The sequence below is a fragment of the Astatotilapia calliptera genome, chromosome 15 (assembly GCF_964374335.1).
Source record: "Astatotilapia calliptera chromosome 15, fAstCal68.1, whole genome shotgun sequence".
Lineage (NCBI taxonomy): Eukaryota > Metazoa > Chordata > Actinopteri > Cichliformes > Cichlidae > Astatotilapia > Astatotilapia calliptera.
In genome coordinates this window covers 18,494,344-18,546,314 of record NC_137436.1, presented here as the reverse complement: position 1 = coordinate 18,546,314, position 51,971 = coordinate 18,494,344, and the positions used below count along the sequence as shown (strand labels likewise).

The window sequence follows — 51,971 nt, the reverse complement described above, 5'->3', positions numbered from 1 at the left end:
AAATTGAATTGTTTAGTGTCTTGTTATTTGAATATGGGAGGCTGACTGGGACACGTTAGAACATTATTCTGTCTCCTCTGTAAACCTGGCTCTTTTTAAAAAATACATTTTCAGTTTAATTGTATATTAATCATGTTACACATGGATTCATGAGGTATTTTAAAATGGATGTCTGCAGAATTATGTGAGGGGAACATACAGACTGTTCAAATATTTGTTAGCAGTAACAGATGTGACTAAAACACACATCTAATGTTATAGCTTACACTTATTTTTGGACATCATTACACACTTTGTCTCCAGGTTGGTCAGATTTCATGTAACCTTTTAAAGATAAACAAAACACAACACAAACCTCATAAACTACTACAAACTCTATCTGGTGATGATTTTTAGTACGTCTTTAAACTGTTTCACATCTGTGATAACTAATTAAAAAGAAATAACATTAAAAACAATGTTGGGAAAGAATTAAAAATCTAAGAAATGTCAGTTAGACACATGTACAGCTATGTGTCAGCTTATTTTCTGAGACTTTTACAGTGCACTGATCCTATACCATTACTTTTTGAAAATGATATCCTCACAGTTATGTCAAAACATAAATCTTAACCTCAAGTTCTATTAATCTTATAAACATTTCTTCTCAGTTCTCTTTGCGTATTCTACACATTTGATCTGTTTCTTTATGCCTTTTTAAAAAATATTTTTTAACACCAATCTTTGATTGGTGTGCAGGAAACTCCTTAGAAAATATGACAAAAGAAAAATGCAAAGTAACTCCACAGGAAGAGGCTGAACTAAAGCAAGAGAAGCAAGGTCCCATATACAGAACCAACTTTGTAGGCAATGGAAAAAGAAAACCCTGAAGTAATGTTCTAAGGAGAGAAATCCAGGGTTAATTATCACTATAAAACAGTCACATTTCATGCACAGTTTTCTTCTGTATGTCATTTTACTTTATTGCCATGTCTTTATGCTGTTTAGATTATTTTTTCAGCACCAGTGCTGCACTTGTCACACCTTTGTCCAGTGCAATCGTGTTTAATCCTGTTTCTTATAAATTAATTCAGCAATACTTTTTGTTTTCAGATATAGGTCCTTAAAACCGTAGGACATACAGTGAACCATCTGCTGCGAATCATTCGAAACACAGTCTATCGTTTTTGATTAACGGTGCAATGTAGGGTGACATTAAAATTTCAATTAAACTATTTTATATCGAGTGCCTTTAATTATTATTTAAATCGACGCTGTCACACTTATCGTGCGGTCTGAGCTAATTTGTTTAAAAGCCAAGTTTCTCCTCGCGTTTGTTGTTTTGTTGTTTTTGGCTTGTTTGTTTGTTTTTCCAGCGGACCTGCCGTTCTTGTGGCCACTGATGCTCAGCAGCTTCCTGCCTTTGTTGAACGGGAATCGCTCGCGGACATGCGGGTGCTGAACTCTGCACCTGCGTCACGCAGCGTTCCACTCTACGGGTCACAGTGAGCCCGCGGGCTCCCTCTCTTCCCTCTCTCTTGCCTTATTTTCTTCCTTCCACTGTCTCTTTTTCTCATTAGCTTTCTTTCTGTGGCCCTTTCTGCTTTTCGCTGCGCGTCTCGCGCTCACTCGTCATTAGCACACCGGCGGTAGATCCCCACCGCAGAAGAGAAGCGAGCCCGCGAGGCACGATTCTGTTCCCCATGTGCGCGTGTGAGAGAGAAGCCTCTCTCTGAAAAAAGGCCTCACTGGCTGGAAAATACAGCCAATTATCTCCCTGGAATAAGACAGTATCCATCATGGTGCGTGCATGTGCGTGCGCGCGGGCGTGTTTTCAGACCTTGTTGCAATATATGGACATTTTAAACCTCGCAAGGCTATTACTTATAGAATAATAAAACAGCAATAACAGCATGAATAATAATAATAAGAATGATACTTTAAGGGTATATAATATTCATGACCACAAAACAATCAATAATCAGCAGTTTCTGGGAGTATATGTAGTTCATTAAAGAAATAAAACCTGCCCTCCTCAATTAGCATTACAACTCCAGATGGTGTAACCAAACAGCAAACAATTAACTTGCAGTTATGCACTCACAGGCCGTTTTAATACCTGGTTAATTAGGATTAAAGTGGCTCCATCCCTCTTTTTGAATTTATGTGCTGACTTTTTTATTTGCAGTTGCAAAAGTTGCGCCTTTAAATATCCGTAAGTCCAACAGTTTTCTCGTTTTATTCCTGGCAGAAAGATAAAGATACTAAGAGAAATACATGTAGTGTCATACCCCTTTGCAATTTAAATCTGTAATATTTAAATGGGAGAAAACATAGTTTAAATGTGGTCAGGGGACCTTTAGGGCCTAACACACCTTAACCTTAACTGCTTATCTTGGTCCTAGAGTAAGGGCTTTTCTGTTCTGGAATCTACTTGAAGCTCTTAAATTACCTCACAACTGCAACAATAATGCTGGTCTTTTGGCGTTTTGCTCTTGTAAAAAGTTGTGTTTATTTCTCCTCTGAAGATGGTGAAAGCTGTGAATTGATTTGTCTCTAATTTTTGAGGGAATTGCATTGTAAAGTTCCTTTGTCTCCTTTGTTGGCCCAGATTTCCATATTTTCAGTTTAATCCTATAGTAAAAAAAAAAGTTAAAAACAGATGTTAGCAGAGTCGTGTTCCATTCAACTGTTTTTAAGGAATGTATTCAATATGATTGGCACGCGTATCTCTTGTTATAGATAAGGTCCGAAACTTCCCAGTGTAGCTTGCCATCACCAGTGTGTGAATGTGTGTGTGAATGGGTGGATGACTGGATATGTAAAGCGCTTTGGGGTCCTTAGGGACTAGTAAAGCGCTATATAAATACAGGCCATTTACCATTTTACCATTGCCATAGCTAAATCAGTACCAATCGATAATCTCTAAGGTAGTGAGTTTTGTTGTGTTATCCTTTTAGAGTGAACAAAACACTAAACACAAAACTGAAGGGAAGAAGACGGAGAAACTTGATGCTAATGTATCTCTAAAATTTGGAATACAATTTGTCAGTGTAGCCAGTCATTTATTTGAGTGGTTCGGTGTTTTCATTGGCCGCCATTTAGCGGATATCAGTCTTTTTTTCTTCCTACACCCAAAGATGCCTGACCTGTGAACCTGACTTATTACACATTGAACAACAGTGTTAAAATCCTGGCATCAATCCACTTCCGGTCATTCAGAAAGTTGAATTTTCTTCCAGAAAGCTGCTCTTCTTCAATATTTCATGACACAAATGAATACAAGTTGAACCCCAGCCTTTACTGAGACTCTGCTTTGAAATTTCCCTGGAGAAAAGGCGCAGGCTGCACACCTCGCATAATAAAACACATGGTTTATTATCAATATGATAGAAATGAAATCACTGGACAATTAGAAGCATGTCTACCCATCATCAGCACCATGACAACAGCTCTATAAGAACAGAAAAACACTGGATGAGTCCTGTCCCCCAAACGGCTCACAAAGGTCAAATCACAGATTAATAGGCCTACTCCAAAATAGCTGGCGCACCTATTTACACAACCATCCATTTAAATTAATATAAATAAATATTTACACACATAAATTAACACCTCTCCTCCTCTCCTTCCTCTTGTGTTAAATAACCAGACAACCCTGTTTCACATATAGATTGCTCATCACCCAATCTCACAATGCTTTTTCTGTGTGAAGACAAACACACACACACAGACAAGCACACACTCACTCAGGCACACAGACACAATGTTGTTTGTTGGCTGCTCACAGCATCTCAGTCTCACAGGATGCAGGCAGGGGGAGCGAAATGAATGTAACACAGTAACCACCATGTCCTCAGGGGAATGAAAAGAACGTAACACAGATGAAAAATCCCTCTGTGCTCTCTGACACTGGCCCACGGGTGTCTTCCTCTGCCTTTTTCTCTCTGCCGAGCCTTCCCCTTCCTCCTCCACCTCAGCCCCGTGCGTGGCAGGTCAGTCGCAGGGGTGTAAAGCTAGAAGTAACGGTGTAACGCCTCTGTCTGTGTGTCTGCCTCCTTCTCAGCTCTCGATCATCACTCCCCTCCTTCTCCTGCTTCATTTCCGCTGCTTCTCCTCTTTGTCGCCGGTCTTGCCAGCATCCCCGTGCCGGTTGTTGGGAGGGTTGTTGAGAAACATCTTGTCGAGTCCTTTGAGAGCCTCGGTGAGGTAGTTCTGCAGGGCGGTGAGTGCAGCGCAGATGGCGGGCGAACCAAAACCATGTGTGATTAAGGAGAAGTGGGAGAGGCAGCTCTGGATGCCAGGCTCCAGGATGGGGGTGGGCCTTGAGTTGCCCAGGGGAGTCCTGTCCTGGGCCAGCAGGTCTGTGAACTCCTTACACAGCTGTCTGCAGGAGAGAAGACACAACAAGACGTCAGGAGGGAGCTCTGCATCATCTTAGGCTTTCCCCAAAAGGGTTTTTGGAAAGCTGATATATGACAAATAACTGCCAGTTTGCTGTCATTAAAACAAAACACTGATGATTTATTCAGGATTTCCTCAAGAAGGTTATTAATGACAAAGCTGACACAAAATGCAGAGCAGACAACATCATATTAAAAATCTCTAAAAGCCAATATTCGAAAATTACCACACAGGCACAATAAAGAACATCCCTCAGAGCCCAAGACTTCCTTGGGGCCCCAAAACATTAGCTGCACATAATTAGATTTGAATTTTGATTATTGAAATTCTTTGTAGGCATTTTTAACACTAGAACTTTATAAAGTAACTAACACTTTACCTGATCCTACAGTACTTAAGACTTTCTGAGTCCCATTCCAGATGTAAATTGTGCAGGCATGCCTAATTGCAAAATGTAACTAAATGTCCCCCAAGAGCAGACTGAGAGCTTTCTCAGTGACAGTGAGGGAATTTTGTTGCATTGATTGCAGACTTTCCTCCAGCTCTTCTGGAAACCGCAGTGAATACAATCAGTTCATATGCTGGAATCACATGTTGCTATTTCACAGTTCAGTGTTTGCAAAAAGAAACAAATTGACTCAAATCTCCATGCTGGTTTGACTTTCACATTTTTGGAAAATCATGCCCTGCAGCTGTGGTTCTCAAACTGTGGGTCATAAAACCACAGCAGGTGGGGCAAGGGGGGGGGGGGGGGGGGGGGGGAATGGTATGAAACTAATTTCATTGTTGAGTTTGCTGACACAATTGTGCAGTGTTTTATCAAACTAAAATTCAAGTTGGATCATTTTTTATTTTTAAAAGTGTGGGGTGTAGAGTGTGATCCCCCCCCCCCCCCCCCAGCTTTTGAAGGGGGCACATCAAAAAAAAAAGTGGGACAACCACTTCCCTGTTGAAACACAGCTCAAAGACAGTAATGTTGGAGGCATGAATGCTAAACTGCAATGTTAGTTTTAGACTTCCCTAAAATGAAAGCAATACCACTCAAACTAAAACTGCTTGCAGAATAGAGCGCTGTGCACCGAGTAGGCTGCATTAAGTTTTCAGCAGTTTAGTAGACGGCTGAAATAATGCAAAGCAAGCTGTATAGATGCGAACTTGGAAATGACCCCCAAAATTATTCAGAACAGTTCCAAAACCCAGACTAATGAAATTCTTTAGCAGGTCCTAAAGGCGGCACAGCTCTACCCACCTTTCCAGAAAGGAAAGAATACATAAAACAGCTCATTTTATAATTTGAAAAATTGAAGCTTATTTTAAAATGTAACGCATTGGAAGAGGAAGATGATTGTGTGTGTGTGTGTGTGTGTGTGTGTGTGTGTGTGTGTGTGTGTGTGTGTTTAAAATTCCATTAGGTATTATTTATTTAGAACAAATTGATAGTAGCCATCATTAGTGTTGCGTAATCATATCCCTCTAAATTGAAATTTACAGTTTTTGTTTTGTTTTGTTTTTTGTCACTAAATGTTTAGACTCAGAGAACATTTTTCAAAAGCTAAATTCACATATTTCCATAGTATGAGGATGAAGGCTAAGGTTACTTATCATCACTCAGAATGACCTAAACGTCACAGAGTAATGTTATATATTAAAAACCTCATGACCTCACAGAGAAAAACCCACCACTCTGACGACTCCCTTTTGATTGTGTTCAATGAATAAACTTAACAGAACAAAAATTAACCGTATTATGACTTAAGGGGAAAAAAATCCTGCTTATACCTTTATTTTTTTTTAACTCTTTCTTTTTTCCCCAGTGCTCCCCTCGTGAACCCTTACATATTTTCTTTCAGTTTTGCCTTGTTTAACTCTGTTTAACTCTCATGAACAAGGCATGAACATAAAAGCAGTCTGTGATTAACACCTGCACCTGGAGACAGGGAGAGCACGAGTTCAGTTCTAGCATGGGTGTTTGTGTTTTTATGTATATTACAAGCATTTTACCATTCCCATTTCCCTATTTTTGTAGAGAAGATAAACATTTTCTTCCTAACTACTTTTGACACTTAAAGCATGTATTGAATTTACATACAATTCAGTACAATTGAATTGTATGTAATTCAATCATTCTCAAAGATCAGTCATTCTGATCTATGAGGATGTGAAATACAGTGATATAGCAGAACCCAGAGAAACAAGGGTAATTTCAAATATTGCATATTTCCATAATGGAGAAAATGCATACCCCTTCAGTGAAAATAATGCAAAAATCATCCGATTAAGAGTTTTCTAAATGAATAACTAATATTTAGATATAAGAATGTGTGGTTAGTAACATGGATCTTAATTTTTCATTGGATTTCAAGTGCAACTGTAAAAGAAAATAACCTATTCACCTAGTTCTCCTTGTTAAATCATCCCCTGGTTTTAGGCTCACATTTTAAATTCAAGAGACCTCCTTCTCCCTCTTCCTCCCCCCTTTCACAGATTCATACTTGCACAGCCCGTGCGCACACACCCTGTAAGCGGCCTAAGGGCAGAGCTCCAGCAAATGAGTGACAGGCTGTGCAGGCCGAGCCCAGCTGGGGTTAGGGGAGTAGAGAGGAGAAGCCGCCACCCCGGGCTACACTCAAGGCTCTCGCTGTTGTTTTCTGACGACTTGAAACACTCCACTGCTAAATAATGAATTTCTAACAGGCAGCACTGATGCACAGTATTGGAACAGGTTTCAATCTGAGCATCAGACATCCACCACCAAACACATTGTACATACTGAGCACCACACAAACACACACTCACACACACATAGACGGACAGATGGTTTATGCAGGCTAGCAGACAACAACACTTATGCAAGCTAAAAATATAAGCTTCCTGAGTGGAGGACTTTTATAAATTAATTTCAAATCTTCAACACTTATTTAGAAAAAAAAACCTATCTTGCCCATGTGCACTCAGAAGAGCCTTAATTAAATTCCAGGATCTCCTAATTATTAATAAAAAATATATCAGTACAAGTAACTTTACATTAGTGCAAATAAAACAGATTATCTCTAAGACCAGAAACTGAGGTCAGATATAGAAACATCAGGGTTTGTGTTTATAGGCTGTGTTAATAGTGCCCCACCTCACCTCAAGATTATTCTGTGAAAAAGCTGCTTGTAAGGAAGCTAATGTGTGCACAATTTGTCCTGATAAAAAGGGTAAAACTGATGTCTTGTTAATTTTGGTTTAGATTCTTGGCTTTATTTTAGCTCATTTCTCAAATACTTGACCTGACTTTAACTGCCCTGTTTTTTCTGCATTGCAGTTTTTTTCCCCCAGTCAGCCATTTAAATACAAGTTAGATATAGTTCAGTGGGTTTCATTAAAAAAATATCACAATTTCCTCTCCAAATGCCACTAAGGCAGAGTGGACTATAGGATAAGGCACAGAGTATAGCAGGGGTTCACACCCTCTGGGTTTCTTAAAATGGACCATAAAGACCTCAGGAAATGAGACTGGCCTTAATTTCATAATAATTTAATTCTCCCTAAATGTACCTATTTGCAGAAAGTGATTGCCCTGTGCTATTCAGAATGTATGTGTAAATGTTATGCAATTTCAATGGACAACAAAACACAAGGACAACCGAAATGCTACCAAAAGGCAGTAATGATGTGTAAACCTTGTCTAATGGGAAAAATCGGAAACATTTAAATTGCAACAAGAAGTCTGAATTAGAAGCATCTGAGACATATTGGACTTTTAAAAAACCCAAACATTTAACTTTATTTCTCTTGTTGCTCTTTTGTTGTTTGTTGGATTTTTACTCCTTGTTTTTTTGCTGACTTGAAGTATTGCAAGGTGGTTTAGGGCCCAGTCTTTCTGACACCTTACTTTCAACAATGTCCTGCTGTGTCTGAATGTGTCCTAATACTAAAAAAGCCATTTGAATTATAATTCAGCATTACGTTCTCGCACTTCAATCCCATCATCATCCTCCATCCACTTCTATATGGTGCAGTGCAGACAGTCTATATCCTGTATGAGAGAAAACACCCATAAAGGCTATGAGAGAACAGAATCTAATCAAACGCTCCATCAAACTCACTTTGTCGCCAGCAGCATGTTTTTCCGTGTGTGCAGCTCGTTGGGGTCCGCGTGCTGGCGGTTGAGGTACTCGCTCACGGCTTTGGTGGGAAACTCCGTCTCGCAGATGTAACCGAAATCCCGAGCCAGGTGGACCGCTTCACCTGTGGGGGAAGGTATTAGATGTCTTATATATTGCAACTGTAAATATAAGTACAAGTACAAGTACAAACGAACAAGATCTTTCGGTTCACGAGATACTGGCTTCAATTAAAGTATGAGTATTGTCAGGTGTCATTTAATTATTCATATGATCATTTTTTAACTCATTAACGTCACTGACAAAAAGCCGTATCTTTTTAGGCAGAACCCTCCCACAGCTGTCCTCTCAGCTGACTCAAAAACACTTAAACTGTTTTAAGTTTTTTATTTTTTATTTTTATCATGTAGACTAAACATTAGTACCTTTTACTTGCTGATTAATATTCAAAATGATCCACTTTATTTTGGGTTATACTGTACAGGCACGAATAAAACATTCGTGCAGTTTATATATTTAAAAGTAAGTCGTCATCACTCAAAAGAAATACTTTCTTTAAAAAGTAAATTCACGTTACCTGTTTTTAGTAAGACACAGGCACTCGGTCTATATGTTGGTGTAGCCAAAGGCATGGGCCCAACCTCCAGTCTTTAATCCGTTAATTTAGCAGCCTCAAACACATCTATCGGTAATGAATATTTCCCTGGCTACATTTTAACAGACATTTTATGAATAAAGGCGCATTTTCACGCATGACTTTTATAATCCCAGATTTTTGCAATTCATATATTTTTTCTCGAGTTTTCACATGATAGAAACTTTTTTTAAAAAAGTTATTTTTTTCTTATATATTTTTTGATAAATGACGCTATATTGAGTTGTGCTCATAGCCAGAAATCCGGTTACAGGGAGTTGTGGCGGTGTAAGGGGAAAGCAGAAGGGGAATCCTGAAACTCTTGAAAACAATAATAAAAAAATAAAATAAAAATAAAGATTTGGCTTTTATCACCAAAAAATGAGTCGGTTACCTTCCACGAGTGATGTTAGTAGTGTGACATTGGCAGCTTTGCGTCTCCCAGCAGGTAGATTCAGTCCAATCTTCTCCAGCTTTTCTCTCAGGCATTTCCCACCGTTTTTAGACTTTGCTCTGCAGAAAAAAGGAGGAAAGCATATGAACTGTATTTAAAGTAAAACTTACGGCGCACACATGTTGGCGAAATGTCATAAATCGCTCCAAATTAACAAACAATATTTTAATATGTGCTCTGGACAACATTTATTTAGCTTGATCTCGTCTACCAGTTAATGTTAAAAAAATCTATATGGCATAGCTTTTCATGCTTCTCATAGTCTCATTAATAACTGCTCCTGCAAATTAAATGCACACAAGTTTTTTCCTCATAGTTTCTAGAGGTTATTCCTGAACTCCACGTTGTGCGTCAACATGCTTTAAGGCTACATCCGTACCTTCTCAACACGCCCCCCAACAAGGAGGCGTTGAGGCACTCGGGCGGGGACAGTCTCCTCTGCACTTCACCTACGGTCACTTTATACTTTGAAGTGGAGCTGAGCAGCGACAGGCGGCCTGGTACCGAGCAGAACACCTCGTTTATGTTCACGGTCACTCCTCCGATCAGCCCGTCCTTACCGAGCATCAGGGAACCCACGTTCTTGGGTGGCATGGGGACTGAAAGAGGAAGGTTAGAGTGGATTTCTTACATAACGTGCTTTCACATTCAGGGGGCACAAGTTTGAAATCTTTACATCACTCCTCTGTGCCAAACTTTGCTCAGTGAGACCACGCGCGCAGGGGGCGGCCCTGGCCTAACGAAGCGCCCACGTGCCGGGCATTTGCTGTTATTTAATGTCGCGCGACATTCTCATTACAGCGTTATCGATTGTTGATTGGCTCACGTTCTCAAATCGCATTAACCACCTCCCTGTCTTTTCTCCACGGCCGGTTTAACACCCACCAGCAGCACTGGATGCTTCTTCATCCCGCGCGCTAATGCTCTTGTTAATGTCGTGAAGTAAAGGGGAAACCGCCAGCCAGCCTGCCTCGTGGATGCGCGCATATAAGGGCCAGTGCGAGGGGGTTTTGATGGCTCCACGGGGGATAATGCCGCAGATTAGCTCTAAACGAGCTCACGAGATCTCCGTGAGCGATGCCATTTATTACATCAGCGGCTTAAATGCCCCGCGGGGAGCTCAGTCACTCAACATCCCGTAACTAAATCACCGCACATCATCAGAGCGGCAGCGTGGCAGCCTGTCAGCGACACACTGCCTGATAGTCAATATACCAGGGTCGTTACCTCGGCTTCAGACTCCTCATCCCGGCCCCCAAAATACGAGAAACTCCATGAATAGACTCGGCGAGAACGCCTTTTCCAGTTAAGGTCACAACCATACTGATCATGACATTTCCCGAGGGACTGGGCCGGAGGTTACACACATATCCATACAATAAATCATTATAATTCATAAGAACCTATCCAAATATCCCAGGAGTGAAGAAACCCAAATAAATTGTCTTGAGAATAGAGCGCGCGTATTTCCTCTTTCCACCTGTGATATTCTTCAATTATTACTATATATATATATTTTTTTTAAAGTAAGGCCACATTGCCCAGAGAACAGAGATGTGTGTCTTTGTATTAAAGAGAGAATGTGTGTTTCTACCTTTCTTTATCACTGATTGATCCAGGATGCTCGTCCCGTTGGTGTCATCAGCGGTCTGTTTAAAAAAGAGAGAAGATAAATGCAAAACATTCAACCCTGTTGTACACAAAGTTAACCAGTGATTTACCTGACAAGCCTCAATCACACAGTCCAGCAAAAACAAAAAAGAAAAAGAAGAAAAAGAAAAAATATTCATGTAAGGTTTCAAAAGGAGGGGGCGGAATACACGTTTGAGCTATTTGTTTTCAGACATCGGTCCAATCTAGCTCATAATGCAGTGCTTTCATTCATCACGACGTGGTTAGAAGCAGCTATTCCCACACATTCAAACCCCCATCATTCATCAGTGTCATTCATCATCTTGCCAAATAAATTGTTAAATAGACCGGGTGTTGTCACGAATGCGTCACAGCCAAATACAAAGAAACAAATATGCAAAAACAAATTTATATGGGGGTTAATAAATGCAAAACACAAACACGGAAAGCCCGAAATGAGAATCTATTGTGGAGGTTAAATGGCAAACAATTCGTGATGGCTGTGCCCTGAGGGGGGAAACGAGTAGAAAATGAAAATCCTACACAGCTTTACAATAAACCTTTTTCACTAAGTCTTTAGTATCTCGCTCTGTGAATTTATAGCGTTTTAGCAGCAAAGCAAGACTCTAAGAAAGGAAATAAACAGCAAGTAATAATAATAATAATAATAATAATAATAATAATAATAATAATAATAATAATAATAATACATATTGCGTTAAAAACGAAAGTAAAAAATATTCTTTACTTTGTTATAATTTAATGTCATTTAATCTGCGTAATTTGTTATCGTCTTTGAAAACTATGTCTAACGTGTTAAACTATGTTAAAATGAAATTTTAAATAAACCGCGAGGAACATTTAATTTACTGCCTAAAGCCAGATTTATGATGCTTTATTTGCAAACACATGTTTCTCTTTTGATTTAAAAAAAAAAAAAGTCTTTCTTGGGTATCTCAAGTCTTTTTTTTTCTTTTCTTTTTTTAAGCTTTGAGCCATCCGTTTGGCTACAGCTGCTGTGAGCATCCAGCCCTGAGGGAGCTGCCCCAAGTTCACTGACCTTAACTCTAAAGGCACGAGAGTCATGCGTAGACAATGAACAAGACAACTGTCAACATATATCCTTTCTTTTCTTCCAGTGAAAATTGGTTTCCATTTTATTTATTGCTTATTTTTGGGTGTTGTAAATGTGTCTGTTTTAGTTCAATTGAAGTGTTTTTGTTGTCAGGGGAAATGGGGAAATTCACCGTTATAATGTACGTTGTTTATATCTACAAACTATGAACTATTCAATAAATTGTGAATAAAAGTAGGGCGAATTTTCTCCTCGATGGTTCAAGTCTGAGGATTTGCCATTGTCTGCCTGTTCTTAAACATGATTTCTTAAAATTATATGACATAATTGGAGCAGGAAAATCTGAAATTATGTTATATGTGCATTCAATCTCTGCAAATCTCAGCTGTGCCTTTAACTTACCGGAATATCCTCCATACCGTGCAGCCCGTGTAGCAGTCCGTCTCCCATACCAGGCTCCAGTCCGGGGTGAGCGGAGTGAAGAAGCACATCAGGCCGTCTTACACCTCCGTAGTCCCGCCGTGGGTCCAACCCGGATAGCTGGGGCAGCGAGGCCCGAGGCTGCGCCAGCAGAGCGGAGCTCTCCATCCGGTCCCCCGTGGGGTCTTGCCGCTGACGGGCTCCCCATGCTCCCTGTTGGCTCTGGTGCAGGGAGTTCAGGGAGTATGGGTCGCTGACGTGGGAGTACGGATCCTGGCTCTGGTAGTGAGCGAGCGGCTGGTACGGCGGAGGAAAGTACGGCGGCTGGAAGTCCGAGGAAGGCGCGTGAGACAGCGGTGGCGCGCTGGAGTAGGGTCCCGCATGCGACACTGAACCCAGCTGGGACAGCCGCGAGCTGTGGCTCGAGACACCGTCATGCCGGTCCTTGAACAGGATGCAGAAAAGAACAGAAAAAATTGAACCAGTTGTAGAACTGGAAGTACAATTTAAAGAAACGAAGGCCCAAGATCATTTTGCAAATTGCCTCTGGTGATGTAGCCAAAGAAGCCTAACTGGCACTGAAACTCCTGAACAAAAACACATAAGAGCCTGGAGGAAAAAAATGTCACAGCCTAAATTAAACTGTCTCACAACTAAAAACCTGCCAGCCATATCTACGGGGTTTACCGTTTGCGTAAACGAATTCTGAAATACTCTGAAGAAAACTCACCGCGGTGGAGTAAGGATGAACTAACATCTGTAAACCTTCTGCCGGTGTATCACAAGCGGGTTCACGGTAGAATAGCGGTGTAGGACGGAGCGTGTAGGGCCGATACAGCCAAAATCATCCCAGGTAAGAATGAAGAGTATCTGCAGGCACGGCCCGATCTACAACACCATTCAGAACCTTCCTCCGCCCGGAGCTGCCACCGCTCTGAGTGTGAGCACCGAGCTCCCTCCTCTACCCCCGGTATACGGTGTAATTGTTATTCATGACTGAGACTTACAGGAATATTAATGTGCGCGAGGCAGGGGACTGGCGACACATGGAGCGTGAAGCCTTTCGCGCAACCGTGAGTGACGTTGAAATTCCGTGGAGAGCCGAAACGACGCGCGAACAGCAGGAGATTGAAAGAGGACTCTCTCTCGCAGGAGAAAACGAACAGGGTATCCAGACCCGTGAGGAATCCTCTGTCACATAAAATACCGCTCTGGGGCCCCTTTATATATAAAAGCTGACGCAATAAAGCGCACTTTCTTGCCAGTGGAGACACTTTTGCGCAAATAATTTCTGTGCAAACAGACTTTTTACGTTAAAGAAACCAATAGAAGACAATATGGCAATAAAAACAGGCCTTGTTGGGTCGACTATGAGACGATTAACAACAGGTTTTCAAGTTCTCTTCCAGCCGGGTTAGTCAACGCCAAACAAAGCGGAAATGCATCCAATAAAGCAAAAAAAAAAAAGAGAGAGAAAAGAACTTTGAGCTGACGCACAAACCCACAGTAACCGCAAAAGAGCGCATTAGCCACTTTCAGATTTTACTCTGACTTTTCACCCCAACTTCACCCCACCACACTCACACTCTTGAAATTTTAAGGCAGCTCAAGTCATATTGCAGCTGCCAACCGAAAACAAACGCACACCCGAGACAAGGCAGGACGCGTGAGGGGCTCGTGTGAACTCAGAAGCAGCGATTAAACTTTGCATTGTAGACCGTTCAGCCTCTCCTCTTTGCCCTCTTGGGTGACTTGTTTAACAACATTATAGCCTCCCCTCCCTCGCGCCGTGGGAGAAAAACCATGTGTGGCACGAGACAAGGGCTTCCCACCGGGCTCAGCCGAGGGGCCTCGCGAGCTATACCCTTTCTTCGTCTGCTTTGTGCTCGAGCCCATTCAGCGCGAGCCGGGGCAGCGTTTTCGCCCCCGCGCGCGTCGTATTTCTCACTTTTTCTTTCTCCTTTCCCCTCACCGTTTTTTTTAAATGATTGTTCTGGGATCAAAGCCAAGTCATTTACATACTCCATAGGCTACACATCATCACCCTGCTCTGACACAGCGGTTCTCCACCTTATTTGTCTTTCGCTGTAATTTAAAAATGTCAAAATGAGCTTTTCATTAGTTACTGGGTCACGTTGAGGTCCTGGGAATGAGCTTATAGTCCTTGCACCTTATTATTTTTTTTATTATGTTAAAAAAGATATTTAGATTGCTTTAAATATTAATTTACCCCAAAGCCCAAAGTAAAATCTGACTGATTACAGCCCTCATGTAGGCAGTGTCACATATCTTATGTACCCAAAACTGAACACTGCACCACAGCGACAAGCACAGCTTAAAATAATGTGAGCACTTGAAATCATTTCAGCACAAATTAATCCGTTTTATGCCTGAATAAATCTGTCATGTGCCAAATGGTTCTCCAATTCATATCCACAGTCATCGCAACATGAATACGAGGCCTTAAAGCCTCGTGGAAAACACTTCACTCAACAGCATCCAACAAATGAACTCCAAAAGCATGTCTAGTAACTTCATTTAGTCTATTTCCCCCGAGTCACAAACAGCTGGACGGTAACGTTACCTCATAAATATCTTCATACTTGACATTCTCAACTAGTTTCCACAGCATGGTCGCTTCTCCGGTGTCGGTAAACCGAATGCAGCCAAGTGAAGAAGGGATGCCTCAACTCTCTCTCTCTCTCTCCCTCTCTCGCTCTCTCTCTCCCTCTCCCTCCCTCCCTCCCTCCGCCCTCCGTACCTTCAGACAGGCTTTCTGAATGGGGAACCCCTGTATGGAGTCCACTGCTGTAACATTATATAATAATAATAATAATAATAATAATAATAATAATAATAATAATAATAATAATAATAATAATAATAATAATAATAATAATAATAATAATAGGGCAGGTTAAAAGCAGCAGGTAACTTTAATACACGAGTGTGGTGTGTATCTTCGTACACACAGCACTGAACCACATATAGATTGTTTACTTGTTGGACACTTATGCAACTCTTATGCATTGTTAGATTTTTTTTTGTACCTTGACTTTCATCTCTTTCACTGTAAATGTTTGTAATCATATGTGATTAAAAAAAACAACGAAATTAAATAAATAAAAATGATTAATTAGGTCGTTATCTAATGGAGCACTAATGGGATACTTAGTAGATTTCTACATACACATGTGACAATGCGATAAAGTTTAATTTTTTTTCTCAACATTTCTTTTGCATCTATTTCGTAATATTGCTTTACATAAAACATACCCTTAAAATCCATATATTTATGTCTTTTACTGTGAGTTAAAAAAAAAAGATTTACATTATGATGCTATACGAAACAAACAAACGAACAAAAAAAATCCCCAAAACTGCAGTCTTCCTGAGGAGTTTCATGGCTCTAGGAATACATTTTCCAATGTTTCCTTCTGAGCCCCATTGGAGGCATGAACACCATCCTTCCAAAAATATGATGATGTTTCCTCAGAAAAAAGAAATCTCCAATGAGTTGATGGGTTGATATTTTTTTGTTGTTGGATATGTAAGATTTATGTCATTTTCACCAACATAAAACTGGTTGATCAGTGAGCTCTTGTGCCTTGCATTTGGTTTCCTTCACTCATCCATTTGAACTGTTCCCTCTGTACAGTTGCTTGCATTGGAGTGTTTATACTCTGCTATAGAAAGTTGTCTTTGCAGGTCACAAATAAACAGACCCAGCAACATGACTACAGTATAAGGCTAAAATCTGCACTAAAGCAAGAAGGATTTTTGCACATTCTCACAGAAATGGGCTGCCATGTTTTAGTTTTACTAACTGCTTTAAAAAAAAATTAAACTACAAGCCACATTTACTACTACATTAATACAGAGCCCTGTTCTGTGAAATTTAACTGCTTCGAATCACCAATTAACCAATTAACATGCAAGTCTTTGGACTGTGGGAAATCCACTCAGTGACTGGGAGAACATGCAAACTCTGCACCGATATGAACCAGAAACCTTCTTGTTGTGAGTGTTAACGACTAAACCACATCACCCACGGGGCAACAGAGCAGGGTTTAAACAACACCTCAAAAATTTTCAGATGTGGTCATTTATTGCACTGCTATTTAAATTTGGGTATGATGTGACACCATATACTCAGAAGTTCCCATACCATTGCCTTTTAGGGAAAAAGATTGGTTCTGATAAACAGTGAGGAAAAAATAAAGGAACAAAAATCTTTGGAATAATTACACATCCACGATTATGATAGAAATATACGAATAAGTTCCTGCTCAGCCTGTGTGATGTGTAGTTACAGGTGTGCTTTATATCGACCCAATCTGGGCACATTGCTGCCTGTAACAAGATCAGATGCTGCATAGTAAAAGGGACAGATCAGCTTTAATATGAGGCATGCTCAGTATGGATACAATTTTCCATTAGGTACTTCAAAATTATATTATCATCATGATTGACATTAACTAACACATTATGAATCACATCACCATCCCAACAAATCTGTTTTATGGTGTTTATGTGTCACTGTTAAAGATCTCACACTGGAAAACTTGTTGATTCGAGTTGTGAAAGCACTTTCTTTGTGGCACTAAATGAATATTGGGCATGATGGTAAACTGTGATTATGAGTTATTTTCTCATCCTCTTGCACAGCATCATGTGATGTGATGAAAGCAAAAAGGGTAGGACAGAAAATTATTCACTTTTTCTGTCAAAGCAAACACTTGCAGAGTGTGGACAGCACAAGACGGGTGATTCTGGTTTACCCAGTTTTAAGGCTTATTTGTGCACTGGTGATATGCTATGAATTCATAATTCCCTGGCTTGACAGATTTGAATTTGATACCATTTGTCTCCCTGTATTTTACCCTTCCATTTGTCTCCAGTCTGAACCAGTCAGTGTGAAATCCACCAGCTGAGCGACACACTGTTTTTTGTAACATTTGCACAGAATTCCTTATTAAATCCATAGTAAACAAAAATAATATTTGAAGCCAAGTTCAATTATAGCAGTCCCATGCTGTAACCCAAGAGAATTTGCCCAAGTGTGTGTAAATTGCTCCCCCTAGTGCCATTACACCATACATGCACTTTTTGTAATTCAAAAGACCTTTCATGGAATGCTGGATTTCTTCCTAAGATAAGGTTATGACTGCAAAGGAGAATTATTTTATATATAGCTGTTGTAAAATATGACTTTGGTTTAGCTGCAGTTCTTAAATCCAGTTCAAATGATGAGCTCATGAAGTTGTCTATATATGTCAGTGTACTGTCCTGGTACATGTATGTGTGTTTTCTCTGACATTGTTGCCACATTTGAGCTGATTTGATTCTTAATGCAATAAATAAAAACAATAATAATAATATTAAGGAAAAAAATGACACTGAGGATACCAGACATGAATGTTGAAGGAGCGCGGCTGTTCCTGTTTTCTCTGCAAGGCCTTGCTGCCAAAGATCTACCCATCTTTTTTTCTCTCTTTCTCTCATGCGCGCGCGCACACACACACACACACACACACACACACACACACACACACACACACACACACACACACACACACACACACACACACACACTTACATGTGTATACAAACACACACATGGCAGGACATATGACTGTCAGCAGTAACAGATGTCCTGACAGTCTGGAAGTCTGGAGGCATAGTTGTGGTTGTTATCCTGCAGGGCTTTGACACACGATGTATCAGCATACATTACACAAATGCCACACTAATACTGCTTTATGTGCTCCCCACTTTTACAGGCAACTAAAAATCAGTGGCGTTTGTTTAATTTTGACTTCCTCTGAGCTTTCAGACAGGAGGATGGTTTGTTTGCTTCCACCTGTCTGGCCTGTTGTTTAGCTGTGCTGCAAGTTTGCACCTCTGTGAAGATGTTTCTTTCAACCTTTGGAATCATTCGAATCATTTTATAGGACAATGCACGCTTTGTGCCATAGTACCAAATCATATGAACACTCGTGCATTTACATAATTACATTAGGCTATTGTTGCTTGGGGAAAATTGGCATAATAAATATGAGGAATAACTGAGTATGATGCTTAAAAGTACGAGCGATTAAACTTCTCATCATTTAATTGTTTTCTGGCCACAAACAGTGAATGCGGTTAGAGGAATAGTCCACAGAGACGTTAATAATTGTCCCTTTATAGTTAAAAAGGAATGATGCAGAAATCAATTTATGCAATAAAGATAAAATCAATAATGAACCTATGCTAATGGACCATTATAGGAATTGTATGTTATGTCTTTAAGATGACTACACTTGGAAAAAAGTTATAGATTTTATTAGTATTAACTAGGATTACCATAATATTAACTTAGAAATGTCGTGTACTTATAGCTGTATTATGCAGTGCTATTTTCTTGGAGATACAATACTGTGCAAAAGTCTTGGGTCACCTTCATGTCTTATATTTTATTAGTAAAATGGGAACTACGTGCAGCAATTTATTGAAACGTGCAAACATACAATAAGGCAAAACAGAGTTTGTAAAATTCTAACGAGCTGAAAGTCAATACTTGGTATGGACCACCTTTATTCTTCAACTCAGCCTGAACTCTCTTAGGTAAGCTTTCTTGTGATTTTTTTAAAGGAGTCTTTAGAAATAGTTCTTAAATAGTCTCCCAAGCTTCTTAAAGGACTTATTTGGATGTTGGCTGCCTTTTGTTCTGCTCTCTGTCGGCGTGATCCCACACGGCTTCATTAATGTTACTGTCTGGAGTCCAGGGAGGTCAGTCCATGACTGATGCTGCTTCACTCTGTGTATTTCTATCCAGGTATACTTTTATTGCATTGGCAGTGTGATTGGGTATACTGTCATGTTGATGGTATTGCATGGTGCATTAAAATCTGATGGTACTTTTATGTGTTCCATCAGATTTTGTCAAGATCTCCAACACCACAGCACATAACCATGACAGAACCTACGCTGTATGTTACAGATGGCTGTAGACACTCACACACTCGCACATTGATGGTGATTTGAACTAAATAGTTCAAATATGGGTTCATCACTCCATAAGAGTTGCTGCCACTGAATTTTATTCCAATTTTTGGCATACTTGGGCATACTTTTCTTCCTGTCGTCCTTCCTTATGGCTTCTTGGCAGTCACCGATCCACTGAGAGTATTTAATGAGGCTTTGGTGAACATTAGATATATCAACCAAAGGGCTAGATGCATCTAAAAATGTTGCTGTTTTTCCCCCTCCTTTTTGTCCTCCACTTGTCCTGTTTTCTCACATTTTTAAGGACACAATGAACACCATGCTGAGGTATATTTTCAGGATTTTGCCAATAGCTCTTCATGGGAATCAACTTGTTGGTGCACAAATACAGTTTTATGCCCGTCAAACGATGTTGTCTTTGGCATTTTCCATAGATTCCTTGAAATGCATTGGAACACACTTTTTTTTGTAACAACCTTCTAGTAACAAAGTGCAATACAATTTAAAACTGGTTATTTGCTAAGTTGTTTGTTATGTATAGACACAAAGTATTCATCCCTTGGTTGTTGTGATGTGGTGCTATATAAATAAAATTGAATTGAATTGAATTGAGTTGGGTACCTTTTTATGCTTGAATTCACAGGTCAAGAAATAACAAAAATATTCCTTTGAAAATGGTCAACGAGGACTGGACTGAAAATGAGTGAAAAAGCAGCCAATGTCCAAAGAAAACTTTAAAAGATCTTCAGAAAACCCAGAGAACTACTTTTAAAGATCCCTTTTAAAAATGTATGCATCTTTGGGTGTAAATTATTTTGAAACAGGAGGTGGCTCAAGCCTTTTGTAGTATTGTAGAATATTATAGAGAATTTCTTTGTAAAACTAATTCAACGCTGAAGGTGTCATCACAAGGGTTAAGAAAAAAAAAATCAGATTTGGAGTTGCAGTTCATCTAGTGACCAATAGGTCGCACTAGAACACCACAGAAAGCAAGTGATGGGGCACTATGAAGCAACATGAATAGCTGGATTCCGGTTTGATTGATAAACCATCTGAACAAAGATTGAAAATGTGGACTCAGGTAAAGGTTCTGAAGAAGAAAGCATATTTTTTAATGACCAATTATCATCAGATTTACACTTTTTAAAAATACACTTTCAACTGAACAACCAGACACAACAGGCTCAAGGTTTCCTCCAAAGTAACATAAGAAAACAATATTATTCAGCCGGTAGGTTCGCTTCTGTTTTGGGATACTCACTGCTGGCAACATGGTTTAGTCCAGAAAAATGTCAAACAAATCATAACAATGTTCAGACATGAGTAATGATTTAAGTAATAATTAAGCAGGAATTGTTGCATTTTTTAGGAGACAGGAAACATAAAAAATTGCATCTTTCATCAAAAGACACAAGTTCGCATTCCCTCAAACATATCCACCAGTCCTTTGTGCCTCCCAGGATCTGGCAAATGGAAGTAGATCATCATTTCATGGAAAACAGGGTGCTCTGTCTGGTGTCTTGTAGTCCTAAATGAATTGCAGTAGCTCATGAGGTGTGTGTACTGTGCACCTGACTGGCAGTGATGGGGACAGTAAGTAGGACGGTAGCAGAGCAGAAAAGGCCTGGGACTGAACAGGATCAGGACAGAGGAGGAAGAGGTTTTAGCAGCGAATCTGGGGAAGAAGAAGAGGTGGAGGAGGAGGTTTATAGCTTCAGAGACTGGAGAAATGGGGCTTAGAAGTTAGCAGAGTTTGGTATTCGTGACTGTGGGGCTCACTCAGCAGGAGTTATAGTCCCACTGAGACCTCAGACAGTCTAATTCATGCCCATATAAATGGCTGTATTCATTGCATGCTTTTCTGGTTGGGAGATGTACACTTTTAGTCTGTTCTGCATATTAAACATTACTGCATGTAAAAGATCAGAATTGCAGTGAGATTAACAGTAAAAATAAAAAGAGCGTATATAAATCACAAAATAAACAACACGCCACACTGAAGGCTGAAGAGCAGAGTAGTAAAACAGACACTATACTCTAATTCCTTATGTGGTGATAACTGAGTGTTGCATTGTAACACGATCAATAGCCTGTGTGAATTATGCATCAGCTGCCCCATCACATTATGCATTGCTGTTGTCAGGCTTGTGATTCATTCTAGTCCGTTTTTCAATTTACAGAAACTCCGGCAGAGGCAACGTATCGATTTCATTTTCCAGCTAATTTTGATCAAGCCGTTCATTATTCTGATGTTGGGTCAGCGAGGACGTCTTTCTCAGGGATTACATGTTTATCACGCAGCGCAATAACAAACAAAAGTGAGATTAGGTTGTGACGTCCGAGTGTATATTTGCATATGTGTAGCTGCCTGCGTGTGTAGGTGCATATAGTATATACTTCTGTCCCTCAGATGAGCTGCAGCAAACATCAAAGAACCAGTTCAGAAACCGGCTTTGTTTCATAGACATTTCCCTCTTACACCTTTGTACACACTGCCATGAGTCTGATTTTATATCACACTGATTCTTCTGTATCAGCTGCTTACGTGACTGATGTTCCTGATGTTGCTGAGATTGAAAACAACTGAAACATGTCACTCCAAAAACAAGACAGTAGGATCTGTGATGTGTCTGTAGCTTATTAAATGTCAGGAAAATGTCTCAAATCAAATTTGAACCCTCATGTACTCATTTAACTCTTAAAGCAGCGGTAAACTCGGGCTCTCTCATCAGATCAACTTTCAAATCAGTCTTCTGTTTGGCAGGTGCCATCAGCCACCTCGATAAAAGATTTTTGCAACATAATAATCGTGGCCCAAAGAATCCATAATATTGATTTTTTTTTCTTGCAATATCTACTAAAAGTGCTATCATGTTATTTGTCTTCTGTCTCCTGTTGACAAATAAATAGCCAGCATATGAGTTAACTTTGTATAAGATAGAAGATTATTCACAATATTGTTGTATGTGCAGTTTTATCCCATCTCCAGTCTGACATAATGAAGCATTTCAGAACCGATTATAAAAGAGGATTTTAGATCAACGCCATGAAAGCTGCTCTTCTGCTACTTGTGACAGACTCTTTAAAGCAACAATAGAAACACAAAGTGAAAATGTGGCTTCAGCTTTTGTAGTGGATTTACCACCAGTGTGGGTTTCTGTTTATTAAATCTTTAAATATGCTTGTTTTGTCCAATCTAGGTTGCTAAAAACACTCCAGTTTTGATAGAAAATCGCAGGAAAGCTACAGAACTTTGAGGCTGGAAACAAGGAGGCAGTTTTGCATCTTTCATTTAGGATAATCAGAATTTTTGACAGTTGACTGTCTGCCTGCTGACAACAAAGTAATTGACGTTCAGCTCCAACATAAAATGTTGTAAGAATTACTTGATAGTGATTTGAAAGTTTGCCTTGCTGCTGTCTTTTGAGTTGTCGGAGGACTGGGTTAGTCTTTTGTCACCATTAACCATACCCCCACCTCCACCGCACTGCACACGATCACTGAAACCCAGAAATAAAGAAATGGTTTGTGGATTTAACTCAGTCGTGTTACGTCAAGTGGTTCCCTAAAATATCTAGAACTGTGTTTATTATATACGCTTTTGTAATTCCAGCTCAAATATTTTGGTAGTTATTCCTCCTCGCTTACTGCTGCTTTTGTATTGTGCGTATATCTTCATTTAGTGGTTTAAAAACACCCTTGATTTCTAAACAATTTTAGTTAACCTTTAAAGCTCAGGGGTTGTAGACACAAAACACCGACTGCACGCATTTGGATTTGGATGATAACGCCATCTGTCAAATACCAGGCTGAACAATAACAGCAATCCTGGGAATATACTGATATTCTGCTCCCGTGTCACTTCCTTCCTTTACATCTCTCTTAGCCACCATTACTTTCCCACCTGAGGCTTTGCTTGCACTGATTCAGGGTGACAAACCGGTGCAGGCATCACTGTAAATGCATCCTGTCTGATTATGTATTTTTGTGTTATGCAGCGAACGTGACCTCCTTTCAAATGAATGGAATATTAAAAAGTAAACAGAACCTGCAGAGCCCGGATGGAGACGCCAGCAGGCAGCTGCTCCTCTCTGTTTTATCATTAGATATATTTATTTTTTTGAAATATAAATAAACAGAAAACCTGACAGAAGTCGCTCAAACAAAGAAAGCACACATGCTCGTGAACACAAAGGAGGCTTTTGAACTTTTTCTGTAGGTAGAGCCTTTTCTCGCAACATTAGAGAGGAACCCTGGCTTTCAATAATTTTAACACTATGAACTCGTATGGATAATTCACTCTGGCTGCTTTGATCTAGGCTGCCTCACTTTAGTCTGTACTTGCTCTGTCGCCTCCTTCTGTATGTTTTGTATGTGGAGCGTGTGCATCGGTGTGTGCGTGTGTTTGTGCAGGACATATAAAGGTAAATTGTAGAACACGTAGCAACTGTCTTTATTGAACACCAGCATTTTAGAAGGTAGGGATTTAACATATATATTGTTGAAAGCCTACAAGAAAAGTAATTTAAATATTTATATATATCTTTACAAATGTTCATGAGCGAGTCAGAGAGCTCGTGTCGGCTAAACTTGCGATCTGGGGAGTGTACAAAGATAGACATGCACAGGGAAGAGTAATGCTGGCAACTGCAAAGTTACCTTTTACAAAATGGCTGAGTTGGATCCTTCTCTCTCGCTTTCACTCTCTTTATCACATTCCCACTCACACACAGCGCAGTGAAGCCCACCCCGGGCAGTGGCTTCCATCAGTGTCACGTCCAGAAACACTCTCTTCGTCTTTCATCCGCGTGGTAAACATACAGGCTGTTATGGCACTGATTGTACGGTGTAAAAATGAAAAAAAAAATGTCTGCTTGGCATTGTTCAAGTGCTCATACAGGTGAAGGGGGTGTGGCTGTGTGAGTGTGTGTGTGGTGTTAAAGTCTGTCTGTATGTGTGCATCAGGGTTTGGGTCAAAGCTGCATTCAGTTTTCTGTTGTTGAGGATGTCTGGGAGATTCAATTATTTTATTTCAGTCAGATGGAAATTGCACAAAAAGCAAAACTGTAACTCGTGTGTTTGATATCTCTTATTGTTTAAATAAAAACACATTAAATGATTCTTCAGAGGGAAAAAAAACAGCTCCAGGTTTTGTACTTTTGCAGAGTATCCACACCTGAATTAACTGGATTTAGATTACATCCCTACAAACCCTGAGTGTGTGTGTGTGTGTGTGTGTGTGTGTGTGTGTGTGTGTGTGTGTTAAATATGTATCCCCCCAACCTGTCCTGGGAAACTGTGTTGTTTACCTCCTGTTTTGAGAATTAATAAATAAAGAAATAAAGTACTAGATGAGTCACAGCCATCTCCATGGCAAGGCTCCTCTTTGTCACGACACGCACACGCGCACGCACGCACATTTACACTGGATGCGTTGCTTTCGCTCACACATCAGGATGTCTTGCTTGGGACAGTTCAGTTAGTGTTACATGTCAACATAAGATAAATAAATAACAATAAATAGGAATTGTCCCAAAGAAGATACAGCAATGCATGGGAAATAACAGATCCCCTTTCAGAGTGCACGCGTTCACACACACTCACGCACGCACACTTCTAAATGCAGCGCTCCAAGGCACGGGGACTGGGTGGGTGGGGGCTACTCAGTCTTTTCTGTTTTCCCGTCTTTGCTCTGGGGCTCGGCTGTTTTCCGGAGCTGCGTCTTTTCCGAGCTGTTGTTGATCTGTTGGTCGCCGGCTCCGCTCGTTTTCCCACTCGAGGTTTTGTCCAGGTAGTTGAGCATCTCGCTCAGCACTGTCTGGAAGGTGCTGAGAGCTGCACAGACCGCCGGCGTGCCAAACCCGTGAGTGATCAGACTGCATGGGAAGAGAGGGAAATGATTATTAGAGCAATGACAAACCAAAGAAGTGAAGGTTAAATGAATCAGTGGAGCTGTTGGGGAGTTTGTATGACACTAACAGCTGAAGTGACTCAGATTTTCTCACACCTGCGGTGAAACCTTCCTCCTGCATTATGGAGCTTCAAAACCTCTGAATGAAGTTTCTTTAGTCTGTCAGAAAAGCCTCTCTGTGATGCTCTGCGATGATCTGTTTCCACAGCAGTTTACTGGGAAACACAGAGTTTCTGCTCCTGTTTTAGCAAAGGCCTGAACGCTGTCCAGCTTAAACTATGAAATACAAATTAGAGCTTTGCCGATTAGGAAATTTCACAAAAGATTGTTGTTGTCGTTCTTGTCTAAGGTTATTCTAATCTTGGCTGTTGAACTGCTGGTGATGTCTTAATCAAATTCACTTTAGGCTTTTATCACTTTTGAAAGAGACTGTTTGAAAAAAAAAACATTAGACATACTGGCTAAAAGTCATATCATGTCCCCATATCTGTATTTGATATTTGTAGTGTAGTGATAGTCCTAGCCAACAGTGTTTTTGTAGTTTATTTGAAATAAACTCTCTTTTCAAAGTCAGTCATCAGAATCTGAACATTCGTGACATCACAAATTTAAAAGCGCTACAAAATTGCAGGATTATGATACAAGGTAAAATATGCATTGAAACGCTTTTTAAGAATCAGTTTTTAAGTCTGATATCATTTCATCTGTCCTATCAGATCATCATGCCGGTTTGTCCAGAGCTAAATAGCTGCTCGTCCTTGAGCTCAGACCCTTAAGTTGGCAGAAGGATGTTGTTGTTCAATCTGTCACTTTATTTCTACCACTGAGCTCACATCCTGGTTCTCTGCCCAGCAGTCTACAGTACAGCTCCCTTCAGAGGTCTGATAAGATGTTGTATATTCTGCAAATGATGACGCCATAGATGTGACATTTCTGCTAACAAGGCGCTGTTTCCTCCTCCTCTGTCAATTGTGCCAAATATCAAACTGCACAGCTGCATCTTTCTAAAATGGCAGAGAGGTCAGTGGGAAAACACAGAGCGAGGCTCTGCAAGAAAACTGTCTTCGCTCAGTAGATTTAGTGCCGAGAGTGACTCAAGATTGGCAACATCCTTAAGGGAAAAGAAAGGAAACGCTCCATTATTTTCTTATGCGTGTCACACGTGTTACCTGAAGTGTGTGAGGTGTCTCTGGATGTCCAGGTCCAAGATTGGTGTTGGTCTGGATGAGCCCAGAGGAGAGCGATCTTGGCTCAATAAGTCCTGGAACTCCTTACAGATTTGCCTGACGGACAGAAGGAGGGACTGAGGGTTTACCATCTGTCTCCAACAAAACCATCACATTTTCTCCCTTTTCTGCACTCACCCTCATCATTTTGGATCCACCCACATGCAGATTTAAGTTACTTCCACTGGTTCATTGTTTTTCCTAACATGATACCAAAGATTCTGCACCACGCAGCATTTTCTGGTCTTGTCTTTTTGCATTTCAGTTAGCATTATAGCAACTCTTGGGCTGATTTTATTGGAACAAAATCAACTTATCTGGAAAAGAGTGGGAGTTTTATTTCCCCTTCAGCATATTCAGAATACAGTTTTATACTGTAAGAAGGAACTACAAATAAAGCTCTTGCAATTATATAAATATAAGCGCTAACCCCTTAAATGTGGTAACACAATATTTTCCACATACAGTAGGTGTTCCATGCAGGAAACTGCTGTAAGGTGAAGGAGTTTACAACAGTTTGAGCAAGAAGTCACACCAAAGCTTACCTACTGTTATTATTATATTTACTTGTTAATCATTTTTCTGAAAGATTTTCTTAAATCAAAGGATTGTAATGGCTGGTAATGGCTGTAAATAGGAATATAAGTGTTTAAGTAAAATTTATCTCTCCCTGACATTTGACAGGGAGAGATCTGTCCATGCCTTAAACAACAGACAAACATTAACTGAAACCTGATCACTCAGAAACATTCACATTTCCAGAATTTCAAAATAAAACCTATTCTGTGTGACCACGCAGTAGCAAAGGTTTTTTGTTTCTTGCCATCTTCTTTTAGTGTGTGTCTGTACGTTGCATGTGTTTCACTCACTTTGTAGCCAGGACCATCTTCTTGCGCGCGCTGGTTTCTTTCGGCTCACTGTGCTGCCTCGCCAAATGTTCACCCACTGCCTTACTGGGAAACTCTGTCTCACAGGTGTAGCCAAAGTCCCTCGCCAGGTGGAGCGCCTCACCTGAAAGAAAACAAAAGAGGGAAAAAAGACTGATGAGACAACAATTAAACTGTATTATGAAATTAATGTGGTGCAATATAAATTGAAAATGACAAAAAAAAAATGTGCAGGAAGGTTACTTACCTTCCACCAGGGAGGTGAGCAGCGTTACGTTGGCGGCTTTCCTCCGTCCTGCTGGTAGGTTGAGCCCTAAACGGTCTAATTTCTCACGAAGACACCGGCCTCCATTCTTAGACTTTGCTCTGGAAACATATAGTAAAGAACTATGCATCACATATCCTACAAAGTCAAGCAACTGAATTATACAAGACCCCAAAAGACTGAATATATGGAGCACAGCAGCAGGAGCAGAAGCAGCATCGATCAGCCAGTCATTTTTCATAGAACTAAGGTACAATCAAATTAATGTGAACTCCTTGTTCTACTGAAAAGGATGTGCTTAATTAAGTCTCACAAGAAACAAGGCAAGAATATGGATTTGTTTTGATGTGACAAAGCCATAAGGTTAAGGCAGAGGCACAAAGCTTCCTCAGTCTTTTATGTAATTTTTTTAAAGCATATGTGCTTCCTTCCTCTGCCATAAAACTTTAAACCTGCAGTTCCACTCGAGACAACTTTCTGCACATTTCTGTTGTTCTTTGTGAAGTGATTATTATTAAATGACACAACATGATTAAACACATTCCAGATACTCATCTGTTAGAGATTTGCAGTTTATATTCTTCACACGAGGATCAACAGTAGCTATTTGCACATTTATCTTATTTTATTTTACTTTGTTGATTCCTCATCTTGTAGGACCAGCCATATTCTCTGTGCTTGCTCGTTCCTCTTTCCCCCTTCCCTTTCTCTCCACCTCATCAATAATACAGCGCTGGCAACTCTTGCTTTCCTCTGGTTCCTCTGATCCTGGCATGCTTTGGCCTGGTCTCGCCTCCCTCTGGCTCCCTGGGCATGGCGGCGCGTGCAGCCCCGGCCCTCATTCGCCTACAATAGTCTTTGTGGGCGCTGCTATATATCCTCTGTTTCATCTGAGGGCTACAAAGATTCAGCCAGCGCTCTCCAATGCTCACCAGCCAGATTTACACTTAAAAAAAAATTTTTTTTTCACTTTCAAAGTCCCCATCCATCACACTCACCTCCTTACTCCAATATCATTACATGCTGCTAGAATTTAACAGTGTGTGGATGCACCAAAAGAGACATTAGGATTTTTCAGATGTTTTTACACCACAAGTATGTCAAAATGTTTTTGTTTTTTGTTTTTTTAGAAATTGCTCTAATCTGCCAAATGAAGCCGTTAACAACCCTGCTACTGATTAAACACATTTGAAATTTGGGTTTCTCGCTCTCTGGAGATGATACTGATTAACCTGTAAAGTGATACTTCAGAACTAGATATCAGAATCTGATGAATGCCTGAAACTCATCAAGGCACTGGCCAGTGGTCACAGTGGATTCAGGATTTATTTGTGAGAGGATATTTTAGGCTTAGACTCTTAATGAGTTTGAAGTTCTTTAGAGCTGTAAGCAGCTCTGTCATAGCAGCATATAGATCCATAATGTTGCAGTAAGATGACACAGAAACTTCAGCCGCACTAAGCGAACTCTCAAAACAGTTGATAAGTCTGATTTGTCTTCAAACCGATACATCAATATACTCTCTTTAATCAGTGTAGTTATATTTAGAGACGCTGTGATGAAGCTTAGGCATGTTGTCAGACTAATATCCTGTATGTGCATCATACTGACCTACGCAGTATGCCGCCCAGTAAGGAAGCATTGAGGCACTCTGGCGGGGACAGTCTTCTTTTCACTTCAGCGATGGTGACTTTGTACTTTGAGGTGGAACTGAGCAGCGAAAGCCGACCGGGTACCGAGCAGAACAAATCTGTAGGATTCACCACACATGTTCCCCCTGCACACAGAGACAGGAAGCTTGTTACAACAAGGTGCAAGAAAAAGCAGCATCACTGTAAAGGTTTGAAAGGACTAGTTTGCCAAATTTAGGCTACTTTTTGCTATTCAGTGTTGTAAGAAGGTTGCACAAAATGTTCTAATGAAGGCAACAGCTTTGTATAATGCACATTTAATGCTTTATTCTGTCAAAACAGAAAAAACAAGCAAAATGCCCCCCCAAAAAACTGATCCAAGATCTGAATGCTACACCAATGTCTGTCACTGAACTGCAAGATTTTATAGTCGTGTTAATAGTACATTACTGCTTAATAAAGTATCAATACAAGATTTGCTCTTTAAGTTCTGCAACAAAAATGTTAGTTTTTACAGTAATAATGCATCAAGTCATATTTCATCAAAAAGCAACAAGATACTTAAAAAATGCATTTATTAAAAATGAAGTTGGACCTTGGAAAAAAAAATCTTGTTTCAGAAAACATATGAACATTTTGGTGACAGAAAAGAGTGCACAAAAGTATAAACCAGCAAGCATTCACTGAGTATTTGGATCAGCGTTGCTCAAATGACAGATTGAAATGTCTGCTTGGTTGGAAATCATACAAATGTGTTTTTTTCTGTGGAAAAGTTTCACTGGATAAAGCTTTCGCTGAATGCTACCTCAGGGAGAACTGCACAGAATATTTTGCACCTTTGTTCATAGAGGGTGGTTTCAGCTGTGTACACACTTTGCATGAGGTCTCCTTGGTTCTGATTTCAAAGAATCCCACATTTCAAGATGTGATACAAAGAATAAAAACCAACTGGGTGAACTGTGCACACATCAAACAGGAACTCTATTGTCCAGTTATTGGTTAATAATAACAGTTTGCATCAGGGTGAATGATTTGGAAGGTCTTTCATATGATGATAAAACCATTTTGTTTGAGACAGTTTTTTCCCATCACGTCAGACATACATTAAAGATTAAGCCTATTTTTTTCCATACAGTTTTTTAAAATTTATTCCCATAAATTAGCTGAATTTGCTTAGTCGTTATATTAAGAAGGTGTATCATCCAAGAAAATTGTCCATCTTCTACAGCTTCCCTATCTGTTTAAATGTAAATGCAATATATGTGTAAATATTATTAAATCAAAAATTAATCCCTATAATAATCGAGCATCTTCATTCTCCACAATCAATATGTGTCTTTCAGCCCTCCTCACTAGTTAAATATTAAATGCTTTTATTACTGTGTACATATATTTATATGCCTGCTTCAGCCCAATGGTTCTCTCTATGTAACAATAATATGGTGTTTCTGCAAGAGGGGGGAAACAAAACCTTCTTTAAATCATCCACCACCAACTACCATGTTGATTTCATTGTGTACTTGAGGCTCCTGAAAGTGTGAATAAATGATTTTGGTTGTGTAGTGAAGGCCCTTTCACATTATTAATTGCGTCTGAATCAGTGTTACTGGATCCTCCTGGAATTTATCGACTGTTCTGAGTGGGCCTATCGTTATTAAACTTTCACTTGAAATAAAGTCCCAAGCAGCCGAAACGCAAGGTTTCTGTCTGATGTACTGTAGGCTATATTCTATTATTCATCTGCCTCATTATCAAATCTAACAGCAGGGTGTGTCGCGTTGTTATTAAGGCGTGCTGGATATGATGAAATGGAGAAAAAAGGATGCCATTTAGGCCGAAGAGAACAATGCTGCAGGCGAAGATTGGCTGCACACGCCAATCTCTCTCACTCTCTTTTTTTAGGGCACAATTTGGCCACCAACTAAGCCTCATATATGACCAGCTGTAACCCATATTTCTGCTCTCAGAATCTATTATTCACAATCTGCTGAAATGTGCTAGATTCGCATCATTTTCTGGCCACAGGAAGGGTTGAGGTTAGACATGCAGCCTCAAAAACATGTCATCCGGTCTGAGCACCATGGACAGCGGCTAGCACCTTTCATTCCAGCACCTGGACAGCGACTCATGCCCACAGCACAACTGTAACATCATAATGGTGTGGAAACAAAAGCCTGTTGTACTCCAGCGGGCACCACTTTGTACAAGACTGTATGGGACCTGTGTTTCACTCAGGCTGTCAAAAAATGGACGGTTGCAGGTCGAGGGAATCGATTGATACTTTTGGTTAAGCCTGAGCCCCGGTGTGTGCGTGCGCGTGTGTTTATATGCGCGCGCGCGCGGTCCGGCTTGCCCGTGTCTCCATAAGTGACACAAACCGGGCAAACCTGTCTGTCAGACTCACGCGCTCTGACAGGGGCGCGCGTCTCTGAAAGCCGCGGGTTCACATCATATTAATTCCCCTAAAAATGTTTTGATTCAAAGTAGTTTGTATTTTATGTTGCCAAGGGCAATCGAAAAGAGCTATTGCCGGTAGTGCAGTCAGTGGAGCGCGCGGGCCCAGAGGCGATAACGGTATTTAAGCAACGGAGAGTAGCCTCGGGCTGCGGCGCGAGCGGCGGGCGGGATCACACGCGGAATCAAGCGCCTTTTACGAGTTTGCCACGAAAATTAAAGAAAAAGAGACAAGGGCCAAATGCCATTCTCCTCATATTTTAACAACAATGTTTATAGCTCCCCCCAAAAAAGCCCGCCAATGTCTTGACAGAAGAGAGGGTTGTGCGTGCACGGGATGTGGTAGCGGGGGCGCGCGTCTGACAGATCGGCTTGATCTGTGAAGCTGCTGTTAGAACTGAACTGGAAAAGGGATAGCAGGGTGATTAAAAACACAGACGACTCCTCCTAAGTAGGATCCGCATTTCTTGAGTGATTTTCTTTTGAAAAAGGTTATGTGAATATTCATGCCGCCAAAGCCGCAGTCAGAAAGAACAACATTAATATGATCTCGGCTGAATCCGGGGCCCCGCTCGGCATTAGCATATCAAAGCGTCCGCCCGAGGCGAGAGAAGCTATCGATACGGGAGCGGGAGGTAAAGCAAAGATTATTGGTTCTGATGGTTGCAGCGGCTGAGCTCAGGGCCAAATACGGCGCACCATTAACCGAAAGTGATAGCGAAGGGATTCCCGCGTCAATCCGAGAGAAAAGCCCCAACACCTAGGCAGAGCTGATGAAAAATTAAACCCGAGACAGAGCCTTTCCTCTCAGTGTGGAAAATTGCACACAGTCCCCTCTAAAAAAAATTAAAGAAAGAAAAAGGCCGGGGAACACATCCACAGCTTCCCCTTGGAAAAGCTAACCTTAGCCGCCACATCTTTGGTTGCTGTGCCAGATTAAACACACAGGTGCTAACACATAAAAACAGCAGCTGCATTACAGACACACAAACTTGACTGCTCTTCTTTGTATCCCACAAAAACATTTACTTTTAAATTTAAAAAAAAGTCCACAAATGCAGCTGCGAAACTATTAAATACTAGGTTACTTTCTGGCCAAAAATATTTTCAAATTACTATAAACGTACACATTTGTAAACATTAAGAGGATACAGAATTGTGTTGTTAAATTAAACCCAAATCTTACTCACTTGTAACAATATTTCTCTATTGTAATAATATTGATTATTTAAATCTGCTTTCATATAGACGTCTGCGCCATTTTTCTTTAACAAAAATCGACACTGAATTTATGATAACTCAACCATGAATATTAAATTAATAGCATATAATATTATTATTACATGAAAACAAACGCACGCCGTCAGTCTTATAAAATATTACCCACACGTCTGACTTCAAAATAAAAGCTTCTGGCGTAACTTTAGTGTGAGAGGGCATGTGTCAAATGCGCGTTTAAGTACAAGGCCTATAAGTAACTGTATCAGTACACTAGAAATATAAGTCATCACATTTTAATCATGTCGCCAATCTCAAAGCCAAGGTTTGGTATGACTGGTGTTTAAAAAAACGTGGGTGTTGAGTGACATTCTGGAAGTGGGGAGCACTGCCTCTGCGCCTGTACGGCGCTGCTGTTTAAATAGGTGACAAATCGGGGCCGTTCCTGCTGCAGCGTGTTGACAGCAGACAAGAGAGGAGTGTTCCGCCTGTTTGTCTGTCTGCTCGCTGTCTTGTCGTGTCGAGCCCGTGAGTGTTCACGGCCTCCGGTACAGCAGCAGCAGCAACAATAACAACAACCGCAGCAGAGAATAAACGGGGGCCTTACCTCTCCGGATGACGCCCCCTTGGCCGTTCAGCACGAGCCCACACTGCGCTTCCACGGAGCCCTGCGGAGACACGCACTCATTAGGACGAGCGGGGAGGTGAAATCACTTTAACCAGATTCTTTTTGTACACCGCTGGAGCTTCCCAGCTGCCAGGCTTCAGATGCAGCAACAATTAGTGCGGTTTGTTTCTTTTTTTCTCCGTATGCGGTGAAGTCATTCTTTAGGACATCCAGGACGTGAATCCCCATTTTCCCCTTCTTTTCACTTGCAGCCACACACTAAAAGCCAAACTCATGCAGTCACGGGAGTATATCAGAATAAATAAAACTGTGACAACAAACACTGGGCATATGTTGCTCGGTTTTATGTATATTCAAGATCCATATACAATGCAAACAAAGAATACAAATCTAAGTGAAATGTCAGGTTTGAAAGTAACACCATAAAGCTTCTCTGTGCCCGTGCAGACATAGATCAGTGCCTCAATCCTATAATGGATAAAAATGATGCATTCTTGTAGTTTTAAATGACTCGCCCCTTTTAAATGAATTTTGAAGGTTTCCAGGTGTCTTTAATTCTTCCATATTAGGGCCCTGCAGATTTATCCTCTGACCTCTTTGGAATGCCGCGACCCACAGGTTGAAAACCACCACATCTATACAATTAAAACTCCTTCAAAGCACCGCAAAGTTCACAGCAGAAAGAGCTTGGGAGGGGGGGAAAGCACCTTACTGAGTCCAAACACTGGCCCCTGTTGCACGCCCTTTGAGCAGTTTTCTAGTGTTGGAAGCCTTTTTGTTAGAAAGTGTACATCACTTAGCAGGCTTTGAGTAAAATTGAGGGCACAGCGAAATAAAGCATGCAGCTCACGGCTTACCCAGAAACGAGCTTAATTTGAAAGGCTTCAGGCTATAACCGAGGACAGCACAACTCACGCAGACTCAAAAATGAGCAAAAGGTTTGCAGAATTTACTGCAGCCACCACCAACCTGTTGGGGCATCAGTGTCTGTGTACACATAAGCAACCAGGCTTCAACATATATGTAGGCCTACGTGCACGAAAACCTGTTACCTCCGCCATTTTTCAAGATGCAGATCAGACTCGCGTGCTATCAACAATGTCATCAAGAAAGGAGAACACGCGCTTTTTTATTCAGAAAATGCTTAATCCCCCCGCGTGAGCCTCTAGGCCTGGCCCACGCAGAAGCCCCCGATTAAAATTAACTGGGAAAGAGAGCTTGTTGTTGCTCCTTCTTAACCAGCTCCTGCTCTGTTTCTTTTCTTCTATTCCGAAGCTAAAGTGATTATAAAATCAATATACAAAACGCAGAGGTCTTGCATGAATTAGCTTAGTGACGGTAGAAAGGTGTGGCAGCTGCTTTTGTTGAGCATGAAAATCTCTTTAACCCGCTCAAAGATGCGACCGGGCTGCACGAGACCATAGGCGCATCTGTTCCGTCCATACATCCGCCTCGTGTAAGCTCAGGTTCACGAGCCGTTTCTTTCTTAGCGTAAAAAAAATGGTCAAACCTGTTAAGCCTTTAAAAAAAATCTCGAAATAAATCTAATATTTGCATTAACGAGCGTGCATAAAGTGAAATAAAATAAATAAAATAAAATATGAAAAATGTTACGCAAAAATATGTTGCAATTATCAGTAAATTAAAATGTATTAAATCATATGTAGAAGTCTTTATTTAAAAAAATATTTTTAAAAAAAACAGGCTGCACTATAAATGTATATCTATAAGCTCCTATTTGAAGACTTAGAATAATCCCTGGGTTATATTGCCACACCCCATATTATTTATTAACAAATATACATTTATACATCTATAAATATATTAAAAATATATAACATTTTATATTTTTATTCCTTAAAATTAAATGCTTTATAAATATTGTAGCACTAAAAAAAAGCACTGTATGCCTAAATATACCTCGTAAATGCGTCGATAAAAGCTCGAGTAGAGGTGGTAAATAGTTAACGCGACTGAAATTATGTGCCACTGTGTTAAATTGTGTTTAACTAGAGCCGCGTTTGAAGCAGCTCAGATGTCGCTGCATAAGTAACAAAGTTGATTGACGTTAAGTCGGTAATTGGATAAACTACGGTGCTTTATGGTGCTCGAGCAGGCCATTGTGCCCTGAATCCCGATCCGTTAATCCGCCCTTTACCGGAGAATAGAGCAACCAGCGGCTTTTCTTTGCCTCAACAGACAGCCGGACACACACACACACACTCGACCTCTCTCTCTCTCTTTCTCTCTCTCTGTCACACACACACACGCTCAAGAACCGTGCGAATCCATTTTCATCTCGACCATTTCTTTACATCGAAAAGAATTATGTAAAATATGGGTCACGTGTGTTTGTGGAAAAATAAAGGGCGGATTTCACAATGGGATTGTATAGACTGCCAGTCAATTAACCTTTAGAAACAGGCTTGCTTTTCAGAGGCACTGTGCCGTGTGGACTTGACATTTACTTAGCCTGTTATAGTCACGTTTGCTTTGGCACCAAACTTATCTCAAGATGATATCCATTATGACTTACAAAAAAAAAAAGAAAGAAAAGAAAGTAGGACAGAGTCGTTGGATGGGGATAACTACAGACCAGTGCAGCTTTGTGAGTGTCATAGACAACAGACAGATGAGGCAGACAGGCAGACAGACAGACATCTGGCGCTGTCTTTCTGTTCAATATTTTGGGATTGCTGTGCTACAAAAGGGGGGTAAAGTTTTTCAATAGTAGGCCAGTGGGGCAGAGATACTGGGGCACTGGGTCTTGTGACAACTAAGACGGGCTGTTGCCCTTCTGTATCCTATTGTCGGCTATCCTATATGGAGCAGACTTAATAAACCGGAGAAGCGAAGCCGAAGGAAGGGGGCACAATAACGTGTTCGAGCCGTGTGGAGAAGAGAGTGTAGAAAGAGAGGTATGGAGGCCACCGGTACCTGCAGGTCGTCCGCCGCAGGCGGAGGGAGGCCCAGGCCGGCGGCGGGCAGCAGCCTCTGGTCCGGGTGGTGCATACCGACGCCGTAGGCCTGTGAGCCGTGTGACGTCATCAGCGACAGGTCATGGCGCCGGTAAGCGTCGAGGCAGCCCAGCTCGCGCCGCTGCTGCTCGTCCAGGCACGAGGACTTGAGGGCCGAGCGCGCGTTGTGCAGATTGATGAAGTCGGCGGGCTCTCCGTGGTGGATCTGCTGGTAGTACTGGCCCGAGTGCAGCGAGTTCAGGCCGTAGGCCTCCGGGGCCACGGCCGGGTGGGAATGCTGGAACTCGTAGTGGAAGGACTGGTGGTGGAGGGGCGTGTACTGGTGGTTGGCCGAGAAATAGGGTGAGGCAAACTCCGTCCCCGCCGGTGCCGGGTAGGTGAGCGGGGAGGAGGAGGAGTAGGCGACCGAGGAGTTGGCCACGGACTCCAGGCAGCCGAGCTGCATGAGCCGGTAGCTGTTTGATCCGTCGTGACGTATCTACAAGATAATAAAGAGACGGGGAAATATATGAGCCGTGTCATTTAGCATCAGCCGGTGTCTCCTCTCTCTGCCTCCCAAACACACTCAAAAACACAACTCACACACTCAAAGCGCTTTTTCCCCCCCACTTTAAACCACCTGAAGGAGATGTCATTTCCACACGCCCGGGAGGGGAACGAACGCGCGGCAACAGGAGCCATCGGTATTTTTTTCTTCCTCCCTTTGGCATGCCTGTCACTCTCCTCGCAGCGTTTTAAAAGGCGTGCTGTTATATATTATTATTATTACCGAGCTGCTGGCAAATTTACTGTCCCAGCTCTCTCGCTCATTGTGGATGGGAGGTAAGCAGAGTGAGACACAGCGGAGTGTTCCGCCCTAAAATGTCCTAATCACGCCGTTACCGGCTCACACACACGAGCCCCCTTTGCTTCCACACACTAGTAATAAAAAAGCCTCGTTTTTACCGGGAGCTGCACCGATTCATTTCTCCTTCCATGCATACTTTTATCTCTTTAATATCCTTGCGATAAATTATATTCCACTTAGAGACTCCCTGCGAGCAGACGCTATTTCGAAATGCTTCTGTAACTCCCTTCAAACCAAACAGTACTTATTCCACCACACACCTGCTGTAATTTCACAAATTAAGATCTGTAAAGTAAATAAACGACCCTTACCTCTGCGTCGTGGACAAGTCCGGGGAAGGTCGCTGACATTGTGCTTTCTCCAAAGTAACCCGTATTTTTTTCCTCTCCTTTCTGGCCGGATCGAATAATAATAAAAATGCCTTAAAATCCCCAAAAAGCGAGAGAAATGGAAAAGTCCCCCCTCGCGTGCTCTCGGTAACGGTAGAAAGCTGGCGGAACGCGAGCGTCTCCCCTCTGCACGGACGGGGCTGGCTCACGGATTTTGTACTTGCAGGGTATTTCTCGGCTGATGTCGTAGGTCCCTTGGTAATATAGAAGTTTTGAAAATTAAGCATCAGCACTGAGGAATGGGAGGACAATAGACGGAGCGGAGCATCCCAGGAGACACGGAATAAATATTGTATCTTCGCCTTAATAAGGAACCAAGTGCTTCTTTCAACATTTTCTACGCTTTTTGTGGACCTTTTCCTTTTTGACCCGTTTGTGTTTTCACGAGGTCTTCTGCTCGGTTTCGTCGGGTTATTATTATTATTATTATCATTTTTAATATTTTTTTTATCCACATTGGCTAAGTCATTTTACAAACAAAAATGTGCGGATTTTTCAACAGAAATGTAAGTTTGCTTTGACATATTTTAAAGCTATTTTTGATTTAAGAACGGAATGGGCGTAGAAAAAAATATATGAGATTTTCTTCTGTTCTTGCAGCAAACTTGTAATGAATTTAGCGAGCTTTAACAGGGGGGATAATTATGAAACGGCAGGTTTTCGGCGCTTTCTGCATGCATCAAATGTTTTTAGATGAATTACCATCGTTTGCTGCTCTCATGCTGTTTTTATGGCACAATTTAAATGCGGGTTTCAGTGCAAATTTATTTCATGCACACAGAGAGAAATAAGCTCTCACAGACTTTATAAATGTATACACCAATTTAAAATATTTTCCACTATTGCTAATTATCGCTTTAGTTATTTACTTTCACGTGCTTAAGGACTGGATTAAATCGAAGGAGGAGGTCTAGTTATTATTATTATGATTATCATTATTTACATTTATTTATTTTTTGTTTTGTTTTTGCTTTTGCATGAAAAACTGCCTTTGAAGGGTTTCATTCCCATTCCATATCTTTTCTTTTCTTTCTTTAGGGGGAAGGGGGGGGGGGGTCTGCTTTGTGATAACAAACCAACGTTTTTCATATCTGATATTAGCACTGTATAAATGTTAGGTGTGTGCATGTACGTTATTATTATTATTATTATTATTATTATTATTATTATTATTATTATTATTATTATTATTATTATTATTATTATTATTATGTCTTTTTCGGTCAGTCGGTCAGCCTCGTGACCCCTCTCTCTCCCCCCCTCCCTCTCTCTCTTTCTGCCTTTCTCCTCGTGCTGTAACTCACCTGAGCAGGCGCCCTCGGGGTGGTCCTGCCCAGCTGCACGGAGCCGTGATGGTGTTGTAAAGTAAGATGGCAGAAGATGTTTTTTTTCTTTTTTTTTGAAACAATTATATGAAAAGCTTATGGGGGGGGGGGGGGGGGGAATCGACGCTGTAATCAGGTGAAAGCTTTTCTTTACCTTCTCTAATTTTAAAGCAGGTTGCACCATTTATAGGATAACAAAGCATAAAACAGTTACAGGTGTACAGAGCCGCATGAATCAAAATCCAAGCTATAATGACTTTAAATATACAGAAAGACGCAATCTATAGCTGTCTTGCCCTTAGGCCAACCGGGAAGTAATAGACGTATAAGACTTTTAAAAAACAGGAGAGAGAGAGAGAGGGAGAGAGAGCAGAAGCCAAAGCTTGTGGCCACTGCCTGAAGAGAAGCAAAGAAGGAAATAAAGGAGAGAGGAGGGGAAAACTAAAGAAGGAGAGGAGAATTATTCTGTCTGTCAGATTTCCTGCCATTCAAAACAAACCAGCCAACACACAGGAAGAGGGGGGCTGCAACCCACAGCAGACATAAGCCCTAATCAGTCTTGTTTTGGATGGGTTTTTTTTCTACTCAGCTGTAACTGTAACCAAAGCGACTCCCTGATATTATTAAAGTGCAGACAGTGACCGTGCAGACGCTGGGACGCCGAGATTGACTCTGCAGTTTAATTAAGCAACTATTTTTCCTCCCATCTGTTACTACATGCGTCTCCTTCTCTGTCGTAATCGGTAACAACAGCAGCAGCAACAACAACACCAATAATAATAATAATAATAATAATAATAATAATAATAATAATAATAATAATAATAATAATAATAATTTTACATTAGTTCTTACAGATTTTTCTTCAAATTGTGTCTTTTCTCATATTGAAAATAGAGTCATCATATATGGTCACATGGTTAAAAAAAAGAGGAAAGAAAAGTAAGAAAGGAAAACACACTGACAGAAAAACTAAAATATTCTACAAGAGCTTCCCTTTTTCCTTGATCAAGACTATTTAGCTTATACTCTTGTAGTCAAGTCTGAAAAAGTCCTCATAAGAAACACAAACGGCCCGGGCGGAGACACGGGCGGTGCAGGGGCCGCCTTAAATAGCTCCTTTAAAAAGTTCTCAAGGCCTTTTATATTTTAATTAACCGATAGCGATTGTTTTGCCTCGAGGCTCGACGTGAAACCTCTGCACGACGAGATCGGTGAAGGCCGGTTGTCGCACGCCAGGTATTAAAAAACGAAAGAGACGGAGAGAGAAAGGGGTGGGGGGGGGGGGGGGGGGGGGGGGGTGAGAGAGGAGGAGGAGGAGGAGGGGGGATGAATGGGAAGGCCACCGGGCAAAAAGAGATGGAGGGAGCAAGAGAGAGCCGTGGTGTCAATTAAAGTACCTTAAACGATGCTAAATTTGATCATGTGATCAGGATTTTCTGACGTTATCTTGTTACGGCCAGAACACAGCAACAAAAACTGACCCGAATTCAGTGACAAAATGCCCCCACGAGGGTACACACCTTTGATTTCATTTTTTTAAAGAAAGTGTGGAGGGGCAAGCTTGATCAAACTAAGGGAAGCAAATCGTGCTGACACATAGACTTTTACTAGAATGGCAACTTAACCTGTTTCCTCTTACATCGTTAGAAAAACTTGGATGACAAGACATAAATTTACCTGAAGATGTAGGTCTGTGAATTTCAGTCAGCTGGCCTGATTCATTTTAGAAATGGCTTTAAGGCCAAACACATTCTTTACATTCAAATGGGCATCAGCTGAAGCGCTTGACCCTAAATCTCCACACTCCATTGACCAGTATCCTAACAGATGACTGAGCCCATGGATCTGGTTTATTTTTTATTCCTGTCATGGTGAACGCTGTTGCCTGAACAGATATATGTGTATGCAGGTTGTGCAGCCACCGTCGTCTCCAACCCGAGGCACCAGTTGCACGGTAGACGGTCCTAATAGGACTTAATGCCGACGACTGGCCCCGCTTTACCGGGGGCTGGGAGCGCCCCACCAGATGCGCACTGATCTCCGGACAGGAGCCAGTCCATCTGCCGCCTGACGAGGCAGGGAAAGGCCCGAAACCCCGCACAGTACAGCCCAGAGGCGAGAATTTAGATCAGCCCCAAGGTTCCTGGATGGACCGCTGAGAGCAGAGGGCCATGTTGCCATATAAGACAGCATGGAGAGGCAGAAGATTAGGATTGAGCTCACAGGGCCGCTGTAGAAATTTAAATTTTTCTAAAAGCAAAAGTCTCATGGCTATTTTTATGTCACTAACTGTTCCGGTGCAGCTTTAGATTTAAAACTAAACAAAAAAAATCTAATCAAATAGCTAAATTTATCATATTGTATTTAACCTGAAATATAAATGTCATTATCTGCTCGTCCTTCTTTGATTTAGTATCAGATCTGATCGTTTTAAATGGGTTAATAGTAGGCCAACACTTATTCATAATAGATCACTATATAGCCTGCAGTCATTTAGTCCATTGCTGTCAGTGTAAGCAGTAATCCCTTTATAGGCTTTAACACTACTTTAAGTATATTGTGTCAGATTCTAATACTTGCAGCAAGCGATGATACATTTCATGAGGATCCATGCTGAGTTTTAAAGGACCTATGTTTGGACCACTTTTTACAAGCCACGCGTGACAAAAAAGAAGTAGTATTTAAACATCTAATGACGGGACACTCGCAAACTCATGTAAACAGTCTGCTCTTGATTGAAAGACGGACTTTCAAAATTCACAATGCTGTCTGCTTGCAGTCTGTGCGCACATGTGCTGGCCTTGTTTGTGAGTCTGTTTGGTTTTTAATCAGCACCGGTTTGACACCGGCTTCATCTGGCTGTGAGCGTCCGTTAACTCGGTCCCTTTAGCTGTGTACATATGTGTGTGTGTGCGCCTGCTTGCACCTTTCCAGCTTAAGATAACCACTAATATAATGAACGCAACAATAACAAACGGCCCAGAAGATGTTTGTCCTCCGTCAACAGCAAAAGCAATTAAGAAAATTGTGTCTGACCTACATAAAGGATGCGCTTCGGAAGGAAGCACAGGTTAATATGCTAATATGGATCTGCTAATTGTGGGGATTTACTTGTCGGTTTGCGGAGGGGAGGGGCCGGGGCGTCACTGCCTTGTTTAAGCTTTTGAGATCTGCAGCAAATTAATTTCTCCCCATGCAGTGCGTGAGGTGAGCAGAGCAGAGGAGGCGAGACGCAGGTGGTCGCTGTTAAAAGGACAGTCCAGGAGAAACAGACCAGTATATAGTCTTGTCCAGCCTGGACGAAATTTACTCTAATTGCATGTATCTGCCTTAACAGCGATTTAAACAAATGTAATAGATAATAAAAGACATCCACACTCTGTCAAGTGCATATATCATAATTATTATCGCCCCAGGGTGACACCCTCAAACTTACCCCACCCACTCACACACATAGAGCCGCAGGACATTTTGGCTACTTTAAGGACACTACAGTTCTTCGGAAAATCCTAAACGCAGGAATTACGTGAGTTCTTCTGCTTACCTGTCATATAGCGATGTAAGCACGGCTTGTGTTGCCAGTTTGCGTGTTTAATTATTGTACTTTGTGACCGTAATTACTCCTGAAGTCAAATTAGAAGTTCAATTCAGGTCAGACACGTGTCAGCTGCTGCGAAAAACTAAAGAAAAGGACAATCTGCTGCCAACGGACAGTCACTCACCAACATATTGGATACATATAATCCTCAGACTTCTCTATTGCAATAATAATTATAAGAGATCACGGGCCGTTTTGTCTGCTGTGGCTAAAATCGAAAAGTGTCGATTTTTCTTTTGATTTGTGGATTCTTTTATGACTTTTTGTTTTTTCAAAGTTACATACACACACACACACACACACACACACACACACACACACACACACACACACACACACACACACACACACACACACACACACACACACACACACACAAAAGCAACTTAACTAGCAAGCGGTTAATGTTGGTCTGTTAAAGCGTCGGTTGAAGGGTTCTTTTTTCCGGCCATCAATTAATGGTCTTATACGGTGAATGATTAACTGTATTTTTAATAAACGATCACAGCTATCACCCGTGTATAACCGAAGCTGTAAAATTGATCTCTCAAACTTAACTTCACCAGCTGTTGGATTAGTAAGCTTGGTGTATATGTGTATGTGTGTGAGTGTTTCTCTGTGTGTTTCAGTGCGCGTCGATCGATGTTCATTAACTTCTCTTTTCAAGAGTTTTCTGAAGTGCTCCTGAAGATCACACGAAAGCTAAAAGTCTTTTCCCATCCGTTTTTTTTGTAATTCACGGATGGGAGGAAGGAGCAAAATGTACTTTCAGATTTTCATCATCTCTTCTTCCCCCGTTCCTCTGTTTTTTCTTTTCTTTTAAGATCCTGCAGCGCTTGAGATGCAACAGGCAAAGAAAAAAAAATCAGACTTTTATGACTTTAAATTAGTAAATGAATCAATTTGTTTTGATAGATGATGCATCTCAATTGTGTCTGCTGGGTTTCAGATTTACTCAACTACACGCCAGTGTTAAAAAGTAGAATAATGGTAATAAGCATGCGCGGTTATTACTTTAGATATGGCTCGAGGCTCCAACAGAAGCTTTCTTCTGCATGGTGAGTTCAATGCCAAGAGTCAAGTGGGTCTTTGACCTTTTAACTTTATTTTCACTGCAATCATTTTCAGTTGATGTCAAACTGAGCAACCATCAGCTGCTACAGCTTGTTGGATTTGGCAGTGGATGCAGCTTCTTGCTTGTTGTGGATCCAAAGTGTTGTTTCAAAAATGATTTGAGGAAAATCTCAGCTGGCAGTTGAGATACAAATGCCACATAAATGCACCAAACACAAATCAAATCATAGGTCTGCCTTTTTATCCCTATAGCTTCCATGCAGATGTAGGTTTTCAGCTCTTTTGATTATGGTATTTATGTTGAGCTTTCTGCAATTGTTTCCCTTTATACTGCCTTCATATTATATCAAAATATTCCTTTTGTTGTTCTCTAAGGCATAAATGACTGACCTTTCTGTCCATTCAGCACTTAAAACAATGGGATGTTTACACCTGGTTAAATGTACTGGTTGTGAATAGATTTAATAAATCCTCATTTCTTTATTTTATTTGGTGATTTTTAAGCCTGAAGAACAAAAATCACTAAAATTAACACGTTTTCCTGTTACTGCAATTACCCTAACCCCTTTTATCCTTAACCAAAGTAGTATGGTGTGCATTTACTTTTTAAAAATATATATCTATACTGCCTTGCCTTTTTCCTTTCCCAGCTTCTGTTTTAGTATTGTTCAATCTTTAGTTATTTCCAATACTTTATTTCTCAGTCCCCATAACCTTTAAACTCAATGTGCTTTTCCAACTCACAAGAACTGACTGTAAGCCAAGATCCTGTTCCTGTTGGTAGATCTTACCAGAAACGGTGCTGAAAACAGCACAACATTGGTGCTTTTGGGCAGCTAGGCAACAAAATATTCACTAAGAGTGAATCAGCTCACCAGAATGTATTTACAGCCAGTCTGTGGCATGCATTTTAACAAAAATCCCAGGCGTGATGTCAAAGCACGCGTTTTCACAAAGTGTTTTTGTTTTTGTTATTGTGCAACAAGAAGCATGGACGTGTTTCCCTTTTGGCTGTTCATGTCCCAGCCAGCAGAGTGCGCTGCTTTGGCAGTACAGCCTGAGGGGAGATTAACCTGCAGGACTCTGAGAAAAGAGAGGGCACACACACTGGCTCACTCTTACACACTTATTCATACCCTCACTCATTTTCAAAGCTACTATAAGTGTACACATGCAAGGAGGGGGGGCGATGCAGGTTCAATTACTTTGATCATGTAATTCCTGTGTAATCTCTGTAATCTTTTTAAAGCAGAGCTGTTTGAATATATGCTGTGTGTGCGTGCGTGTTTGTGTGAGAGACGACATGCTCGATGTACATTGAATTAACAGGATGAAGTGAAGGCCGAGGCTACTTCTAAAAGAAAATCTTTAAGAATCAAATGATCTGGCCACTCACGCTTTCAGTTTTTCCAATACAGTGCAGTTTGACAGATAAATACAGACAAATATATTTAGTTTTATTCTGTATGTGAGTGTGTGAGAAATGAGCAACAGGGCAGCTATTTCATGAGCAGATACATGAAATCGGAAGAGGTCCGCTCAAGGTATTTAAAAGTTCACGGTCAACTGGAGTGTTTTTACTGTAAAGAACTGTAAAGGCTTTTGGGCAGCATACTTTGATCGTTGATGTGTTGTATTGTTTATTATTTGACTCATGTTTCACAGCTGGTCACTGTTCCTTGTAATTACTGCAAATTAAAACCAATATATTCTGTATAGGATACACCCAAATAAAGTCTAATTATAAGAACTTCTGCTCTTATTTCATGTGTTGTCTTTTTCTTTGTTATGGGGGAATTTGCATACATCGGGAGCTCAAGCAAGCCCGAACCTGTTGATTCAGGTCATCGTTTAATTGTTTGAGTAAAGGTAATGCTATAGGTAAACCTCTAAGATCTGAACCCTTTTCCAGACTGAGAAGTGGCAGCTACAACTTATTTAGCTGTAAACACGGTATAGATTGTATAGATTTTTGTGTATGTGACATTTGTTGTTGTTGAGAGATTTGGTCCTGTATGAGACATGGTTGCACTGGTAAACCAGATTTGATTAAAGAAACACTACTTGAAATCTGACTCCTTTGCCTCCTTTGAAGTGTAGAGTAAAAGCAAGAGGAACACAAGGGCAAAGGGAAAGGTGCTCTTGATTTATTTGGTCACTTTTTACAACTTGTGATTGTAACAATGGGATACAAGACTCCAGAAAAGTTGGACTGCAGATAATTCAGAGGGGTTTTTTTGCTCATGTTTATTTCAACAAACTCTATCACAGGAGAAAAAAACAAAAAGGTGGTCAGGCACGCAAGAAAATGGGCAGAGAAAAGCAATAAGGATGCAATCTTCACAAGCTAACACGTGAACAAAAATAATATTAGAAAAATATGACATTAAATAAGTATATTTGGGAGCTGAGAAGTTTTAAGTTGACATTTTGATAATTAGACAAAAATTAGATTAGTTAAAGATGACAAACTACAACTGGTAATGGGCAGCAGTGTTTACAGTCACAGGATGGATAATTGTTGTAAGCATTAACATTCTCAGTTATCTACTGCTCCACTGTAAGAAATAGTCCTGCTCATACTTCTCTTTTAAAGCGCATATGAACATTTTTACAGTTCAGCCTTGATTCACATTAAAAACATGTCATTTATACCAGTTTTCACCAAAATCTGTGCATATACATTATTTTCAGAGGGACGTTTTGTTTGTTTGTTTGTTAAGCCACTTAAGACTGGCCTATGAAGCAATCAAGCATAAAAGACACCAAACTCAAATGATGAACTGGTTTTTTCTGCACATAACCGACAACTTAGCAAAGAATCAATTTTAAATTGTATCATTACAAGTAGCCTGTCACAAAACATGGATTTTTCTTCCATTTCTTTAGTTGAATATTTTTAAAATGGCAAATGCAACACATGCACTGTATCCTTAAAAAATGATCAAACTAGACAACTTGGAGACCTGAAAACTATCTACAGCAGATTAGCAGTATCTGAAAGTCATGTCCTTAAGAAATAGGGGGGAAAAATCAAGAAAAGACCCCACACAGGACCTGAGAAATGCAGCTGGCGAAAGCCTTATTGGAAATGGTGAAATATTTGTTTTAATTCATCATCAATATGTACAGAGAAGGTTACAACAATAAGTGCATACAGCTCTGTCATGATTTGTGGCTGCATTTCAGTCAGTGGTGTCTGAGATCTTGTCAACACTGATGGAATTATAAATGCAGAAAAATAGATTGAAAGTGTCTAATTGGAGCTGCCTTCTTTTTCAGCCTAAGAATGATCCCAAACATGCTGCTAATGCACTAAATAAACACCTGGATAGGAAAACACACAGTAGAGCACTCTCAGTCATGGATTGTCTTCCCCAGAGCCCAGACCTCAACGTTATTGAAGCCATTTTGGATCATGACACAAGACAGTCAACATCCAATGAAGAACTTTGAATACCCTCCAAGAAGTCTGCAGAACTTTTCCTGAAGAATACTTAAATTACCAGAAAGTTGACTAAGAGAGTTCAGGTTAAAGGTAGTTGTACCAAATATACTTTCAACCTTGTTAGAATTGTTACTTAGAATTGTCATTATCAAACACATGTTTAATAGATAACAAAGATAATCTGAGTAAATAGAAAGTTCATGTTTAAAATGATCTCATTTATTAAAGGAAAAAAGCAATCCAAACCTACCTGGACCTTTGTGAAAAAGTAATTGCACCTAAACCTCCTAATTGGTTGCACCACCTTGGGCACCGCAAAATCTTCTTTTTTATTAGCCATTCAGAGATGGACTTGCTGGTGTGTTTTGGGTCATTGCCCTGTTGCATGACCTTGAGCTTCATGGTACAAACCGATGGATGGAAATTCTCCTTCAAGAGTTTTTGCTATAGAGCAGAAATCATGCTTCCATCCATTATGGCAAGTCATCTTGGTCCTAAAACAGAAAATCACCCCCAGATAATGACACTACCATATTATGCAAAGCTATGTTAGTTTTAAACCACATGTAACAGCATTCAAACCTTCCAAAAAGTTCGACTTTTGTCTTATCAGTCCACAAAATATTTTCCCAACAGTCTTGGGGATTGCTAACAAGTTTTTCATCCAAGTCTTTGTGTGGTTTTTGGTCATCAGTCGTTTCACCTTGGAACTCTCCAAAGAGACTTTTTGCCCACTTTCTTTCTTATTGTTGAATCACGAACCCCGACCTTAACTGAGGCAAATGGGGCCTGCACTTCTTTAAATATTATTCTGGGTTCTTTTTATGACCTCCTGGAAGAGTCATCAGTGCAGTCTGGGTATGCTGGCAACTCCTGGGAAGGTTTAACACTGTTCTAAGTTTACTCCATTTATGAATAATAACTCTCACTGTGGTTCACTGGAGTCCCAAAGCCTGGTTTGCTAACCCATTCAATACTGACAATTATTGTAGGGTTACAACAAAAGCACTTTGAGGCAACTGTTGTTGTGATTTGGTGTGTAAATACAATTGAATTGATGCATTTCAGTGACTCTGGTGTTTCTTCATATCATGGCATGATCTGCTTTTGAGATCTTTCAGCCTACTTCACTTTGTCCAGCAGGTGCTATTTGAGTGATTTCTTGATTCAACAGGTGTATTAGTAATCAGGCCTAGCTGTAGTTGGTGAAATTGAACTCTGCTTTCCAAAAATGTATAAAAATCACACTGAGATTACCTTAAACACATCATTCATGCTCAAAACAAATAAAACCCTCAAATGTGGTCAAATTAAATTTAGATGCAATTGCCCTTTCACATAGGGCCAGGAAGGTTTGGAAAGCTTTTTTCCCCTGATAAATGAAACCATCACTTAAAAACTATATTTCTTCCATCCTAGTCTAATATAAGAATTTCTTTGATTATGTGAAACATGTACACTTAACCGATGTGCAAAAAATACTTTTTCATAGCAGGTATTTACCATTTTCCAAACAAAATACAGTATGCTAGCTTTTTCCAGTAGCAATAATTTCCATAAGTAAGTGGGGTTTTTTGTCCAGTGCAAAGTGAGTTGCATGTAGGCTCCCATCTCCAGTTATTCTTGTTGCTATTATTATTACCCTTTTTTTTAATTCCAGGTGAAAAGTCTCATTAAGATTTGAGATTTATAACTCTTGGTGTGTTAAGAGTGTTAAGCGTTTCCAACTTTCCCTCATGGTGACCAAATCTGGAAAAAAACACATTATAATTTCAAGTTTTCACTCTTTCATTGCAATCACATTCTACACATCCTAGTGTAAAAAACAAACAAACTTTACACTAAATAGTACAGCAACAAGATTAGTCAATTTTGTGACAAAAATAAACACAATTTAGAGTTTTATGTCTAATAAGAACCTCCTTTCTTGCAACATGACCAACCGCCCTTAGTGATATTGATTCCTTCCCCCCAGTGTCAAATTCAGCCTCTTCTCAGTGTTGTATTTTTTGGCCTGTGATGTTTTTGTTTATCCTTAAATGTAACAGAGGCCGATTTGGAACAAAAAAAAATGGAATAGACAAAACCGTACCAGAAGTAAGCAGAGAGGACTGAGAGAGATAGTGGAAAACTTGAAAGCAGAGGTGGTCAATTATAAGACTCTGCCGGCTTTGAGCCTTTGGTCAGCCATAAGCTTTTGCGCTGTTTTCTTAAGTCATCGGCTGCCAGGGAAATCCTGTTTACTGTGTAACAACCAGCGTGGATGTCAACCGCAGCATATACAAATGCACCTGAGATCACAGACAAACACCCACATTACACACTCACATGCCGCAATACACAAGAAACACACCACAACAACTCTGATAGGAGCCTATAAGGGGGAACGAATGCGTGTGCATTTTACTTGACTGCTTCTGTATAATTATCAGGGAAGTCTCCTGATGTGGAACCTTTGCTGTTCTCACAATGAACCCATTTACTGCTGCAAACCATCAAACACCTGCCACACACACACACAGAGGCTGATGGTTTACATATACCAGCACACGTACACATACACAAAGAGCTAGAGAAACTTATATATACACACACACACACAAACCATTTCAAACGAATGCAGGGAAATAAACAGAGACGAGAGCACACAACCCCTTCACCCCTCTGGGAATTTTACTATTCCGCACTTCTCTGTTTCTCTCATCCCTCTCTCTCTTTCTCTCACACACCATCTCTCTCTCTCTCTATTTCTCTCTCTCTCTCTTCGTCTCTTCCTCTGCTCCTTTGTCTCCCTGATTATGCAGTCGATCCCAGGGTGCTCTACTCACTGAGATCATCCACCTGTCAATCTGGAGCACACACACTTTTGCACACACCATTCCACCAGTGATATTGATACAGAGGAAATATTAATGACTTCACTCACCTGCAATACACTGTTGTATCTTGCACTTCCAACACCGGGCCATGCAATTCATCAAGACGTAGTTCTGGAAACTTCCACTCAAAAAAAAGGAAGACTCAGAGAGAGAGAGAGATGTGGTGAAATAACACTGAATGCTTTGTCCCCGAACACACACACACACACACACACACACACACACACACACACACACACACACACACACACACACACACACACACACACACACACACACACACACACACACACACGTACGTACCTACTCATGTCAAAAAGTGTCACATCAAGTGGTAAAAAATGCAAGATGGCGTGTAATTTTAGCATATCTTTAACACATGTCATACTGATTTTGAGCACTTTGACAAATATATATAGTTTTATTCGATTTTAGGATGGTGAAATCTCAAATGTGCTGTATGCTTGTGCTCAGGAGGAGGAATTACAGTAAAGTCTACACATGCAATGAAATACAAAGGTGAAGTGTAGCTGAATGGGGATATGGTTAAACATAATGTATAAATATGCGATGGAAATGTGTTTTTAGTCACTGCAATGGATGATCCCATGCATATCTAAACACATTGTTTATTGTAGCATGTCTACACTTAACATGTTGCTTCCTGCCCCACATATAAATTCCTGTGCACTGTCAGTACAAGAGGTATCAGTAATACACTGAGTCCTTACTGAATAAAATGTGTAATAAATGGTGATGGTAGAACAATATGTTTTTTGTTTCATCAATATTTAAACAATGTTTAAAATTAAATATTTTTAAAATACTGGGTTTAGCAGATTAATGGTGTAACTGTGCAACTGTCAGCAAATCCCATCATGACTCTTATGTGTGTTTGTTCCAACTAAAGGTGAATAAACAGGTGCTTAATATTTAACACTTTTTATGGATAAATCTTTTATTTTAAGGGGACCTGTGACGGTTTTCTTTGTTTTATTTTATACACATTCTGTTACAATGGTGGATGCGCATACACAGTATGGCTAAAATGTCAAATATGTAGGTCAGTTTATATGAATGAGCCAAAAGCTCAGCCTTACCATTGCTCTGAACTCTCAGTTCACACAGTTTTTTTCTGTTCTTGGGTCTTTATGATGTCAGCTAAAACAGCCATATTTAAAATACTCATCGTAGACACACAACTCTGGCTGTTAGAACAGAAACTAAACCGGTCTTTGAATATTTTATTTCCAAAGGGCAGTCGGTGAGAAGAAAGTTGGCTTTAAAGCTGCATGGACTCAAAAAAAGAGGAGCTGAAAAGGTTTGTTTTAGGTAGATGGGGACACCTAGACCCTAAGAGTGGTCTTAAATTGTGAATAATCTAAATCTACTTAAGTAAAATCCAAGAAGAAGGAAGGAGATCTGGAAAAGAGTGTAATATGTCTCCTTTAAGGCCCACTCTGTGTCTCAGTACAGATCCTTGAATTTCAGTGCAGCAGACTGTGTATATTGT

General features: G+C 40.5%; 2 protein-coding genes across 3 annotated transcripts; both read right to left on the bottom strand.

Annotated features, from left to right (window-relative positions):
* Nucleotides 1-3,336: 3,336 nt before the first annotated feature.
* Nucleotides 3,337-15,420, bottom strand: tfap2b (transcription factor AP-2 beta). 2 transcript variants are annotated; one of them, XM_026143167.2, is made up of 7 exons: nucleotides 15,292-15,420; nucleotides 12,690-13,151; nucleotides 11,175-11,229; nucleotides 9,960-10,179; nucleotides 9,521-9,639; nucleotides 8,475-8,616; nucleotides 3,337-4,366 (listed from the first exon to the last, which is right to left on the bottom strand). In XM_026143167.2, exons 1-7 carry the CDS (start codon nucleotides 15,337-15,339, stop codon nucleotides 4,078-4,080), a joined length of 1,335 nt encoding a protein of 444 aa, XP_025998952.1. In that variant the 5' UTR covers nucleotides 15,340-15,420; the 3' UTR covers nucleotides 3,337-4,077. The 2 variants fall into 2 exon arrangements, with proteins under 2 accessions (XP_025998952.1, XP_025998953.1); XM_026143168.2 differs by lacking the exon at nucleotides 15,292-15,420 and adding an exon at nucleotides 13,438-14,529.
* Nucleotides 15,421-24,126: 8,706 nt separating this feature from the next.
* On the bottom strand, nucleotides 24,127-38,375 carry tfap2d (transcription factor AP-2 delta (activating enhancer binding protein 2 delta)). Its single transcript, XM_026143395.2, has 8 exons — nucleotides 38,054-38,375; nucleotides 36,855-37,373; nucleotides 33,897-33,957; nucleotides 29,598-29,763; nucleotides 27,969-28,087; nucleotides 27,704-27,845; nucleotides 26,778-26,891; nucleotides 24,127-25,573 (listed from the first exon to the last, which is right to left on the bottom strand). Exons 1-8 carry the CDS (start codon nucleotides 38,090-38,092, stop codon nucleotides 25,357-25,359), a joined length of 1,377 nt encoding a protein of 458 aa, XP_025999180.2. The 5' UTR covers nucleotides 38,093-38,375; the 3' UTR covers nucleotides 24,127-25,356.
* Nucleotides 38,376-51,971: the final 13,596 nt, after the last annotated feature.

Excerpts from the sequence above, each read along its gene's own strand:
- tfap2b (XM_026143167.2), bottom strand. The coding sequence starts at position 15,339 with ATGCTGTGGAAACTAGTTGAGAATGTCAAGTATGAAGATATTTATGAG. Across the intron at positions 11,230-12,689 it reads ACGGTATGGAGGATATTCCG|ACCGCTGATGACACCAACGG; the intron begins GTAAGTTAAAGG and ends TTTTTTAAACAG. Across the intron at positions 8,617-9,520 it reads ACTAACATCACTCGTGGAAG|GTGAAGCGGTCCACCTGGCT; the intron begins GTAACCGACTCA and ends CTTCCCCCACAG.
- tfap2d (XM_026143395.2), bottom strand. The coding sequence starts at position 38,092 with ATGTCAGCGACCTTCCCCGGACTTGTCCACGACGCAGAG. Across the intron at positions 27,846-27,968 it reads GCTCACCTCCCTGGTGGAAG|GTGAGGCGCTCCACCTGGCG; the intron begins GTAAGTAACCTT and ends GTTTTCTTTCAG. Across the intron at positions 26,892-27,703 it reads AAGATGGTCCTGGCTACAAA|GCAAATCTGTAAGGAGTTCC; the intron begins GTGAGTGAAACA and ends TCTGTCCGTCAG.